This window comes from Trachemys scripta, chromosome 8 (genome assembly GCF_013100865.1).
Source record: "Trachemys scripta elegans isolate TJP31775 chromosome 8, CAS_Tse_1.0, whole genome shotgun sequence".
Classification (NCBI taxonomy): domain Eukaryota; kingdom Metazoa; phylum Chordata; order Testudines; family Emydidae; genus Trachemys; species Trachemys scripta.
Window position 1 is genome coordinate 17,665,196 of NC_048305.1, and position 72,089 is coordinate 17,737,284.

The window sequence follows — 72,089 nt, forward strand, 5'->3', positions numbered from 1 at the left end:
AGGATAAGGGACTCTATCCTGGGAAGCAATGACTCTGAAAAAGACTATCCACCAGGATCATCAGCTGAACATGAACTCCCAGTGAAATGCTGTGGCCAAAAGGACTAATGTGATCTTTTGATGCATAAACGGAAATTTGAGTAGAGGGGCAATCATATTACCTCTACATTTGACACTGATGCTGGAATATTGTGTCTACTTCTGGTGTCTACAATTCAAAAAATGTTGAAAAATTGAAAAGCATTCAAAGAAGAGCCATGCGAATGATCAAAGGACTGGAAAACATGCCTTTTAGTGATTTGTTTAGTTTAACAAAGAGAAGGTTAAGGGTTGACTTGGTCAGTTTATAAGCATCTCTCTGAGGAACAGAAATTTGATAAGAGTGCTCTTCAATCTAGCCGATGCAAGTATAACAAGATCAATGGCTGGAAGTTGAAGCTAGATAAATCAGTAACAATGAGGGTAATGAACGATTTGACCAACTAACCAAGGGTTATGGTAAATTCTCTATCACTGGAAACTTTTAAATCAAGAGTGGATGTTTTTCTAAAACATGCTTTAGTTGAAACAGGGATTAATTCACGGAAGTCTTATGGCCTATGTTATGTAGGAGATCAGACTAGATGATCACAGTGATCCCTTTTGGCATCATAATTTATGAATCTATGGTATGTTAGTGCTTTAAAGTATTTCAGTACAATACATAGATTAAGCTTTTTCAAATAGAACATGGCTTGAAACAGACTGGGATCTTACCTTTGTATTGCAGCATTTTAAAACTGAATTGCAGGTAAATAGAGGACTTTTGGGGCACTGATGCATTTCACCTAATTGTAATGAAGTAGACTTTTCAAAGTTGTTCTTTCACCTCTTCACCAAGATTGCCTTTATAGTGAGATACATCTGTTTGGCTTTGGTGATTAGCAGAAACATTAGCAAACCTACAGTTTCAGGACATGAATAATTAATGTTTGTTCCTCATTAATTTCTTGTGAATCAGTCTTGTTAGACTACATTTAGATGTATTTCTAGAATTCAGAGCAAATACAACAAAGAAAGATCTGTCTGATTATTCTTAAGAATGCTGCCTTTTTTATTCCTGGAAAACATTGTCATCTTGTATCTTAAATGTCAGAAATTTTTATTCTTAACAAACACCAATGTGTGATTTGTTACAATTTTAATTTCAGGGAAAGATACAAGAAACAAGTTCTATTATTCATGCACATTACAAATGTGTACAAGGAAGACCTCCCAGTTAGAATGAACGGTCTGGTATCTTGCATTCCTGCTACTTTAAATCAAAATCTTATTTACTGCAAAATTCAAAAATGAGACTGCATCGGTCTTTCAAATGCCCCTCTTAGAAAACAATGTTTGATTTGGTTACTTTTCATTAACCAAGTGTTTTAACATTAGTGTAGTATGGCATTTTGCACTTTCTGGTTTGACCAGAATGTTTGCTAATGCAAAATATTTTAATTTGGCATTTTTAATTTAGGTTTAATATGAAGCAATAAGAGTTCACTCTCACTACTGATTAATTCATTCCACCACCCTGCTACTGTAAATAGTTCCCATCATCTCCATAAAGTAGCGTGTGTTGTTTTTTCTCCTATTTTTCCAAATTCCAAAACTGGTAAGAAGAGTAAAGGGAGAAACTTTCCATAGTTCTTACATGTAGAATTTTGCAACACGTTCACTGTATCCACAAACCTACCTAAAATTTTGGCTTGTTCCTAGAGCTCAGACGCTAACATTGTTATAAGAATTGAAATAGTCTGGGCATTGACATGCAAAGGTGCATATCTGTCTTCCTGTTCTGCTTCAGCTTCATCTAGATCCTTGTCTCCTTGGTACCTTCAGCAACAGTTCCTATTTTACAAGAGAAATGTGTCCTGTAAATAGCAAAGCTGAGTCTGTTCTCTTTTCTGGATAAAAGTCAAATTGTTAAAGCCTCCCCACAAGACACGTTTCAATGGCATGTTTTATTCATGAGCTGTGGGGGAAATTTTCACAGACACAAAGGGTGTTTAGGCATCCAATTTCCGGTGACACGTAGTGGGAGTTGGGTCCCTAGCTCCCATTTGTGCCTTTGACAATCTTCACTGCCTGACTGCATCTGAAAAATTCTCAACTTGGTGCTCCAAACTTCTTTTCAATGGCCATAAACTTGTATTGATGTGTGTGTTTATTATTAGCAGTACTCTGTTTATGGGCCTGCTGGACATCAGAGTGAAATAGCTGAGCACCAATTAATATCTAATTGCTCATCAAATTTTAATTTTGCTTTGCACTGATAGAGCCCTTCACTTAAACATTCCTCTTTGTGCGGAGCAACCTGTCGAAGTGACCCACCCTTATTAGATAGATTTCTGCTGTGAAATGACTCCAAAGTTATCTCCCAAACACACACAGTACAATTCTCTTCTGTTCTTATTAACAGGCTACCACCATTCAAGCAAGTGGCTTACAATGAGTGCTCATTTCAGATAGGTTGAGCTGCATAAGTTACAAGCATCATTCTTTTCAATCTCTCTGCAAGGTGGCATAAAATATATCTCATTAGTGGCTTTTTCTGTTCCGTGCAATTCCCAGGAGTGCTGATGTATTATGAAAAGATTAAGAACAGTCATATTCACATAAAAAAAAATATTTCTGGCTTTCCCTGATTTGGGGGACTAGTTGGCTCAGTGGAAAAAAAATGGACTCTGGATCCTTTCACCAATTGACCACCGGTTTGAATCCGGCCCAGCCTGTTAGGGATAAAGTTACCTCTAACCAGCAACATCATAGGATAAAGTATACTGGTGCGCTCAGCCCCATTCCTAGTGGACCAAAGTTCTCATTTCACCTTTCCCTGATACCACCATAGTTGGACATTTTGTTGGCAGTTTCAACAGAGAGCCCAAGGACTAAAGGGATGTGCAGATTGAACCCCTCTCTTACCTGCAAAGGGAGTCTCTCCTGGAGGTGCGGGGCAGCTTGCATGCTGTTACCAGTGCCCTACCTACGCTATGAAGAAACAGGACTTCAGAGCTGTCAATCCATCTCCCACCACCACCGAATTCTCACACAGATTCCCCTGTTTCTTGGCCTATTTAACATTTGTATTTTGCTAGTGCACGGCCCTGTACAAACATGGAGTAAAGGACAAGTCCTTCCCCAAAGAGTTTACAGTCTAAAAGACAAGACATACCAGCTGCGTGAGACAAAAATATGGGTGTGGACTAGTAACAGACAGACTAATTGTGTGCACAGTTCTTAGACAATCAGCCGCAGGAACCTACAAGGATTTCAGACGCATCACCAAAACCGGAAAGGCAATTTGCCATTCACAAGAGGGAAGTAAATTATGGCCAGACTGCATCAGTGTGTGTCAGAGGAGAGAGTAGCTTTCAGTTGTTGGTGGAAGCTTGTTATTGCTCACACGATCCATTTTGACAATGACTGCTGAATTATATGGCACATGAATATATGTTGCCAGAACAGATCAATAATGCTGACGTGATGGGTACTTACTGGAAACTTCTGCTTAAGAGTCTTACTATTTTGTCTCAATTACATGCTCTGGCTTTTTCCCCCCCTCTCTCAAATCTCATTGAACAGAATTATCTAACTGTCCCCTACTTCCCCAGAATAGTTTGGAGTAGATATGTTCAGCTGTGCCGTTTTCTAATTTACTAATTTATTTTTAATTCTGCTGTCCCAGATGATAAATTAGCAGATTCGTTGTATTGCAAGTAGAACATGTGGGCCCTGATAAGGTCTCTTCAAATTGCTCTGTTGGCACAGAATTACCCTAGTTGGGAAGCTGGGGGTCCCCAAGTGCTGTAACACTGCCATAACTGGCTCTGTTACCCCTTTCCCATGTAAAATGTTGGATGCAAGTTGCTATGCTCCAGCAATTCTTAGCCAGTATAATGATGTTGAGATGGGTGTCAACGTTGGTACAAGTTAGAGTAGCCCCAGCCCCCTGGCTGAGCACAGAGGTAGCATGCTGCCAGCTTTGTCCCTCACCTCTTCATGTCTTATGTCAATTGTCAATCACAGCTCAGCAGGACTCAGGGCCTTCATTTAACTTTTTTTCAGAGTTCACACTTACATCTGCATCAAAGGGATGAGAGAGGCTGGTCTGAAACTGACAAAAGCAGATGAGGGGCAATCAAAGTTCAGGCTGAAACACCTGCCTTGGTGTTACTTACACACACATACACACACACACAACGAGAACACAAGAACCACAAGGTAACAGGTATTAGCGTCAATGGGAGGCACTCGTCAAGGGGAAAAGAGACCCATGGAGGCCTAGATGTTGACCACGTGTAGCAAAAATCTATTTTCTGTTTGAAGGTCTCCTAGGCAGAGCAGGTCACCTGAGATTATACCATGCTGATGGGCTATGTAAGGAAGGATATTTTTGCAGTATCAATTCAGTTTCTAAGTTTTGTAGCCTTTAACATTATTTAATAAACTATGCACTGAGATAGTAATGGTTCAAGGATTTTCCTGTAGTAATCTGTAATTAGGAAACTGTTTTGAACTTCTGGGTTCTCTTTGCCTCTGCCATTGTCTAGCTGTGTGACCTTTGGCAAGTCACTTAGCCTCTCAACACCTATTTTACCTATTTGGAAAGTGGGGTTACCTTCATTACAAGTGGTTTGAGGTCTAACTAATGTTTGTAAAGTGCTTTTGAGGTGCTCAGGAAAGAGGAAATGTACACTATTGTAGACTCCTTTTTTTAAAGCTGTTTGAGGTACTGCTACATGGAATAAGTCCTCTGAATTTTGGTCCTTTTACTTTACCTTTTTTACCTCAAATGTACCTTTTCACTCCCTGCTCAAAATCTGAGTCTGCTATCTCTGGACCTCTTTTATTGTTGCTTATTGTTTGTTTTATTCTCCAGTGTTGATGCCATCAGAAAACCGTCTTCCACTGGACGGTCTTGACGCTATGAACAAGACCTAAGATACTTCATTGGCAATTTATTTTACAGATGGTGGAGTTACAGTTTACAGTCAATACTTTGTGGCATTGCACAAGTTTTTTATTTAATTTTAATTATTGTATGACTTAAATTTATTTTCTATCACAACTTACTTGACACTAGACAATAATTCTTAGTGTTGAATATTAATTTATTTTTGTAATCCAGTAACATTCACTTCATTCCCCGTGCCTACAGCATCTTAGTAGTAATTAACTTAAAAATCCCCACAAACAGCAAATTAACTCAGCCAGGCCTCCTCCTCCTCACAAATCCACATTCATCATCTCTACTCAAGTTGAAGCAAAATTTTCATAGTGCCCCAAATATTATGCTTACAAAACTGTGTGCACTCATTTGTGTTCATAAAATTACACCTATGCCAGGTTACAGGTACTAAGCCTATGGCTGCACATGCAAGCAGGTTTCTGTGTTTGCTAAACAGAGAGTTGTATAATCAGTGCTTTTTACACTTGCAAAGAGAAGAATTATTGCAACCTTTTTGTACACAATTGGAGTATGAATGAAAATTTGACTCTTTTAAGGCATATACCTCAAATCCCCCCCAAAAAATTTCAAATATTCATCTTCTAACTTTGATAAAGTTATCCCAGTTTGTAATCTGTTATTTCTTGCACCTTTTTTGTTTAATGCTGTTAATCTTGTAATTTTCTAGTTTTCAGGGACCTGATCTTTCATGTAAAAAAATCTTTTGAACAAACCTATTTTCATCGTCTTTCACCATTTTGGGAATGTATTACACTTTAACTACCTTAAAGTACGGTTGTTGTCTGGAAATGTGTGTCCTTTAAGTGAAATCCTGGCTCCACTGAAGTTAATAGCAAAACTCCAATTTGATTATAGTGGAACAAGATTTTCACCCTGGTCTATTCAATTTATAATGGAAGGGGAGGAAGGATTACTTTAAGGTTTAAGGCGCAAGACTGTGAGACCTAGGATATAGACTTTCCATGTGACAATGGGCAAATTACTTAGAGCCTGACTTTCAAAAAGGACTTAGCTCCTACCCTACCTGCTGTAGTCAATGGGGGTGGTGGATGCCCAATACCTGTGAAAATCAGGCCTATGCTCTTTCTGTGCCTAGGATTCCCCAGCTGTAAAATGGGGGCAATACCCACTTCACAGCAGCAGTCGAGAGTATAAATTACTGTTTGCAAGGTCCTTTAACTGCAACATGTTAATTAAAGCTGCTTGTTTCATTCACATAACCAAGCTTTTAATCCTAGCCCTACAGAGCCAACAAAACGCCAGCAGCCCACAGTGTGTTCTGTTCTGCCTCCTTTCTCCCCAGCAACGTGGGTACCAAAGCCTCTTTTCAGAGTACAACTGCACTTTAATACTGTGCTTTTCCTCCAGCCATTTCCATTGCTATCAACACACACTGAAGCTCCTCTACCCCGGAGACCGGATTCCCCTTTTCCAAACCATGCTCTTTCTTCCCTGGGATAGAAAGCAGCCAAAAGCCTACTTAAGAAACTTTCTCTCTTACAATCTCTAAGCCAGAACTCCACAGTTGCTGGGGAGTGTTGATCTGGGCTGGATTTACCTCCAGTCCCACTGCAAGAGGATGTGAGGGGAAGGTCAGGGTTAAATGTTGAGAATCCTCTCCCTGGGTCCCACTGGCTTGAGAGTTGCTAAGTCAGTGTCAGGAGCCCCAAGAGGTCATCTGTGCAACTTACTCATAAGGCTGGCTCTGCTGCATTAATACACTATCATACAAGAGGTTTCCATCGCACCCCTGTATTGGTTGTTATAACTTCCTGTAATGGAAATCGTCCTCCCTTACTATTTCTGTTTCTTACTCTAAACTTTCATTTCATGTGCTTTATATTAACACCTTGCATTTTCCAATGCCTTCTACCAAAGACTTCTATTAAGGGTTACTTCCTTAACTAAACTCTCATTAAGTTCACATAGGGTGACCAGACAGCAAGTGTGAAAAATCAGGGGGGAGTAATAGGTGCATATATGAGACAAAGGCCCAAATATAGGGACAGTCCCTATAAAATCAGGACATCTGGTCACCCTAAATTCACACAGAGATTGAGTTAAAACTCAGCAAAACCCTTATATCTCTGTAAACCCATTATACTTTGTTACCTTCAACCTTGCACCTTCAACCAGACAGTGACTGATATATAATTGAATCCTGGGTGCTTCTCTGTATTCCACAAACTTCCCCTCTAAGGGACCTGTTTTCCTGAAAGTCTCCTAATGTGCAGGCAATCCACTGCTGCTGCTGTAACTTAGCAACTTTCCTTTCGCTTTGTTAAGTTGGGCTGTTCAATCTCCTTAATGAATGAGAGAATCAAGCCAGGTAATTGATGCTTTGCCGTTTAGTTGATGAATAATTGACTGTCTGGGTAACCTTAGATATTTCCTCGATCAGATTGTTCAGCAGAACAGCTATGGACCGTGGACAGAGTTTCTTGTTCTTGTATGATGTCAGAAATCTGCTTTCTAAGCCCCAAGTCTAGGGGTATCTTCAAAAGTCAAAATCACCCTTCATCCTTCCTTCAAGATGAGGTATGTGTCTTACAGTAAATCATTGGGACCTAACAATGCCAGCAGTAAGATAAGACTAACTTCAGCTCTAGTTCTTAAGCTGGGCCTGAAAAGGCTAAGAAATTTGTCAGATATGCAAGAGAGTAAAACAAGAACCAACCCACCTCCCCTTGCAGACTATGGAACGATTACTCTGTCTGATCAAGTTCTGTAGAGTAGGAAGCAAGCACAAGCTATTGTGTCTAGACCCCAGTTAGGAAAAGAAAAGGAATAGAAGATCTTTGGCTTAACTTACATATGGTTTAATTTACACACAGATCTTGAAATGTAAAGCATCATATCCTCTTCCCAGAAGGACTAGACCTGCAAGTAATTATGCACTAGAATTTGATGCAATTAACACTTAAATAAAACATCCTGCAGTATTTTGTTTGGTAAGTTTTCTGGTTTTACATTGGAAAGCTACCGCTGGTATCTAGCATGAAGACTGTAGAACGCTGGGGGCTGGGTTGTCTCTCTAAAGTTCATGGTAGTTTGTTCGAAATTTATATCATGGTCAAACTAAAGGCTGGTGTCAGAGCCCATTGACTCCATGAGGCTTTGGCTCACACCCTAAGGGAGAATGTAATCCTTCTTTATACGGCTCCCTATTTCCCCCAATCTCTGAACTGCGGTCAGAGAATAAAACAGGCGAGTGGGTAAAAAGCACACTTGAAATCCGACTTTTACCTTCAGATTTTGAATGAGTCACTAGTGATGTTTCATCAGGTTTTTTATTTCTTTCCAGAAATACTATTAATTATTTAGCAGGAGGTGAATGATCTCTCAAATCTATTGAAGTGACACCTTTTAGGCTGCAGCTACTTTCTGATGGCAGACCATCTGGACTCTTTTAGCTTGTTATTGTTTATCCTTTGGACTTCTCTTCTCTATTTGTAAGGTGTAACAGCAACAGACAGGGCCAGAAACATCAATATTTTACAGCTTTAATTAAAGCGCATTGAGCGGCTAGACAAACCAGTCTGGTTTCTTTCAAAACATTAGGGGTTGGGGGTAGGAGGGAGGCTAGGATTGCGATTGTCTGGCAATCGGGGTCGGGAGAGGAGGATTGGTTCGAGCTGTGACCTGAACCCTGCCGCTGAGCTTGTGCCGTTTAGCTGGAGTGTATCCTCTAAACAGTGCTTTCATTTTCACAAAGTGTGAGCAGCGTGCGCTAGGAAGGGGGACTCTTCTGTCTCTCTCCTGGACTTCTGGGGTGAAAGGGAAGCAGCAAAGCTCTGGAAATAAAGTGTCAGCTCAGTCCACGAGCATGTAGCTCGGGGGGGATGTGCCTGCACAGAAAGCATTGCCAAGAGCTCCTCGCACACTTCTGCATTTCCCCCCCTTTATTTATTTACTTCAACTAGACCGTGCCAAAGAAAGGAAGGGTGAAAAAAACAAAGGCATGAAATTTATCCATCTATTAATTACCTCCAGCATAGCGGGGCTGCCTATAAAGACAGTGCCACTTTAGATAAAACTTTCATGCAGCTATTTAGGCCCTTTGAAATATAAATGATTTCCTTTAAATTTTTTATCATAAATCAGGGCATGGAGCTATGCGACAACGCGCCGCTTTCCCCCCTGATGGGAGGAAGCTGCTCGCTCTCTTTGCCTTTCAAAGCCTGGTTAATGTTCCACTTCCATTTGTGCAGCTCTTGGGCTTGATGGGAAGTGATGGCACGACACAATCTTTTCATCTGTCCTGCGCTTTCTTCGCTGCCTTGTTTTTTTGCCACCAGCTCTCTGGAATAAAGGAGAGGGGAGCATTTCAGTGCATCAAGATCACAGGGGCCAAGTCAAAACCTGTTGTTGGCCACACCCCCTGCTCTTAGAATCATAGAAGATTGGAAGAGACCTCAGGAGGTCATCTAGTCCAACCCCCTGCTCAAAGCAGGACCAACACCAACTAAATCATCCCAGCCAGGGCTTTGTCAAGCTAGGCCTTTAAAAACCTCTAAGAAAGGAGATTCCACTGCCTCCCTAGGTAACCCATTCCAGTTCTTCACCACCCTCCTAGTGAAATAGTGTTTCCAAATATCCAACCTCGACCTCCCCCACTGCAACTTGAGACCATTGCGTCTTGTTCTGTCATCTGCCACCACTGAGAACAGCCGAGCTCCATCCTCTTTGGAACCCCCCCCCCCTTTCAGGTAATTGAAGGCTGCTATCAAATCCCCCCTCACGCTTCTCTTCTGCAAACTAAAAAAGCCCAGTTCTCTCAGCCTCTCCTCATAAGTCATGTGCCCCAGCCCCCTGACCATTTTCGTTGCTCTCCGCTGGACTCTCTCCAATATGTCCACATCCTTTCTGTAGTGGGGGCCCCAAAACTGGATGCAATACTCCAGATGTGCCCTCACTAGTGCCGAATAGAGGGGAATAATCACTTCCATCGATCTACTGGCAATGCTCCTACCAATGCAGACCAATATGCCATTATCCTTCTTGGCAACAAGGGCACGTATACAAGCTGACTCATATACAGCTTCTCATCCACTGTAATCCCCAGGTCCTTTTCTGCAGAACTGCTGCTTAGCCAGTCAGTCCCCAGCCTTTAGCAGTGCATGGGATTCTTCCATCCTAAGTGCAGGACTTTGCACTTGTCCTTGTTGAATCTCATCAGATTTCTTTTGACGCAATTAGTCTAGGTCACTCTGGATCCTATCCTTACCCTCCAGCATATCTACCTCTCCCCCCAGCTTAGTGTCATCTGCAAACTTGCTGAGTGTGCAATCCATCCCATCACCCAGATCATTAATAAAGATGTTGAACAAAACCAACCCCTGGGGTACTCTGCTTGATACCGGCTGCCAACTAGACATCGAGCTGTTGATCACTATCCATTGAGACCAACAATCTAGCCAGCTTTCTATCCACCTTATAGTCCATTCATCCAATTCATACTTTTTTAACTTGCTGGCAAGAATACTGTGGGAGACCGTATCAAAAGTTTTTCTAAAGTCAAGCTATATCACATCCACTGCTTTTCCCATATCCACAGAGCCAGCTATCTCAGCATAGATGGCAATCAGGTTGGTCAGGCATGACTTGCCTTTGGTGAATCCATGTTGATTGTTCCTGATCACCTTCCTCCACTCCAAGTGCTTCAAAATGGTTTCCTTGAGGACCTGCTCCATGATTTTTCCAGGGACTGGGATGAGGCTGACTAGTCTGTAATTCCCCGGGTTCTCCTTCTTCCCCTTTTTAAAGATGGGCACTATATTTGCCTTTTCCAATCATCCGGGACCTCCCCCACTCGCCTTGCGTTTTCAAAGATAATGGCCAATGGCTCTGCAATCACATCAGCCAATTCCCTCAGCACCCTCGGATGCATTAGAGCCAGACCCAGGGACTTGTGCAGGGCCGGCCCTAGCTATTCTGGGGCCCTATGCAGCCCCGCCGGGGGGGGGGGGGGGCCCCGTCGGGGGGGGGGGGGGCGGGCTTGGGGGTCAAGGGGGAACCGCCCCCCAGCACTCACCAGTGGTGCGGCTGGGGCTGGGTCACTGCACTTCCTGCTGCTGGTGAGTGCAGGCCTGGCCCTGCTGCAGTCCTCAGGGGAGTGGGGGCGGGGCTGGGGTGGAGCAGGGCAGGGGCTCTGGGGAAGGGGTGGAATGGGGGCGGAGCAGAGGTGGGAAGAGGCGGGGCTGGGGCTGTAGCAGCACGCAGCTGTGCAGGGCACCAGGAAATTTGCTGCCCCAAATTTCCTGGTGCCCTATGCAGCTGCGTACTTTGCATATGCATAGGGATGGCCCTGGACTTTTGCATGTCCAGCTTTTCTAAATAGTCCTTAACCTTTTCTTTCACCACTGAGGGCTGCTCACCTCCTCCCCATACTGCGTTGCCCAGGACAGCAGTGTGGGAGCTGTCCTTGTCTGTGAAGACCGAGGCAAAAAAAGCATTGAGTGCTTCAGCTTTTTCCACATCATCTGTCACTAGGTTGTCTCCCTCATTCATTAATGGTCCCACACTTTCCCTGATCTTTTTCTTGTTGCTAACATACACGTAGAAACCCTGCTTGTTACCCTTCACGTCCTTTGCTAGCTGCAACTCGAGATGTGTTTTGGCCTTCCTGATTACACCCCTGCATGCTCTTCCAGGGTCTGAAACCCTCCTGTTCCATGCCGTAGTGTTCCCACCTGTTTAATGCTCTTTGTGGACTAGGTCTGTGGTGAGCTACCCCATAGCTTCACCCTTCCCACACAGCCCTGGGGTTACTTAATCTCTCCTGGGTTTTGCAGAGGGGAGACATCTCTCATTTGTCCTTTCTTGTGGCCCTGATTCAAAGAGAGATGGGGTTTCCTTTTCCCCTTTTAAAGCGCTTTGAGATCTATGGGTGAAAAGCCCTATATAATGTATTAGGTTAGTTAAGTTTAGACCCAAACATCTCCCTCATCATCTTATTACTGAGAGCAGACTTGGGAAACAACGGTTATAAGTATCTCATGTATGCCGAAGAGACACATCCAGAGTTTGCAGTACAGAGTTTGCAGTTGTTTTTTTATAATATGTCTCAATTTAGCTTCTTGACCCTTCATTGGGCTCCTCTAGCAGCTGGACATGTATAAAACTGGATTGTGTGCTTTGAGTCTCTGCTTTTTTTCTTGGAGGGGGATGCAACATATATTGCTAGTTATTAGTTTGATCGGATTCACGCACTTCGAGAGCCAGAATCGTGGTACCTCTGGCACATTAGCTTCTGGTTACAGAGGGGAAAGAGGGAATCTTTAGGACAAAGCTCGGCCTTCAGCTTTCTGCGAACAACACATTAGGCTTCATGCTTCTGGTTAGGAGAGTGATGAAACAGTTCATTTTTGATGTGTTACACCAAATCCCTATTATGATTTGAGGGTCTCGGAATCTTCAAAACATTTTAAACTTTGACTAGGTTTCATTCTTCTGAGGAACTAGAGATTTCACAATTGTCTGTATATTTAAATCTCCAGTCCATCAAAAAGTAAAACTTGGCCAGAGTCTAGAAACATTTGAAGAACTGTGAAGATTTTGAGGATCCCAAATTATAACTAGTAAATAGTAAAAGTATGTTTCTTTCAATAGTCTCCTTTTTTCTGCTCCTTTAACAAAAAGATGCAAGGAAAAGTTACTTCCAGCCTATGAAATATATATGGCCATGTCATAATTATTATTCAGTGTCTAAGCTTATAGGAGCTTGAATCAGCAGGGAAGTAATTTAACATCTCTGAGCTTAAGTTCACCCTACTGTACTGACAATATATTCTGCAGTTTTTAATAGCTATGTTACAGTGGTACGGTGAAGCTTTGTGAATGCATGTTTGCAAAGTACTTTCAGCTACTCGGGAAAAAGTGCAAGTATTATTCTAATAAACTTAGTTCAGGCCTGGTGCTGAACCTAAGTTACTGTGGAACTAAGAACTTGGGGTTGCAGCGAGCCACTGGCTGTAAAATATAGAACGACTTCTTCAATGTCTTACACATTCCCATGGGGGGTTCTTATTCCCTGTTAAAATCAGCTCCTCAGTGGAAACCATTTTTTGTTTTAAGGATTATCCTTAGCTACTATGGTGCTGATAAATGCAGAGTGCACCTGAATTGTTACTGGCTTCCTCCTGTTGTGCAAGATAGAGCTGTGTGGTTGGAATTACCAAACCAGGGGTCTGACCCGCAGCTCTGGTTTTATTGGTAGTTTTGCCAGAGTAAGAACTGCAGGCTGGGTTCCCCAATTAGCTAACCAATGTTAGAAATTTAAATTAAGACTTAAAATTCTGGTTCCTCTTGCCTTGATGAATGTACAAAAGGGGCAGGGTTGCCTTGAGGAAGATATGTTACAAAGCTAGCAAGTATCTATTATCTATTTATATTTTTCAAGAATAGTCACTATTGCACTAGATCAAGGCAAACTTGAAGTGGATTTTTAAGGAAGGCCCCTGTCCTGGTCAATATAATATACAAACGCTCAAACCGGTCCAAATTAAGGGACCTAAGGCCTGGTCTATACTACCCGCCTGAATCGGCGGGTAGAAATCGACCTCTCGGGGATCGATTTATCGCGTCCCGTCGGGACGCGACAATCGATCCCCGAATCGGCGCTCTAACTCCACCAGCGGAGGTGGTAGTAAGCGCCGCCGACAAAAAGCGGCAGAAGTCGATTTTGCCGCCGTCCTCACAACGGGGTAAGTCGGCTGTAATACGTCGAATTCAGCTACGCTATTCACGTAGCTGAATTTGCGTATCTTAAATCGACTCCCCGCTGTAGTGTAGATGTACCCTAAACTTGCACCCCTGAAGTCAGTTGGAGTTCTGCCACTGGAGAAGGAGGAGTCAGTCCTAAATTTGTAAAGAAACCCCATCTTGTCACGCTTCTGACAAGCTGCTCATCATTAACTTTTTGGATGAGGTGAGCAACAGTTTACCGTGAAATCTTCTACTCCCCTTGTTGGTGCTGAGGTGCTGTATTGCCCTCTAGACAAATCTATTACAGTTGACGTAGAGTTTGTTCACCTCCTCCCCCTACCCCAGGCACTGGAAATAGAAGAAAGATTTGGCGTGATCAAAATATTGTAAATAGCAAGGCTGTGTTTCATGCCATAAAACGCTGTTCTCCCTGCAGCATCAGTGACATCTCGTTAAAGGAAGGAGTACGGCATACAAATAGCGTTTGGCATTAAAAGTCCTGTGCAGTGCGTTTTTCAGCTGTGTCTGGATTCCAAGGGAAGGGAATTATAATAAGGCTTACACTCTAGGTAGGGACGCACAGGCAAGCACCTTAATTAGACACAGAGCAGTCGGCAGCATTCTGGAACACTGGAGTTTAAATATGCTGTCTTGTCTCTGAGCACCTGGCTTAAAATATATTCTGCAAATGTTTTATTCTGATTGTTTAGCAGAGTGCAGGCTGTAAGGAATCGGTCAGACAGCTTCTCCCTCTCCGTTTCCCCCAAGCTGGGCACATGAAGATCAGAATTACGAAGAGGAAATGTCAAAGTTCGAGTATTTAAAGCCTTAGTTTAACTGCTGCACCTTCACCTGGGCGTTTCAACTCTAGAGTCTAATCAGAGAGGGAAACGGCCCAATCGCCCTTTTCCCTGGTATCACCGATCTCTCCAAAATCCAGGAGTGAGGCTATCGGTGCAAATTGTTTGTTCAGGAGTAAGAGAGCTGATTAAAGTAGGTTATCTACACAGTTATCCTTATCTCCCTTCCACTGGGCTCAGTGTCTCTCTACTTCTGCTGTGCCCAGGGTATGCGCAAAACCAACTTTTTTCCATACCGTTGGTCTGACATATAGTTGATCTCATTCGTTTTATCGATATCGGGTCCGAGTCTGCTCTCGCTGAAATCAATGGGGGCAGGATCGGGCCCCATACGTCATCAGAAAGTTTAAAGAACGCTTAACATTTCCCATGGGGATTTGAGTACATTTCAAGGCAAGGCCTAGCAAGAGGAACAATCACTCCAGGCTAGGAAAAATATATCGCTTAAATATGTCTTTAAACGAGAGTCTCGCTCTCTCTCCCCCCCCCCCTTTTCATCTGGATTCGCAGAAATCCCTGAAACCTTTGACACCACAAATCATCCACATGGGTTGAAGGAACTTGTTCCTCCATTTTACATGGTTACATACAGCCAGAGCCGTAAGGTCACAGGCGTCTGCTTTGCCCTTCTCCAAAAACTCCGATCTTCTCCAGGAGCAAAGCTAGTTCTGGAAGGGCAAGAAATAATTTAACTTACAAACAAGCCTGCGCACTTTTATGAAATATAGCTGGTCAAACTAAAGTGCATTACATAGAAACCTAATGCTGGAGTCGGTGATATTCCATCGTCTGCTGCTGGCTTCATAACTCCGTCTCTGTTTAAGCGCATTGCATGTGTACACACAGTGCGATCGTTTACAGCAAACTGGATAACTGCAAACCCAAATGGGAGTGTTCTCCCGCCCCAGTTGTGGTTGGTTTGGTTGGCTGGGTTGTTTGTTCTAACCTTATACACACGCTGTCCCTAGCCTTAGCTTTTAGCCGCGCTGCTAAACCTGGATTTCACATGCATTATTTATTCTTCTTGTGTTGCAAGTAAGTTTGGAAACCGCTGACTTTACTTTGCAGGACGCTTCTACCTCACAAGAGCCATGGAGCACCTATGCTATGGTGAAAGCCTGTTTCATTTAACAGAACACTTAGCCCAGTGAATGTGCTGGAAGAGGTATGAGGTTTTCTCTTCTCAAAATAAAAGCTGGGTGGGATAGAACCTAGAATACAATCCCAGACTAACCGACCAGACTTCCCAGACAGAGCGTGTCCAGGGAAAGTTCACTATCCCATCTGCAAGGACCTGCTCCTGCTGGTTGAAGTCAGAGAGTTTTGCTATTGATTTCAATAGGATCAGCACCTGTCTCTCCCCCACCTCCCCGCCCCTCCTCATATGTATTGAGGCTTTTCTGCTCTGTTTGCACATAGACTTGAACAGATCGAACCGGGGGATTGTGCATTTTTTTGCAGGGTTCCCATCATAAACCCGTCGGCTGGCACCTGGCTGAAGCAGTGACATTCCTCCAACAGGCCGATCGATCTCACTTGTGTGTCGTGGGCTTCCGCAGCAGAACCTTAGATGACAAAGCGGTGCTCTGTGTATGACAAACGTGTTTCTCCCTGTGGTTAAGTGTACTGAGTACTCTGCCAGCGCCCTGTCTGGGACCCCGAATCCCAGAGAGTACATCCAGGGAAACTGAGAAAAAAGGGGGAGGGCTTGCACTGGGATTTTGCATTATTTCTTAGAACTTAAGTGTACTTTGATTTTAAAATATGAACAAACATTTTCTATGAAGATCAGGCGACCTGCCTTTAGAACCAACCCCAGCGCTCCGAAGAACCCTGCTGCTCCCCTTCAATCAACGGCCGGGTCAGGGCAGAGGCATCTTTGCTCCTAACTGCCTTTGACTCCTAGGGCTACTTTCCTTTCAGTCTTCCAGTGCAGCACGCCTGCGCACAGTGTGCTGGTCCCATTCCTGGCAGGCGGCTTGTAAGATGAGTGAAGAAGCAGGTGGGGGGAGAGAGAGGGAAGCTCTGTCATTGAAAATAGCTCACTTTGACAGAAGCAAGCCAGAGAGACAACCCTGAATCTATGTCAGGCGCTGCCTACCTGCAAGGTGTGCAAAGATGATGGCCATGAACACCAAGCAGCCTTTCACTATGCACCCTGCCCTGCAGGAGCCCAAGTACTCCAGCTTGCATTCCAGTTCAGAGGCGATGCGCAGAGTTTGCCTTCCAGCCCCGCAGGTATGTAGATTAAGCATAATTACAGCTTTAAGGCACATTTTTTGACAGGCACTTGCTTAATGTTTTTTTCATGTCGCCAGAACAATCGCATATCTCTGAACCTCTCTCTCTCCCTCTCCCCCCTTCTCTCTCTCTCACTCTTGTCTCTGATCCACATGTCTATTCAAGCAAAGCTGCTGCCTTCATATTAATTTTTATGACCTGAGCTTTGAGGAGGAATCTCTGTGCTTGGAAATGTTTTTTAATCCTGAGTTGACAGTATTCCCCACTGACTCCAATATGCGCATTCTTGCTTGCAGCTCCAGGGCAATATATTTGGAAGCTTTGATGAGAATCTGCTGGCCCGCGCTGAAGCTCTGGCGGCTGTGGATATTGTCTCCCACGGCAAGAGCCATCCGTTCAAGCCAGACGCGACCTACCATACCATGAGCAGTGTCCCATGCACGTCTACCTCCTCCACAGCGCCCATCTCGCATCCTTCGGCCCTGACCTCGCATCCCCACCACTCGGTGCACCCGGGGTTGGATGGAGACCTCTTGGACCACATCTCCCCAACGCTGACCGTGAGCGGCATGGGGGCCCCCGACCACACGGTGATGTCGGCTCAGATTCACCCCCACCACCTGGGCGCCATGGGGCACCTGCACCAAGCCATGAGCATGGGCCACCCGCACCCGGTCTCGGCTCACAACGGCATGTCCTGCATCAGCGACGTGGAGTCGGATCCCAGGGAGCTGGAGGCTTTCGCCGAGAGGTTCAAACAGAGGCGGATCAAGCTGGGGGTGACCCAGGCGGATGTAGGGGCGGCTCTGGCCAACCTCAAGATCCCCGGCGTGGGCTCGCTCAGCCAAAGCACCATCTGCCGGTTCGAGTCTCTCACCCTGTCCCACAACAACATGATCGCCCTGAAGCCCGTGCTCCAAGCCTGGCTGGAGGAGGCTGAAGCTGCCTACAGGGAGAAGAACACCAAGCCGGACCTGTTCAGTGGCAGCGAGAGGAAACGCAAGCGGACCTCCATCGCCGCCCCGGAGAAGCGCTCCTTGGAAGCCTATTTTGCCATCCAGCCCAGACCCTCCTCGGAGAAGATCGCAGCCATAGCGGAGAAACTGGACCTGAAAAAGAACGTGGTGCGGGTTTGGTTCTGCAACCAGAGACAGAAACAGAAACGCATGAAGTACTCCGCCGTGCATTGACTCGGGCAGGGGCTGGGGTGGGCAGCTGGCTCTTCTAAGCCTGGACTTTTATATATTTTATTCAAATAAAGAGCAGGGATCTCCGTGAGGACTCGCACTCAAACCGACCGACCAACAAAGCCATTAACTCCCCCATCACGCTGATTATTTCCCTCCTCCCCCTTTTCTTGTCCCCTCTTCTTGAAAACAAAACAAAACAAAAAAGTTTCTCCTGGTTGCTCTTCGGCTGAGATTCACGTCTGTTGTGTCTGTTGTGCACTAGAGTATAAGCCGCTTGTCACTTTTGGAAGAGTTGGAAGCTGAGAGGTACTGGGGAGGTGGGAGAATTATGTTGTTTCTAACACAATTGCAATAAAAAAGAATAAAAGGATAGTTTAAGGGGAAGGGGATGGAGAGGGGAAATGCCTCTGAGGCGAAACCAGAGGATAAATATTTATTAAGATTTGTGAATTATATTTAAAAATAAAAAGGCTATTTTCAGAATGTCATGATTATACCCGGAGGTCAAATTCTACTTAGCTTTTTGTGTGGGTCTATATCTCATCGCCTTCTAGGACCGGAACGCCTGGTAGAGGGACCATTCTTAACCTGAGATACGTGAACAATTGTTTTATACTCCAAAACTTTGGTAAAGAAAAGCAAAAAAACTTATTTTTACTCGGTGAAATACTTTGGCTGCTCTTCGTGTGAATTTTTCTTTCCCCCTAACACACACACAAAACTATCTCCAACTAGATACCAGGTGTATTGCCTAGATTTTTAAATTCACCTTTAAATCAAGTTCTCTTATTTAGTTGACTTTTTTTGACAAGAGATTAAATCGTGGAAAGAAGTAGTATTCTTGCACTGGTCTGAACACAGTTTTACGTCTCTCAGATCCATAGATTCCCACCACAGACTTGTACAGTGCACTCACTTGAGTTTGCAGCCACAGTACCGGGACTCTATCAACGTAGAGACTTGGCGGAATTAACAGTAGCGCTGTAACTTCATGGACTTGTCTGCAATCGCTTCAACTGTGTCTCCACTCGATGTTGTTGTTTTTTTCATTCTTTTTTGTTTTTTTAATCCAAGGAATTTTTTCCGTTTTAATTAAAGACTGTATCTGAGTTTTGTAATACACCAAGTTGGTAAGGGTTCTTGTAACATATTCTTGGTTCAATATTTGTAATGAGCTTTCTCCCTCCCACCCCCATATGTTTCATATTTTAGTTATCTCATAGTTTGTGTGCTTGTGTGTGGTCATTTATTCATTCATTCATTCATTGGGATAAATTCTGAAACGTTGTTTTCCCTTGGATTAATTTCTGAAATAAATGCTTTATTTTTCAACCCGAATGGAGAATTTTCTTTTCAGAGATGAAAGCAGGTCGGATGAAGCAGAACAGAATATTATAAAATGTGCAATAATAATAATAAACTTTAGACAGTGCTTTTCCCTTGGAGAATGGAAAGGGATTTTTAAATCGTAATGAATCAGCTTTACTACTCATCCTTCCCAGTTAACCTGTTATCTTTATCTTGTATTATTATGACTGTTTCTACAAGCTGTAAAGTTTCACCACTTTGTTGACTTTTCCATGTATTGATTTACCTCCGCATTTTTTTTCAAGGCGGTCATAATTTCTCTGTGCTAGAAAATGTATTATTTCCATCTATAAAATGTAAATTACCAGATTCCCATAGATTCCTACTGTGCGTGGATCTCGTTATGTTTATTCGCTAGTTCCTAGGCTGCGTGTAATTCAAGTAATTCAAATTGGGAATAAAACCAATTCCCCTTTGCAAAACAAATGCCCCAATGTTTAGTTAAGTTTTGGAAGGGACGGGATTAATTCTTCTCACCCGGACAGAGTTACAGAAAGAATTTCATTCTCTAAAATTTAATTTTAAAAAAATCGCTCAACCAACTCTCTGAAAGGTTCATTTCAAATGCTGTTTAAAAGAAAAAAGAGGGCTTTTTATTTATGAATCCCAGAAGCACCTTAACGATTAAAAATTAATGATCGAAGCCCAAGTATCTTCTGAATATTTCACGGTAGCATTTCAATGAGTGTCAAACATCAAACCTTAGATCAGGGAATCTCTTTCATTCACCTCCCACTCCCTACTTCACCTCACCTCACCCCACCCCACCCCACCTTTGGGAAAGCACCTTACAAATCCACCCTTTTAATTTTAGGGCTCTTAAGAAATTAGAATGCTAAACCTCCCAGAGTTTCCTAGTTCTATTTCTTCCTAATCAGCCCCAATGATTTTTTTCCCAATCAAATGTCCTTTAATAATAAATGTCCTTATGCCATTACATTATATTGTGGGTTTTGAAAATTTAAAATAAGGGTGATGCAATATTAATTGGCTATCGTGGTATAAAAAGGGCAGAAAGCAATTCAGGCTGTCTCCTTTCACTACTGTCCACTAGGATTTCAGCAGATACTCTATAAGGGCATGGCTGGGTTTGTTAAAGTCCGGGTAAGATATATTTTTAATATTTTTCTCAATCCTTAAAATCCTATTAACGTTACCTATTACATTTATTTGTGGGTTAGTTTGTTTTACAGCCAAGATATCAAGATCAACAAAAACAAAAAGCTGCAGTTGGTGGTGGTGGTTTTTTTTTTTTTTTAAGTTATTTTTGGAGTTTCAGATAGAGAACTTATTTTCTAAATGTGGGGTTAAAATATGCGCTGTAATAAATTAGCTAAAAGAGTTGTCCTGGAATCAATTTAGACGGTATTTCTATGCCAGATCAAATATTTTTGATCTAATAAATATCTGACAAATACACCAACCAGATGCTAGAAAAACGAAAACACCAATTCAATTTAAAAGGTGATTGGGGAATGCCCCAGCTTCTTATTTTCCTCTTTTCCTAGCTTGTATGATTTTTAACTCCCCCACCACCACCCCGATACAACTCTGAACTGAGAACGTTTCCTAAACCCTCATCGGAGAAATTAAGTTTAAAAGCTGTTTCTTTTCTTCTGGCTTTAGCAGCCAGGCGTTATGGATTTCAGAACTGGACAGATCATTGCGGCTGCTAAATGCTTTTGTTTGATGTAGGGAACTTTCTCCGAGTTTTTCCCCGGATCCCACTTTCAGAAGAGACGCCTTCTTAAAAACAAAACAAAACCCCTCTTTTAGCACCGCATCTTTTATTTATAAAATGTCTGTTGGGTTTTATTATTTTATCAGCTGTCTGGTTTGGAAAGTGCTGCCAATGGCTCCCTGCTCTTAGTCACAAACTGTCAGCGGCAAGATTTAATCCTTTTGGAGCAAACGTACTAACGTTGCCCTGAAGGACTTGGGGGCAGAGAAGGCTAGATCTTCTGAGGTCTCTCGGCAGAGGAATGGTAGCAAACCGTCCGCTTGTCTTTAACAGCAGAACGAGCAGAGTGTAGCTTTGCAGTGAGCTTGCTTTCGGTTGCAATCTCTCTCAACTCGGGCTAGCATATTTGGGCAAGAAAGTCACTTTGCTCTGTCCCCAGCAAAAGCAAAGAGTTCACAAGGAGATGCTGCTGGTTAAAAGTTAAAATATAGCACTGTGAAGAGCCCAGACCCGTTTGTTTGTCAGCAAACCTGTGGGCTTTTAGCACGAAGGACAGAAAAAAGATGTGGAGCCAGAGTGGTTACAGCCACTATGAAAGCGGTACACTCTGTCCTCTTAGAGCTGAGAGACTTGGAAAAGTTCATGCTATCTGGGTCTTTGTTTAGAAGATGATAGCACATGGAGCTTTCTCTTATCCAAAAGAAAATATTCTGTGGGGGAGTCTGAATAATCTCTTTGGGTAGGATATATGTGTGTGATCTCTGTGCGTTTGTGTTTTCTTTCGGTGGTTTATTTACAGACAGCTGAAGTTTGGGTGGCTAGATTTTGTTGGTTCTCAGACCTGGTAAATGTGTCGCTCATGTCTCTCCCTTTGGAGCGAAATCCAGTGTCAGGCTTGGCCGGGGATAGCTGGACGCTAGCGAGCTTTAGGGAGAGCCCAGCGCTGGGTACTGCGAGGGGCAGGGCCTTTGCCCCACTCTCAGGCCACGTCGCCCGCGCTCCCCAAACCAGGCGCCCCCCTGCTCATTAACAACAACTCCGGATTCGGTTAAACTTTCGTTCCCCGAGCTGGGCCCTGGAGCCGGCCGGCGCTCGTGCGGCCCAACGACCTCGCTGCAAAGGAAGGCGAGAAAATGCGCTAGTCCGGCCCGAGCCGCGGCCAGGCCACGGGGCTGGCGCTTCAGCTTCTCCTCCCCGCTCGGAAGCCCGCTAAGGGCACAGGAAGCCCAGAAGGGGGCTGCCCCGTCCGCTGAGACAAACGGAGGAGAGGCTGGTAGCCCGCCACTGGCCCGTGCTGGAGCTAGAGGCAACCCCCGCGTTTTTAGCTGCTTTGCAAATATTTCCGCTTGACGCCTAACCAGCCGCGGAGAAGGCGCCCGGGGGCTGCGCGGGAGGTTTGCAGAGCTGGGGGGCCGGGGCAGGGGGTGGCGAGATCTTTCACCCCCACTTCCCGCCAAAGGAACGAATGTCGATGTGGGGGGGGGGGGTGCTTATAATCGTGTGGGCCCAATGCCTAAGCCTGCCCCATCGCCCGCAGGGCGCTCGCGCTGCCCCCACGCGCCGGGCAGACTGGAGAGCGGGAACAGGCCTTCCGGACCTTGGCCCGGGCATAACGTTACCCCCGCGCGCACCCGCCTGAGGCGAATAGAAAATGTCTGAGGAGGGCTTTAAGCCGGGCCGGGAAGAAGCGGGTCCGTGCAAACAATAGTTCGGGCCGCGCCTGCTCCCCCTGAAATCAACCCGAAACTCGCGTGGACGTGGACTTCGGTGGGAGCCTAGTAAAGCCCCTTGTTCCCTCGGGGGAAGACGAGGAAGCAGCTGACCTGGGTTCCCAGGCTCCGGAGCTGTTCATAAAGGGGGCCTGTAGGCCACGGTCCCCTCCTGTTTCACACCCAGTCCCGCGCATATTCCTCGTTCATTTCCCGCCGCCTGGGGGAGAGCCGCACCCTGTCCTCAACCCCCCTGGATACGATTCGTGGCGAACTGGCCTCGGGAAGGGGTCTGGTTACAGGCCTGAGCGACTGGCCCCCACATCCTCACCCTCACTCTAAAACAACGGCGCTGCTTGGTGTAGCTTGACTGTCACCTCCTTAGCAGAGCTACTCAGTGTCCACCCCTCATAAATCACGGCTTACTTTTCTATGCACTCAATTGCTACCAAACCCAAACTAATTGCATAAATTCCTCCAGGCCATTTTGCGCTGTAGTGGTGCTTGGGAGTTGATCAATTAGTCATTAGGCTCCTCCATTAGCTGAGCTTTAAGCTCGCTAATATAAATGTCTTGTGCCGATTTCCTTGTAATTGAATGAATAAAAAAATACAGTTCTTAGCACGAAGGACAGAAAAATGATGTGAAGCCAGGTTGTTACAGCCAATATGAAAGCGGTACACTCTGTCCTCTTAGAACTGAGAGACTTGGAAAAGTTCATGCTATCCGGGTCTTTGTTTAGAAGATGATAGCACATGTAGCTTTCTCTTTTCCAAAAGAAAATATCAGTGTATGTATGAGCATCAGACTCTGAAGCTGCTAGGTTAGTCAGACCTACCTTATCAATTAGTCAATGTATTTGATCCCAACAGAAATGTATCATCTGAAAGCTACCAATGCAGGTGTCAAGTATCAGAGGAGTAGCCGTGTTAGTCAGAATCTGTAAAAAGCAACAGAGGGTCCTGTGGCACCTTTAAAACTAACAGAAGTATTGGGAGCATTTCTTAGCCTCACTGAAGTCAATGGCAAAACTCAGTTGGTCCAGGATTTTTCCCCTGATGCTAGATTCTGACATCCCTGGTTCTTAAGTTCCTTTTGAAATCCATCCTAAATCCCCCTTTAATTCTAAACAGGGCATAGAACATTTTCAACATCACTTTTTGTCAAAATATGCTGATTCATTGAAGTTGAAACATTGTGTGGACACTTGACAAAGTTTTTGATGGGAAGGTTTGTGATGTCCAGGATGAACTCTCTGGTCACAGAAAGAGAGAGAGAGAAAGAGACTTGAATAAAAAACTCGATATTTTCCATCAGAAAAATCGATGTTTCTGCCACAATTCCATTTAATGAAAATGGTCAAAAGGTTTGGTCTTCATTCCAGTGAGGAACAAAGACAAATTCTGAAATGTCAAAAGTTGTCCAAAAATGGAATAATTGTTCTCCAGGCAGCTCTAGTGTGTGCCTTGCTAAAGCCCAGTTACCAGATGAAGAATATTTTGTGATTACATGAGCCCATTCACTCAAGGAAAGGAATTTTTTACATGGGAGAATAAAATAGTTTTATTTTCATCCTCATTATCGTAAAGGGTGGAAAAATAGGCTGGGTTTGCATACTTGTTTTTTTTCCTGGACTGTACATTTTTGTGGCAATTTTGTATTAGTCCCTTAGAGCTCCGATTACAAATAGACTACAATATATGGGCCTTATGGTGATCTCACTCAAGCCAGTGGCAAAATGCCCTTTGATGTCAGTGGGAGTAGGATCAGGGCCTGTGTTTGTTGCTTAGGAAAGAGGGAGAAAAGGTGAATAATTTTCTCTTGATGTAAATAAAATGTAGCGCCACAAGAATATAAAACTGCCACAAAACAATACCATATGGGTGGCTTTTGCATTGATGGATGCCAGAGACTGATAGCACTAGTTAGAGTCAGGTGTATTGGGCTTGATTCTGATCACACACACACACACACACACACACACACCCATCAAGTAACTCCACTGAAACCAGTAGTGTTACAGATGTGTAAACCAGCTGTAGCTGAAAGGAAACTCAGGCCAATGTACAGAGGTTCTGTGTATAGTTCTTCCACATTGCTCCATTAATGCACTTTGAGTGTGACCCACAGCACTTTTTCTATTGCACTATTGGGGTCATTTTCAGACCTGGTATAAGCAAATACAGCTCTTTTAAAGTTAAATCTGTATCTGCTTATGCCAGGTCTAAATTTGGCCATTGGGCTTCTGAGAATAGACAGCTAGTCATCATTATTTTATGATTAATTGTGTTGAATTGTGCCAGGTCATATGATGGTTTTGTGATGTGGATGTATTGGGCCAAATTCCTCCCTGGTATAACTCCGCTGCTTTCATTGCAATGCATCACATGTGAATCATGGTATCCATTATCTCTGATTGCAAATTATTTAAGGTCCTGTTTGTTCAAAAACATTTAAATACTTAACTATATAATAATAATGATCCAGGCTTGGCATGCCAACAAAATTGGAGTCAAATCAGTAGAGCAATGTGATTTTTTTTTTCACCTGTAGTGAGAAATTGCTTACTGGTTTGCTGGTGCTGGATTTAAAGATCTGTTTTATGATATTGGGAATATAATTCCAATGGCACGACAGGGATGAATATATCATTTCATGGGATTCTTTTATTTTTTGGACTCTCTAGTGCTGGAGAAGGGATCCAGGCTGACAGTCCTGGGAACTGCAGTCCTATTTTTGCAGAACAAATATAAGACGGGTAGAAACTTCCCGATCATTGTCTCCCTCAATCTGAACCTTGATGGGCTACCTCTAAGGGTGAAGACAGTTCAGGGCCTCTTTTTTAAGGAGTGACAGTTGTGTCTGTGGTGCATGTGTGTGATATGAACACTAATGCTAGGAACTAGACTGAACCCTCAAATTTATTTCACATAGAACGCCAGACAATTATCTGATGATTATTCCTTTCAGCCACTAATGATTTAGGTTGGATTCAAGCTAGCAAACTAAAGGTGAATGGGTTACTACCAAGCCTATAAACCATCCTATTCCCTAATAAATCATTAGTTATAAAGGTGTGGTCCTACTTTCATTGAAGTGTAATGGCAGGATCAGGCCTAGCTGTGTAATCTAAACAGGATTTATGTAGGATGTAGGACTTGTGCCCCTTTTTTATTTTACATTTTTTCTTAAAAATGAGGCACATTAGAAACCCTTTGCTTTTTTATCATCAAATCTGTCTATGGGAGTGTGCAGAGCAGGATTGCTTGGTACACCAAATGCAGAGAGTTGACTAATTTTTTAAAATTTCATCCCTGCTATATTGTGCCCTCCCTGTGCACCCACTCCAGTCCCAGACATGTCAGCACAAGATATTAAAAAGGGGAATCTAGCTAAAACTTCAGTTTTACTCTATCTGTGAATTTGCTTAACATTCTCCATGAACAGGCTCACCTGTGAGATAAAAGTCTCAGTGGAGGACAATCACTTCTCCAGATGGTGAGATGATGGTCTGTCTCAAAACCTTACAGTATTCACTTTAATTGTTCTTTAAACATGGTTGAATGGCTGAGCAGCTGGGCTGCTGTTTGTTCTCTGTACCAAAGATGTGAAATATACAAGACGCATCTGTTTGAGACATTGCAAAGCTCCAAATTCCTTCATTAAATCCAGAGAAGAAGTAAGTTTTATACTGAACTGCTCTTCTAACTGTTGCTGCTGATTATTTGATATCGTTTGTGAATTGATTTAGGGCATATTTAAAGTGAGGGACTAATAGCATTGGCTAGCATAGGCACAATGCTGGCAGGTGTCATGGGAAAATTTCCTTCAGTGCTCTGACTAATATGTTGCAACACCCCATTCTTATTCCACTTCTGGAATGGGAAACATATTTTTGTAGTCCGCCTCAATCCTGAACTGTCACTCTCCTAATATTCCAGGTACACCTGGGGCAATGAACTTCAGTCTTTCTCACCATCAACACAAGCTAGTTCAGTTCTGAGCTTCCTGTGAATTGTGTATAATACTGTATCCTTGTAACCTGAAATGTGTTTAAGGGAAGTTTGGCATGAGACCCACCTAACTTCTTTTCATCTGTGTGACTGAATCAGGTTTTAATCCAGAGGTGAAATGTTGTTCCCATTGAAGTCAATGGCAAAACTCCCAATAGTTTCAATGGGGCCAAGATTTCACCCCAGGTCTCTAGAGCCAAAAGGCCAGACCCAGATCTGCTCTCAGTAGTTTGAACTATCAATGAGCTGTCATTATCTGTGCTATTTCATATTTTTTTTTTCCTATTTAAATTTGTGTTTTCCTACAGAGAAAGAACTTTCAAGAACCAGCAAAGAAAATATGTCAAAACTCCAAATTCTAAAGAGCTAGCCCATCTGGGCAGAGCAACAAGATTACAATCAAGAATGATGCAGAGAAGGTAATTGGCAAACTACAACTAAAGTGAATAAAATGTTACCCTCTGATGCTGCAAAGTCTTAGGCACACAGAGCAAGTGAATAGTCCCATGGATCGCAGTGCAAAAGGTTATTTATGTGCAGAAGTCCTTGCAGGATCAGGGCCTTAGGTTTGTTCATTAATGTTTCACAGGGCTGAACTGAGCCTGTGAGTCAAACTACTCTTGTCCCTTGTGGCTTCCATGTTTCTGGGTTAAGAGGTTGTTGTTCCTAGGTGTTTGTTTTTTAAATAAATGTAACCTCCTATAGTCCTTCTTTAAGATCAAGTATTACATTAAATAGACTTGGACTTGCAGTAGGAGATGATTATATTTCTTTAAACCTTGGAGACCAAATGAGAATTATATAGAGATGATGTGACACTGAATTTTTTACACCCTGTAGCCATGTAATTAAAGGCAAGACCAAACTGGGACTCCACGATGCAACTGTCAAAAGCCCCTTATGAACAGGAGCCAAGGGCAACTTTCAAACTTGAGAACCTCTGCAACGAGTCAGATCTGCTACACTTTAGTATTGGTAATGTGATGTTGTTACACCATGGCAGTGAAATTATATTATCTTCTGCATCGTGAGGAGATAACGCTTGTATGACAATGTACTCCACCACGAGTTACTACACCAATATAGCAAAAAGGCATTCACACTTTCCTAGAGCCTGATCTTTTTAATTTAAGTCTAGTCTACACTGGACTTTTTAATTTAAATCTAGTCTACACTGGGCTTCTAGCACCCTCCTCCTTTCCCCTGTCCCCACTGTGGCTCTCTGGGCCAAATTCACCTCTGGTGTAATTCCACTGAAATTCCAGCGTGGGAGAGTCCATGGCAAAGCTTCCGTTGACTTCAGTGGAGCCAGGAATTTCACCCAGTGTTTTTAACAGGGTACTATGTTGTATGAGATCTACACTGTGACTAGCATATAGGGTTTCTCTTACTCTCAACAGTAGCTGGGTGGATTTTTATGGCAGGAAGAGAGTCTTTAGTTGGTGATGTCTTCCAGGACACTGTCTCAGACGTGATCTGAGTTCAGGCTGTGGCAGCAAATGCAGACATCTGATATTCTTTGCCTATGCTGAGGAAGCCCACTTTGACATCACTTGGAGCTAGGCATTTATAAGGAATGTGGAAGTGACCCTCTAGTTCCTTGCAAGACAGTATTGGTATTACAACACCCAGAAGCGTGTTGGGCTTTTTATGGAGCAAATAAAATATCCCGAGGGACCTTACCCAGCTTAGTACTTAGGGTACTGAGACCTAGCAGTTAAAAATGCTCTAGAAGCACAAATTATTATTATGAGACAAGACAACAAGGTGAGAGTAACTAACAAGTGACTTTTCTCAAGGAAGTAAAATTCAGTGGAAGTAAAATTCAGTGGGAGCAAAACTTCCTGAAATGAAATTGCCAACAATAATCATTAATAGGGTATTCATCAAAATCTTCCAAAAATGCACAAAAATACAATACAGTATTTTGGGAAAGTTTCCCACAAGGTACAAGCTGCTCCTTAGGGGATAGATCCTTTAAGGTTATGAATAGCTCAGATGAGATGTAATGTGTCCTTAAGTCCCATCAGTCTCAATTAATCCTGAGGAGCTCAGTACTTTGTAATATTGGGCTCCAATACGTTTGGTCTTTCATATGCTGGAGGGGTTGGGCTGGGTCAAGTATTACCCATGTTCAGTAGTACTGTGGAATCATCCTGCAAGAATTGATTCATTTAAAAGAAAACCCCACCCCTATTTCTGGCTGTGATCATTATGGGAAAAGGAGTTCCCATTTAATGATTGCGGTGGGCGAGGGAGTGGGGAAGGAGCTATCCAACCTGGGCTGGGAGGGGGAAAGCTCAATAAAGTGCATGCATATAAGGCACTGAAAGAGATTCGGCAAGACAGGCCCCTTTACATGGTTTCTGAACCACTAACAATTGATTTTTTTTCCCATTCTGTGCTTGTTCCCTAATATCCTGCTCTCCGTCTCCCGGGGACTGCACACAGGAGATGAAAGCAAAGAAAACCAAACAAGCCATCGGCGGCGCTCACTCAATTGATTTTTACACAAAATTTGCCTTCATGCACGAAGGATGGAAAAATGATCTCATTAATAATGAATAACAAAAACAAATGCAGGGAGGAAATCAATAGAAGTACATTTGATATCATAGGGAGATGAGAAGGGGGTGAAAAAAAACTCTACAAGACCAAACCTAGCAACACAGAGATGCATAATGCAGGGGCTGTGTGCTTGGGAGGATGGCTGCCTCTCTGTGTTACACCTGTCAGGGATATACCCGAGGGAAGCTGGTGTACAGCAGAAAGTGCTGAACACCTCCCCAGCCCGCGTGACATTTATACTTTATGCCAGGCAGTTCTGCAGACCCAATGAGAGATGGAGTAATGATCTGAAAAGCAAAAATAGCCTGAATCTGCTTCTGAAACACTAACTCTTCTGACGGTTGAAAACATCCAGTTAACTTTCTTTTGTTTTCATTTTCCCTGGGTGCCTCTGTGCTTCCTGGTTTCATCCCTGACTGAAAGTGAACACATACAAGAAAGGATAAGACTTGTATGCACGCACAAAGCGTACCCCTTTAACCATACCAGTACAGTTAAAGGGGTACAACCCCCTTAGGATGGATGTAGTTAAACCAATATAAATATACTTATGCTGGTATAACTTATTCCTGTATGGGAAGAGGAATAAGCTATACTGGAATAAGGCACCTCTGTATTGGTATAACTGCATCCTCACTAGGGGTTGTGTATTTCAGTAAAAAAAATCACACCCCTAATCATAATAGCTACATTGGTATAAAAACTGTATATAGACCAGTGCATATTCTATTTCTGGCCCAGCTGAAAATATCATGATTGGGCTGATTTTCATGAAGTTTCTAGCCTGATTTCCAGGTTTGGATGAACAGTGACATTAGTGAGGCCAGAATTTGGCCCAGGAGAAGCTCTAGAGTGTTACCAAGCTTAGCTGAGCTCATTTGATGCTGTCAGGGAGGACATTTTGGAATCTGTAGATTCAGCAACCGTCTGAGGGAACTGACCAGCCCTGGGATGTGGTGGTGACTATGTATGTTGACAGGCTTGGCAAAACCCATCGGACAAAACTAATTCTAATTAATTAAAGGTTTCAATTAATAAATGAATGCATATATTAAAGCTGAGTCGAGTTTCTTTTCCCATGGAAAATTTCTATTTTTAATTAAAACAAAATCTGGAAATTTTAAATGGGTTTTGCCCCAAAATCTTTAGTTGTCAGTAGATTTTGATGGGAAAAAAAAGTTCAGTTTTCTGATGAAAAATATATTTTTTTTCATTTGTAGGAAATTAGATATTTTCCTTGAAAATTTTTGTTTAGTTGAAAATCTAATTTTCGGTCAATGAAAATTTTCTGTTGAAACTTTTGTGTCAGCCCTAGAATACATTATTTTTGGCCTGTAAATGTGAAAGCAAGAATCATTATCCCTATATAAAGGACAGAAAAACTGAGGTGCAAATAGGTATATGGTTTCCCAAGGTCACACAGCCAGTTAATGACAGAGCTGGGATTAGTAGATCACAGGTACCAATTTAGTGGTGCCAACTACTAATCCAATATTCAATCAACTAGACTTACTATTGGTCTCAGTGAGTGGGATCATAATACACACAGCAGTTGGCCCAAACAGCTCAGCTTCAGATTAAAATAATGGTTTTAAGCCCAAGCATAGAAATAAAACGGTTCTGGTGTTGGGCTTAAAATACAATGGCACTGAGTTCCTAGGGTTAACAGGAAATTATCAGTCTTGTCCTTAGCCTTATGCCAACCTGAGTATGGGTTAGGAGTAGTAAATTAATGCCTATAGCAAAGGTTTGGGACCATTAATGGTTCTAGTTCTAATCAGTGCTGTGATGTTTACTCAGTGTGTATCCTTAGAGGAATCGCTGGGTATAAATTGAAAATTAGATGATGAATCTGAGCTGACTTTTCTGGGGAAAGTAATAAAACTCCCATCCCAACCCCTTCATACTGAAACTGTTTTCATTGGACTGATCTGGCTGAATAAGGGGATCTGAGTCTGGCGGTATGGTGCTGTGGTGACCTGAATGTAGAATGAGGGGGATGGCATCACCTGAAATTTAGAATAGTCCCATAGCACCACTCATCTCCATGCTTTTTTGCATACTGCATAGCTCCATTGTTTCATCTTGTTTTGAAAATATTCTCTTTTCCCTTTCCTCCAGCCTTTGCTCTCACCTGCAAAAATGTACATTTCAAACTAGTGTAACTGAAACACTCAATGGGCCAAATTTTCAAACCAGGGTCCCAAAATACCAGGCAGAGCACATCCATTGCCCTTGCAAATCCTGCATGTAATGTAGTAAACCACCACATATTCATACAGATGGGGGATGTAACTTGGCCTTACTCAGCCTGAATTACAAGTCAGCATTTTGTGAGTGCACTGGAGGTACAGGTGTAGAAAGTCCAGATCCAGTGAAGTTCAAGTGCACAGCAGGAGGAGGCAAGATTTTGGGAGCCCAAACAAGGGACCAGGTCTTAGATCTGCATGCGCTCCCGCACATGACTGTGCAACATAAGAGTATGCAAAGGGTGGGGGAGGGGCAGAGCCTGTGAATCCCGCAGCTACTTCCTCAGCTGCTATAGTGATGAGGGCCATACAAGATACTTTTCCCATGGAGCAGGAGCACAAAGACTGGAAGCTACTCCAGCCTGGGGTGAGATTAGCAATTTAGCCTGGATCCATTGCTGCTCCACAGCCCCTCGGAAGAGGATTTCTGCCTCCCTGTGCCGAAGGAAGTCACCAGTGCCCAGGACAGCTACTCAGGCAGGACTTGGGCAGAGAATTTACCCCTCAATGGACATCTCTCAAATAATAACAACTATCATCCCTCTTTTCTAGGGCAACCATCATGGTGCGATGATCTGCTAAGCCTGAAAATGAAGATTTATGCTGGAAAGCCTGGCGGACCCTAAAATGCAGCATTGCAAGTCGTGGGAATGTAATAATGTAAGCTCATTCCTAATAAAACCAACTTAACAGTTAGCTACACAAGGGAAAATGGGACTTTCTTTTCATGCCACCTGTTGTTTCAACTTAATCAGTCTGGGGATACTGAGTACATTTTGCCATAGGCTTCATTTGGGCATTCAGAGCAAACAGCACAGAGATACAATGAGAGCTGTACAGAAATGCACTGAGTCAAACAGGAAATATTCTACCACACTGGTATAAAGTGAAAGGAATTTATTTCAGTCACGCACCTTCACTAGCCATTTCCAGCTAACTACATTGGAAAGCAAGGAAGTGGATTTCTCCTTTCACGGCAGTAGCTGGGGCCTATGGGTTACTTCACCTGGACAGTGTTAGATACAAATTTGTTCCTTCAGCAAAGCAAAGATTTGGGTTTTGTTCTGTGAAGCAAATTTAGAACTATATATTGTGTGAGAGCGCTTATAAAATTATATTCTATTTTATAGGGGGCGGAAGCAATATGCCAAAGGAGATGAAAAGATTTGACTATTTTTTAAATGAATGAAGCATTTTAAAGCAGCAATAATGCTACATAATCTAGACTGACCATTAAAAAATGTTATTGGGCTAAAATTTTCCAACCTGGGTGACTAAAATTAATCCTTCTAAGTCTATAGTTACACTTTAAAATAAAAGTGGCCTGATTTTCAAAGGTGCTGAGTACCAGTCGTTCCCCATTAACTTGAACTGGATGTGCAGGTGCTCAGCAGAGCTCATAATCAGACCACTTATATTTAGTGCATATGGATTTAGGAGGCTAGCTTTAAGGCCCAAGTTGGACAATGTTAGCTTCAGTGCATTGTCAAAGTTTACAACAAACAAATACTTTGAATTCTCTCTCATCTGAATAAAGTACTTACCTCCTTTCCCTGCCAGGTGTTGTGAGGGTTAATTAATTAAAATTTGTAGAGTGTTTCCAGGAGGCAAAAGTAAGAATAACAATAATGCCAATAATTAACAAACCATAGCGCTTATAGAGTTCTTTGCAGATTCAAAATATTGGACCAGCATTAATAAATGTGTCCCTACAACACCACTGGGAAGTAGGAAAATGCTAAAGCCCCTTCATACAGATGGGGAAACTGACACACAGGGTTGATGTGACTGGTCCAAGGCTGCACAGTGGTAGAACCAGGATTAGAACTCCAGACTTCTAAGGGCTTGAACTCCAGCTCTGGGACCCCTTCTTTAGACCATCTATGCTGCCTTAAATTCGTGCCTTCTAAGGGCTTGTCTATGCAGGAAGATAGCCTGGAATAGCTATTACACACTAGCACCCCTTGTGGACACTCTCATTCTGCACTAAGAGTGGGCTAACCTAAGCCACATAAAGTGTGGATTAAAAGTGTCCACGTGGAGAGTTATTGTGGAATAGCTATTGCACTCTTTCACAGCCTGGCTTATTTCACAATAGCTTCTCTATGTAGACATGCTCTAAATGATAAATATTACTATTATTTTATTATCTTGAGGTGCCCATTGGAAAACTGAGAACTGATCCAATAGCTCGTGGATCCATGTTCGGAAACAGTTGTTGTGTTCCAGGTGATAAAGAAGCAAATGGCCATGAAGCCTTCCAGTCTAAGCACCTGAGAGAAATCCAGAGCCAAGCATTTCCTCCAGGAAGTAAGCTAAAGGTCTTCATCTCTCTCACTGCCTGATTTGTAACCCAAACTCAGTGGTTGAGCATGATCCTTAATGCGGGTTATTATTTATAAATTATTGAGGAGCGCAATATCTCTCCATTTACTGACTATCATAACAAAGAGTTGGGAGATAAACCAAGTCATCATCTACCAAAAGAACACAGCATTTGGACAGTGCAAAGGCGCTAAATAATTCAGTATCTATTTAAAAGTATAGTGTTTTGTAATTTCAACAGAACCCGCCTTGGTCTGGCTTCACATAACTCAGAATGTGCTTGCTTGCAGGTGCTCTCTGTTCTGGAGAGAAAGGAGCAGGGAGTGGGTGGGAAGGCCAACCACACTGTCAGCATTTACTAGGATTTTAAACTTGCATGAGTTCGGTGAACTAAATGTACAAGGAGCAGTAAGGCTGGTGGGTTTCCAGAAAGCCCTTTAATTTTTCTTCTTTATGTCTACAGCATGAGAGTTTTGTAAGTTTACATGTGTCCCCGTTTACACATGTGTATAACACACCTTTGGGCATTAAAGTTAATGAAAGGGTTGCCTGAGTAAGGAATACCGTACTGGACAGCAAGATTTGGGGGCCAGATCCTCAGCCTTTTTGTGTCATTCTGGCAGGGATCTGAGAATCTCAGGTTGTGGGTGGGGAGAGCATAGAAACAGCTCATCAGTGTACTGTGTGTGTTCTGGGTGCACCCACAGAGGCTGCTGTTAGCTGGCTTAAGTTAGAATAGTTCAAATGCTCTGGTAGCCCCTAAGTTCTGGGAACAGAAAAGGTGTTGTGCAGCCACATTGGATCCTTTGCCAAGCACGGTGTGCCAGATTTAAGAATTGAGCCCTGTATGCTTAGACAAGGAGGGAAAATAAAGGATTTAGAGCCATTTCAGTGTGAGGTTTAAATTGATATTGTATATGATATTACAGTGCTCAAGACATATATCCATTTGATTTCACTGGTGATACTGGAGTCAGATGCTGTCCAGCTGTGCCATGAGAGATGTCTGAGAAGTAACAGTAAAGCTATGGCAGTTTTTCTGGAGGAGGGGGAAAAGACTGACTTACTCTGTGGAAGAACCTGGGCTTAGTAAAGATATAGATTGAGTACTGAAGAGTACAGAGCTCAGCAGGTTGAGAAGTTCTGGTCAGACAGGTGCTGAAAAGTCTGATTCACACATGAAAAATAACTGTCCTATTCTGAACATCTCAGGACAAATCAATCTCTGGTATAACTATATTGTTACCCCAGGTATTAATCTGACTGTGTGGCCCTGTGGGACGAAGTCAACTGGCATGGTCCAGCCCTGGGTGTCTAATTGCAGTGCAGACATAGCTTCTGGATCAAATCTGCAGAGTAGATCACAGTAGGAGCATCTGTAAAAATGCCCTTATATCTGTGGTGCTGGTAAAACTCTGCATTTGTCTGTGCAAATGAGTATTTGCACTTACACAATGGATCTTTGTCTAAGTGCTTGTTTGCATGCCTAATTGCCCACTTTGCATGCACAAAAGTGGTGCTTTGCAGCACAGCAGGAGCATACGCATGTTATAACTGCACCTGTTGATCTTGATTTGAAAGTCCATACATGCCTCCTGTACACTAGCCCCACTGCCAAGATGTGTACTGCAGGGATCTGGATTGACAGGACGCAGGACAGTCCTGTGTCTTGGTGAGGTGCTAGAAGCTGAGAATGGCCCAGCTTGAAACTATCTTTTGAGTCCCTCACATAAAACCACTTCCTTACAGCTTCCCATCCTTTTACTCCAGTTGGTTTTAGCCGCCCTCACCATTGCTTCTTGATGTCACTTCTGAAGAGCAGGGGGAGTAAATCATGGGGCTGAGGGAAGATGGGAGAAAAAAGCTGGTACCAGCAGCACATGCTCAGGGTCAGGCTTTCAATAAAACATCTGTTCCCTGGGAGTCACCTGAAGCTATGATCCACATGAAAACACAAAAAGCAAGTGAAAACTGATAAGACACTCTTATTCTGTGAAGACACTAATATATTTGGGCTTCCCTGCGTTACATGTTCTAAAAAGAAAAGATAAGAAAGCGGACCGTAGATGTTCCTGCTTTTCAAATGCACAGAGAGCAGAGCCACAAGTAGAAACTGCAGTATTTATGGGAGACAGAAGAACATCCCTTTCATCTCCGGCGTTTGAAATTTTCTTTCAGCGTTACCTGTGGGACAATGGTACACAGAGCTCGCCTGCATACACTGTATAATTCACACAACAGAAACTACATTAAAAGAATGTGCTTAGAAATCAAACCCACTAGAACAAGCCAAGAAATGCTTTAGAGTGAAAGACCTAAGCAACTACTGGCTGCACAGCAAAGGAACCTCCAAGTGAAAATACCATTGTGCCTAGGCACTCATGATGGGATTCAGAATGACAAATTCCTGACATACTTTTGGGATGTCACCTGGCTTATACACCTCTACCCCGTTATAACACGAATTCTGATATAACACAGTAAAGCAGTGCTCCGGGGAGGGGGGTGGCGCAGGGCTGCGCACTCCGGTGAATCAAAACAAGTTTGATATAACGCGGTTTCACCTATAACGCAGTAAGATTTTTTGGCTCCCGAGGATAGTGTTATATCGAGGTAGAGGTGAATGTCCCTTGAACCCAGTATAGATACCCTGTCCTCTTTGCTCCATGTAAACAGCATCCTCCTTTGTATGTGATATAGGCTCAGGGCTTGATTTTCAAATGTATTTCTACAGTTACTGTGATTACACACACAGTTGGGTATTTGTAAACATAAATGTTCATTTACTTGTCACACTGGACATTTGCATTCATAAATATCCAGTTTTCATGTATAATCTAAATAAATGTGTGTGAAAATTAGGCACACAATTGTACATACACAGGAACCTGATAGTCAGATGTGGTGTGAGGGAGTGAGACACCCACTGAAATCAACGGAGTTGCACCTATTTACAGTAAGTCTAAATTTGACACTCAATGTTCTTTCTGCTAGAGGCAAAAGTTCAAACCTGGCACACCTACAAAAATGCACATGCATCCACTGCCCTTCAATGTAATGGGTACGCTGGAAAAATGTGCATTGCACCCTCCACACTGCAAAAAACTTCACTCATGTGGTTGTGCAAACTGAATTCTGCAGGTCCAAGCTGAGGATTTGCACAACTCTTTGCATATGTACATTGTTGCTGGAATAGATGCATGTGAATTTTTGCAGATGCTTGTTTTCCACCCAGGTTCAAGAATTGGCTCTTAGGATTCTCTTATTCTGTGAAGCATCTTGCATTTCCTATTTCATAATATATTTTTTCAGAAATGTTTGCTGTGCCCAGGAAAGGTATCAGATTGATGGACCTGGAGACTGATATTGTCTATCCACAGAAGAGGTGCAGCCTCAGCAGTAGCAGTGTTGGTTTCCCCTACACTCTACCCCATATGCCTCAACCCTGAATTATAGGAACTAACCCTAGAGACAAGAGAATAGTTCAGTGTCTGTGCCATATTCAGTATTTGGCCTCTGCTGAGATGACTACCATTTTTGGTGATGGATTTTTGTGAGATCAATGCCCATCCTAAGGGAACTGCATAAGGATAACTAAACTCATTTCATATAAACTTGGCTGAATTTGACCTGACAATCTGGACGAAAGACTGTGTCCCATCTCCAGTTCCCCTGGATAATGTCACAGTATAATAATTTAAATAACTGTCAATAGTTGTCCTGCATTGGCTGAGGGATTGGGGGAACAGACTATGGGTAAAATCCTGGGTATACTGGAGTCAGTGGAGTTTTGCCATTGACTTCAAAGGGGCCAGGATTTCAGCCTACCAGGTCTTCTCCAGATGAAATTGCCGTGTTCTTTTGTTGAAGACTGCCATGTTAAATATTCCTTCAGTAGCTCTGAGAACAAGGACAAAAAAATGTACAAGGTCTGAAGCAGAAGATGATATTTAAAGTTTGATATCTCAGCTGTTTCAAAATAGGTTTGTTCTTTCCCAAACGCCAAAACAGATTAGTCCATAAACATTACCGTATCATGGAATAAGTGCCTGCAATTTTTTCCCCCTCCAAAAATAAAATAAAACCCCAACAACCCTCTTTTTAAGTAATACAGTAGGAACATATAAAAGCAACTGAAAAAAATCATAACTTCTGTTGCTTGGTTGGTTTTTGTCCTCTACATTATCTAACCAGCTAGATGGTTATGGCTTAGCCGTAGGGAACTGGTGTTGGGGTATGGAGTTATATAGCACTTGGGCAGGAGTTCAAGTCCAGTTTAGTTCAGTTAGGGCTGAAAGCTGTTATGATGTGAAGGCTGTTCAGTTGCCAGCATGACAGGAGTCTGCAGTCTGTCTGTCTTAAGCATTTCTATAGTGCCCACAAGCTTAGCTTCAGATCACTGGGGGGTCTCAGTCCAGTTTCTAGTCTGTCCTTCCCCTAAAGCCAAGGGAGGGTATATGGGGTACAGTGGAGGGGCAGAGAAGCTGAGGACCAAATGAGCTGTGGAAACTGTTCTTTTCCCGTTTCTGGTTAGGACTGAGGGCTGTTGATGGGAGAAGTTTGTACTGTTTTTTTTTCCTGAGCTGTACCTGGTCTATGGTTAAATTATAGTATCTCTGTCACCAGGGCTCTCAAGCTTTCATGAGCAATAGATTGGTGAACCGTACAAAATGCAAACAAGCTGCACACATGCTTGAGGCCAGATTTAGCAGGAAACATCCTAGACTGAATTCTTACACCTGAGTCCTAAAGCCCTGAAAATAGAAGAGTCTATTTGGGATGTCAGCACAGTTCCTTTTGCAATGGACTGGTGGGTGCTGGGAATCCAGGCAGGCACTGGAATGGCTGGCTGTTCATCAGGACTCTCTTCTTCTCACTGACCTGTCTCTTCCTGATTGATCTCCCCCCACCCTTTTTTTCCCCTTTCCTATTTATTACCATGGCCCAGCCCTCCTTCTTACTCCTCCCCCCGCCTCTCCTTCATGAGGCAGGGGAGGAAACAATGTTAACAAAAACACGAAAGATGTCCTCACTTGAATTCCCCCAGTGTCAGGCATTTGTCATTGTTTGGCAAGCTTCAAAAGTGAGAGTGATGGCTAATGACGAGGCAACAGCAAATGTGGTCCCTGGTGGTCTGGATGACTTGTTTCTCCTCTGTCACACTGAGAGGGGCTGGCAGTCAGCATCCAGAGACCAGCCCAAATGTAAGAGCCGTGCTAGGAACTTTCTTCTGCTCTTTGTGTGTGCTTGCTGACTTGGATACATACTGAAATGTCACAGGCAAAGGATGAAAATATAGCAGGGTCAGCGCTGTAAGCAGTTAGGCCATTGCAGCCAGGCAAAGGGGTAGGGTGAGAAACAGCTTTGCTTCCATGAATCGTGATTGTTCCCCCCACACACACACCTAATGGATGCCCAGGGGGACTGTCTTATTTCATTTTATTTGCTGTTCTTCTCTGGTTGAGTTTTCTTTCCTAGTTTTATCTACTGCTAAGAGACTAGGATGATGGAGCCATTAGAAAAGTAGAGACAGACAGATTAATAGTCAAGCCTCTACTTTGCCTAGTGCAAAGGCAGGCTGATACTGTATGGGGTACAAGGGAGGTGACGTCTGGAGTCTCTGCTGGAATTAAGGGAGGTGGCATCTTTGTCAGAGGCATTTTCTACATTAGGCACCAGGAAGATGTGTTTATGGGATACACAGGAAGGAGGTGGGGTCTATCTATATTGGCCATGGGGGAGGGTTGGAATCTCTGTCCAGTTCAAGGAAGGTGATGATTTAGAGGAAAGATTCTTCCCTTTTGCAGACAACACAAAAGGAGAGCTGTACATGAATATCCCCATATCTTTATTGCTTTAGTGGGAAGAGTCCCAGATTCAGTCTTACCTAGGGCACTGTTTGACCATAGCCTTTCACCATCCATGGTCATTCACACCTGCACAAAGGGGCCGTATTACAGGTGTGGTGGGGAATACTGATTTGGTAGCATTTGAAATCCACTTTGCACAGGTGTGAACAAGAGTAGAAGGTTCAGGACAGTGGCAAATCAGTCTTGAGGGGGCCCTGCATTAAACAGCCATCTGGTAAATGGAATAAGGTGCGCTAGCTCTTTATGGCAGAGAGGATGTGCATTTATTCCATTTCCCCATGCAAATTGGACATGTAAGTGAGTCCCATACTGCCAGCTGGATCCACGTGGCAGATGGTTTGATGCCACATGCATGTGCATTAACATGGAAAACACATTACCGTCCACGTTGGTTCCTGATGAAATGGGCCATGAGCATCATTGCCCCAGGAATTAATGGAGGGCCTGGATCGCTGACATTGCATGTCAGTGCCATTCCCTGTCTTTCAAAGGCAGACCTGAAATTGAGCCAGAAAGGTGAGTTTATTCCAGTTTCACTGCAAAGTCTGGAGGATACAAATAAATGTTAGACAGATCAAGGTCACTGATCTAAAAAAAAAAAAAAAAGCCCATCTCCACTCATTGCTTTATTACATAACTGTGTCTTTAACTCCCTCCCTGTCTCCATCTGACTTCTCTTTCTGTCTCTTAAAACTAGAGATGATGATTAATTATCTTTGTTCAGTGCCGATAGTGCACTCAGTTCTGTGGAAGACATAAAAGAAGGCACGAGCATACGCCACGAAGTCCACTTGGGATTACACTATTGCTATTGCTTTTACCGGGAAGGCATTCACATACTACAGGGATAGGCAGCAATATAAAACTTTAATATATTGTCAGAGTCTAAATAACAATCCCCATCCTGCAAAATTCAGATATGCCCATGAACTTCCCGCCAGTACAGGAGTGTTCAGAGCTAAGATTTGGATTCAAGCTCATTGCTTTTTTGATTCTTGGCATCACAGGCCTTACCCTGGCAATTTATCTTGTCTGATTCTGCCTACATTTTCCTATTACCTTTAACTCCTGACCTGTATGATTGTTTACCCTTACTTCAGGCATGTGGGTTATGATGGTGTTGGACAGCCATTCCCACCCTGTGTTATTGGGCAATTGTAAATGTTCACCTCTGATGTACAGTGTCTGTAGGGCAGTGTGGGGTGTGGAGGAAGTTGGCACTGCTGCTGTTTCTCCTTTAACTATTCTGTAGGCAAGTAGATGTCTTTGGTCTCCAGAGCCACCAGTCTGGTACCTCTCCAGCACTAAACCCACTAAAAATAATCCCCCAAACTGCTTGTTATGCATCTGTATCGGGGAAAAGAGACCAGGAGCTGCCGTACTCTTGGGTAAATGATATGCTTTTTAAAACCCAATTAAATTTTAGAGACAGAGCATTTCTGATCTCTTAAGGAAACAAGTGCACTTTTTTTCTTTTACTATTTATTTAGGACATTTTAACAGGTTTACAAATCCTTGCCATGTAAATATCAGAAACAAAACAATCACTACAACAGTAAGCTTTTGTTTAAAGAGACATTATATAGCAATACAGTCACCAGCTCTCTCTATTAACAGGATGTAACCGTACTGCAGAATGACTATTATTACAACACTCATGGCATTGTTTGTAGAGATTTTATTTAATTGAGTGAAATCTCTGATTACACATATTTAACAGACCAGGCACGTCTATCAAATGTTAATATTCCCCCAAAATTGGACAGATATGGTGAGTATTTTTGCAGGCAGATGTACTTTGTCTGAATATTGAATAAATGGTAACCAAATATCTAAGTAACTATTTGTCCACAGTCTATTGTGCTGGGTTTGTAATTGGTGCTTTACATTTTCCATAACAACAACCTCCTGTATTTTTTTGAACCATTCCTTTAGAGTTGGACTATTTTTATTTTTCCAGTGAGAGGCTACCAGTAGCCTTGCAGCTATTAGCAGATGAAAGATGAATTCTTCATTTCTTTTTGTGTGACCATTTTCGCTAGGAAGCTGTAGGAAGGTTTTTCTCTTATTGTGCTACAATTGAGATTGCTGGTCCTCTTTTGCAGATCAGATCCATTCCTCTGGGGGTAATTTGTCTATCCAGATCCTTTTCCCAGCATGTCACATATGAACTTCTTTTATGGTTAGAAAGTTGTTTGCAAAGATTGCTACAACTTAGTTATAATTTTTTTCTTCCCTAGTTGACCAAACGCCATCACTTCTATTAAAGTTAGCTTTCTATATAAAAATAAACTTTTCTAGAAAGTTAAAAAATGTAATTCTGTAACTTAAAATAATTGATATCATGGGAGAGTGGGCCAGCTGAAGTTAGTTTTGATCTCTAAATATGTTAAAAAAGTTTCTTTACTGAATAGCTGGGCAACCATTTGTATTCCATGGCTTTCCCAATCTTTAGAAGCTCTCTGGTTTGTGATTTGGGTTAAGATATGGATTATTTGCAATGGGTGTCATTGGGAAGGAGAAAAAACATATATCTAGTTCTATCCTAGACCCAAAGAGTAGCCTATGCTAAAGGATGTGTATAAATTTCTGGAGGGCATGATGTTTTTATGAATGGATGGTAGCCTAGCAATCTTTACACTGCCACAATTTTCTTGTTGATTTAAAGACCTAGTGTTCGGCTGGGTTAGAGCACCCCAGTTCACTGGTCTTTTGAGCTAGCTGGCTTGATAATACCATAGAATATTTGGAACAGCTAAACACCCTGTTTAATGGGTTTGTACAAAGCATGTGCATTCACTGTTGGTCTTTTTTTATTCCATGTAAATTCTAACAACATCCTCTGTATTCCTGCCATCGTTTTATCTGGGGTGGTGGCTGTTCTTCCCAACCAACAATTCTACACTTCCCCCACCACTCTAGATCTGTTTTCATTTGCAGAAGTAGTGGTTTGACATTTAAATCACAGAGCTCTCCTAGGTTTGAGATTTGAATTTCCACGTACCTTACAGGATTTGTTGCCTATTTGTACCCAAATGTTTTCTGGAGGAATGACTTCTATGAGTCTGGCAAGTTTATAGCTAGCATTTCAGATTTGGTATTACTGACTTTAAATCCAGAGGCTTTCCCAAAGACATGGATTTCTTTAGATATTAATTTTAGGGAAATATTTGGTTTAGATAAAAATAATATCACATCATCTGCATATATAGCTATTTTCTATTGTGTTCTTGCAAGTTTTATTCCTGTGATAGTCATTGTTCTGTATCCTGTGTACAAAAGGCTCCAAGGCCAATGCAAAAAGTAAAGGCAATAATGGACATCCTGCCTAGTCCTTCTGCATAATTCCAGTAGGGGAGATTTAACTCCATTAACTTGCACAGCTACTTTTGGGCTAGTATAGAGACCATTTATCTGTTTAAGGACCTGGGGCCCAAGGTGCATATGGGATAGGATTTAGAATTGAGTGGAACTTTCTGTTTCATCAAAAGCGTTCTCTGCATCAAATGATGATAAAATAAATGGATCTTTTTTCTGATCTGGCATTGTGGATGATTCCAGGTACTCTCTGAATATTGTCTGACACTTTTCTCTCCTTAATGAATCTATTTTGATCTGGATTTATATACACTCAGAGCACAGACTGCAATCAGTTAGCTAGTATTTTTGCTAAAATCTTTGTCATGATCCAGCAGTGATATGGGCCTATAAGAACTGCAGAAGTAAGGTCTTTTCCAACTTTGTTTATAGGTTGTGGAAGTTCTTCCCCTAACAGAATAGCATTGAAAGTAGTTCTCAAGGGACTCACTAATGCTTCCTTAAATACCTTGTAAAATGCAGTTGGAAAGCCATCAGGTCCTGGAGTTTTACCACTTTTCATTCTTGCTATTGCCTCTAAGATTTTCTTCTTCTGTTATTTTACTTTAAGTATCTTTATCAATTTTGTTTATTTTTGACAAGCCTCCTACTTCCAGATATTTTTGAATAATTTCAGAACTTGGAGTATCTGAGGTATAGAGATTTTTACAATAAGTAGCTGATTGTTTTTAATTGTTGGAATAATATGTTGCTTTTGAATCCTTTTAAACTTTCAAGCTAATAGCTTATCACTTCTATTTCCTTTTTGATAAAACATCTGCCCTGTATACCAAAGGTCTTTTTCAGTGGCATCTGTTATCAACATATTAAAATTTCCCCTTATATTAGTTAATGGTTGATATACTTTTTTTAACTTGTGTTTTTATGCATGTCTTATAACCTTTTTATCTCTTGTTCTAGTTTTGTTTTTTCTTGAGCTCTCTTTCTTCAGTTGAGAGGCTCTGATTTTCAACTACCCCCTAAAAATTACTTTACTTGCCTCCCAGAGAAGATGACTTTTTAATCTTTATAATTTATTTGAAAATATTGAACAATGTCCTCTTTAATTGCTGCAAACCAATCTCTGTCTTCCAGAAGCAAGCAGGTCATTTTCCAAAAAAAGTGGTCTTAGGGACCCATCCAGGCTAACAAATATTACTTCCAATGGTGCATGATCTGACCATGCAATGGTGCCAATTTCTGCAGACTTTGTCTGTTTCATTAAGAATTTAGCAGTGCTGGATTAAAGAATTTGATGACCCTGTGCACTAGGGAAATCAGGGGGGCCCAGCTTCCTTCAAATTTGACCCAGCTGTCTCCTCCACCTATCCCCTGTCATGACAAAGAGGTGGCCAGGCTAGGCCTGAAAGGTTCTGTGACCCCTGTGCACTAGGTCACAATGCCACTCACTCAGCTTTGGCTGTCCTCAGTCATGACAGAGGGGTGGTTGCCAAAACTGAGGGACACTGAACCTCTGTCATAATGCCACACATGTAAATCTGATGGTCAGAGGCCTCCATCAGATGGGGTCCCTGTGCAAATACACAGTGTGCACAGTGGTTAATCTAGGTATGGGATTTGAAGATTAACATTAAATCTTTTTGAGTATATAACTGATGAGGGTGTGAATAAAACATGTAATCTCTTTCCCCCGGGTACAATTCTCTTCAACAGTCCGAGAGCTTGAACTTTAAAGATGTTACTTTAAGAGGAAGAGCCATTGAGAATAATTACTTAGCTTATTGAAAAACTTGAAATTATTGTGATTCTTTAGCTGTGTGATTTCATGAACCCTTGTGTGGCCAATGTCTCTCTTGTTTCTAATTACAGTGTATTCAGAGTTGTGTGCCTGAATATGGTTTGGTTTCTATTTCTTGTAATAATTTCCTCACTGCTTCCCAGTTTCCTCCCCTCTCTTGCCTTCCCCTTAGTTTAAATCCAAAAATAAAATACCAAAATAACATAAGTCAGTCCCCAGATGATTGTGCTTTGCTGAAATCTAAACCCCCAAGTGCCTCATAAACACTTGGGCTGCTTCTCTTGCAGTCCAAAGGAGAGACATTTTCCATCAATGGGAGCTTAATCCTCACCCTTGGGGACAGATTACTATCTGATTCTTTGAGTTACATGAAGGGACTTTACACTGACCTCATAATGGCTCCTCCCCATCCCCTCTCTGTTTTCTCCAATCTCCTCCATCTATGGGACCACTCCTACCCACTCCCCCCTTATTGTCCCTGCCACAGGGTCCACCCTCTTGTGCCTGTGCGGGCTGGTTAAATAAATAGTCTTCACACCTTCTTCAGTGCTTCACCCTTGTCTTCATTTACAGTGCAACCCCACTTTGTTCCCCCAACAGTTATCCACATTTAGACCCTCCCAAGAGTCTGCTGGCCCCTGAGACACCCTTCCTTAAGTGGAGAGACAGCAATATAGCTCTCCTGTCTCCTCCCAGGCTAGCCTCCTGACTCAGCTTTCCTCAGGGCTTTTATAGCCCTCCTTTACTCAGCCCAGCTGCTGGCATTTAACTCAAGTCATTGCTGTGAGTCAGCCCTCATTAGGGCCTGCAGCTGGGCCCTCTGCTGGCTGCCCGAGCCCCTGCACTTTGCCTCCTTACCAAAAAGCAGGGCTTAGCCAGTATTTTAGCAGGGTATTCAAGGGGTTTACCCCACCCTGCCACAACACAGCTATCACAAAATTATAATAATTCCAATTAAAAAAACCATCACACTGTTTTCTTTCTTTTTCTAACATGAAGGTAGTTACTGCACAACTTTTCATTCTTGATGACTCCCAGGAAGCGAGTCCAGGAAGAACCTTCTGGATAATCTTTGTTACTTCTCAGGTATCTGAGTCCTTTAGTTCAGCTTCACTTCTGTTATTGTCAGTATGTTCTCAAGAGTCTGTTGTCTTTTCCTATTCTCCTTTTCTTGGGAACCACCATTTGCCAGGATTTTTCCAGCATTTTATCCTTGGTTTCTACCTCTGGAGTATCCTCTTGTATGGCTGAGGTTGGGAGTTCTGTCCCAAGTAACTGGAGTATATATTTTGTCTTGTTTAAAGTCTCTTAATGCATAATACTTATTTTAGAACTGAATGAGAGTTTAAATAGGAATCCTCATCCGTAAAGGATATCTCCCCTCCTGAGTGCTGCTGTAATTTCCCTCATATATTTTCTTATTTTAAGGCTAGGTCAGTGAGGTCATGGAAAAATTGTAGCCTGTTGCCTTTGATGTGAGCTCTGAATGCTCTCTGGCTTTTTTCATAATTAAATCTTTCTGCTGATAATGATGAAATTTCACAATTAGATCTCTGGGTCTACTATTATTAGGGCCAGATGGGGGGAGCGCCATCAAATGTGCTCTCTCTACTTTCACCTCTTCCAGACAGCTCAGATTTAACAGCTCTGCAATTAAAGTTTTTACATACCAGATTGTTTTTTTTTTCTTCTTCAGTGTTTTCAGGCAGTCCCTTAATTCTGATGTTGTTCCTTCTTGCTTTTCCCCCCTGTATCATCCAATTTAGGTTGCATCTCTGTCTTTCCTCTTTCTGTGCCATGGAGCTCTGCAGGTCTATCTCCATCTCTCTCCTTAGGCTAACCCTAACACAGACTCGCTCTTCCAAGTCAATAACTTCCTTCTTTACTGCCAGAAACTTGGTCTTTAGATCAGCTTTCAGGGCCTTAAACTCAGAGATCAACTCCCAGATGTCTACCTTGGTAGCCATTTGATTTTCTTCAATCCTGGCATTTCTACCTGATTTGGCTGCCACGTGTCCATTATGAGTCTGAGAGATCTCGCCACGTTAAGAGCTGGAAACGCTCCTCCTAGACAGCTATTCTTTTTAAATGTCCAGCTCTTTTTGGATAATCCATATTCTGCAACCCTGTTTGTTTGTTGAGGGGGGAGTTTAGTACATTTTGGGGGTCAATGGAGGCAAATAACTCTGCCATCCTCTCAGAGCTCGAGCTTCATGCAGCCGTTTTAGTCTGGCCCCCCGGTCCTCCAACAAATACACGTTGTATAACATTCTATGGAAGATTTTCCCCCCTCCAACTACTCCATGGAATATAAGTGTATAAAACAAAAAAACGGAATTAAATATTAACAATAAAAATACCCCCAAGCCCATATGGTCCCAACGTACACTGGTATCAGAAGGGGAATTCAAAGCCAGTGCTGAGACTCTGTCCTTAAGTCACCATTTTAGTGCTTTGGGCAGCAGGTCTGCTTCTTGTTCTCAGTTATACTGGTGTAAATCCTGAGCAGCACCACTGAAGTCATTTTCAAGCAGCATTTTTCATACTGTGCCTATCTGTAAATTTCAGTTGCTATTGATAGAAATATTTTTTTGTCAGTTTGTGCATGTACGGTGAAAACAACATTTACCCACATTTACCAATTTAAAAATCTAATCCTTCCAAGTTTACATAAAAGCATTGTTGGACCAGAACCAAGTCCAGCACTTTCATTCTCTGCCTTTTCTAAGCAAGTGGGGAATTGAACGCAGATTTCTCTGGAAAAAAAAAAAAGCTAGTGCCCTAACCACTGGACTATCTGTGACGGTCCTGCAAGGTCCTGGACAAACCCTGTGGAATGAAGTTAAACTTTATTCAACTAATTTCACATATTTTGTGAGTCCATTGTACTGAAAATGCAAATGTTTATATACTATTGTGGGATTGTATGAAACTTCTTTTGGAGGAAGGACACAATGAATGTAATCTCTAGATGATATTAGGCACTTCAAAGGACTATTGGGGACACATACGTGTGAAGTGGATTTCCTAGCCAATATTTGGAGAGTGAGGGAAATGCAAATGTCCACCTTGAATCCATCCATTTGAAGCTGCACTTTGAGCAGAGACCCACCGTGTTGGCTGATTCCTTATACACAGTCTCTTCAAAGAACCAGACTGGATAAACGAGTGATTCACAGAGTCATGAGTGGTTCTTGGTCTGAGCAAAGAGTGCGGTGATCTTGAAACCACATGGCAACTCCTGTTGGGTTTTGAAGGTCTGCTCCTGCCAGAGCCCATGGCAGAGTTGGTGTGATCTCTGGGAAGCTTATTACCCTGCATGCAGGTTCTTTTTATTGTTTTTAATATGCTTCTCTGTAGTGCTTTTGCCTTAAGTATAAAATGTGCTTGCTTAGAACTGTGATGTTCCTTATAACTGGCACAATTACACAGTGCAATAACTGGCACAATTACACATCTCTGAGGAGAGAAGCAAAGCAGACCTGCTTAGGCAGCCTGTCTTTTGCAGGGAAATAACACAGTGATGGCAGGGAACTGCTCAGCCTGAAAACACCCCATCAGAATAGAGAGAGACGCGAGTCTCCACCCAAGAGAGGCAACGGCTAGGGAGCTGGAAGCCTGAGAGTGGGTGCCCTTGCTGGGCCACGGAGGGGAGATACAGGTGCAGTTGCTTTGAACTGTATCATCCTACCTCCCTCTTATGCCTTGGTCACCATCCCTAAAGTGATGTCTAAGGCTACCATCCTCTCTTCCTTCACATCTCGAACCCTAACTCAAGATCACTTGGCTGGTATGGCTACAGGAAATCAGCCAAAGCTTTATGGGCAGCCAGCTTAACCCCCCAATATTTGGGGAAAGGTTATTATTAATTTTATTGTGGCTTCTGTGGTATTCAGGGATGACTCAGTGCTTAAGGGGCTTGTCAGAGATCTGCTTTATTCGGCGTCCAATTCCAACTGCTGTGCATAACAACAAGAGCTTCACAGCCCCCTGCCCTTATTCTCTGTCTGGGAGGCTTAACCCTTAAAGGCACAGTTCCCAGTACTACGGTGCCAGCTGAGACCATGGCCCCACTGGACTACACTCTGTGCAAATGCACAGAAAGAGGCAGTCCCTGCCTTGAAGAGCTTGCAATCTAAACAGATAAAGGGTAGGAGTGTAAAACAGAAACACCCAGAGGTGCAATGATTTGCCCAGCGTCACACAGCAAGTCTGTGGTAGAACCGGGAAAAGAATCCAAGTGTCCTGATCACTGAATCAACTTATTTATTTATGTCATTACAAAAATAAATGGAATGAATCTGTGTCTACTACAAGTGTCCATATTTTGGTATTGCCCTCTCCCCCTATGTCAGTCATCATATTAGTGGCCCAGTCTTGCAATGAGATCCATGGAGGTGGAATCCTGCACGGCCCCACTGACTTCAATGGGAGTCTCCAAGGGTGTAGGGTTCTGCCCACCAATGCTCATGGAAATATTTGGCTTTGGATGGTAAGTTCTTTGGGGGCAGGAGCCATGTTGACTTCTGTATTTGTACAGCATCTAGCACAACTGGGACTGGTCTTGACTGGGACCTCTGGATGCCAGTGTAATGTGAATATTGACTCAGAATAATTTAAATTAGGGATTTACAATCTTATTTTATCAAATTTCAAACCCGCTCAAACACAGTGGGTTCAAAAATTCAACCTGAATTCAAACATCCTTGGGTTTTGCATTGTACTTAGGAGGAACTGTAAGAAATGCAGCAGAGAGGGAAAGGGAGAGAAATAATCTTGTGACAATTGAGGATTAAAACCGGATGAGAGAATGAAGACCAATACACACAGTGTGAAACAGGAGCCGAGACATACTAATGAAACACTAAATATAGCCTTTGTACTGGATATACAGGGTAACCACTTGTGTCAGCCAAGGTTTTGGGGGCTGATTATACTTCTAACACATTGCAGAAGCCTCCCTCTAACTAGAGAAATGTAGGGAAAGAAATATTCATCCATGAAAAACAAATGTGGCTTTAAATGATCATGGTAATGAAAGGTTCACAAACTCAGTTTTGCACATCTTCAAATTTGCTAGGAAAACGAAGCCACAAATCTCACCAGGTTCACCCATCCCTGAGGTAAGCATTGGGGGAAGATTGAACTGACTTTTGCAGAAGGCTGAAATCCTTCTTGGGGAAGTAAGTTGTGCTGGCTTTGCAGCAATATGTGTACACACACACACACACAACTTTGTAACAAAGTGATGCAGGCTGCAGGAGCTGTGTCAGTGAATGGAAGCAATCCTGACACGGCAGCTCTGTGAAAGGTGCTAATTATACTGATCTGGGTACTATGCTGTGCGGTCCTTTGCTCAGAGGAAGGATGTGATGCAGGCATAAGGAACGGCACTACAGAGGAAATGGGAGAGCAGAAGCACCTAGACACATCAATAATTCATAAAATGCCAGCAGCAACAAAGGGAAAGAGGGACCAGAACTAGGAGAACAGAATACCATAAAGCTTTTTAATGGTCTTGTTCTATTAATGTCAGATTGTGACCGTTTTTCAAGTAGGTGGAAGTTTTCCAAAACTCCCACAGAATTCAGTGACAATAGCTAAATAGTGTTCGTTTTAGCTAAGGCGTTTGGTCTCAGAAGCAGTGTATTATCACTGTTACTGGGTGTTCGATGCTATTTAAAGGTGCTTGTAATTTTTCAGGAGGTTTTAAAGGAAGGCCTGGAATGGTCTGCATACTATAATTCTTGTAAAGGAACTGCTGTATAATAATAATATTGTAGAATCATACTGGAAAGGCTTCTGGTATCTTGTATTAATGTATTATTAGTTTATTGATTGTCCACACGTTTCCTTTGCCTATATCCAATCCACACTCCATCCGTCTATATTAAGGATTAGCCAACTATCACATATCTGTCATCTGTGAGCATCCCGCTCCCACCAGGGCTTTGATCCAGTTACTAGTCCTGGTGCAGTGCACAGCAGGGTTTGCAAGGTTGAGTGGAGGCATCATATGGCCACAAGCAAGGTCAACCCTAGCCATAGTCCTCCACGCTGAGGAGGAGTGTCAAGCTCCTTGTACATCTGCTCCCTTCCTTCCAACAGTTTCAGAATAAGGGGTAGGTGTGTCTGAACAGATATGGGTTTAAGTGAGATCCCAGCATTTAATGAGGTGCTGAGCTGCACACTCACCTCTTTGGCTTTAGTCCTGCTATCAGGCAGCAGTAGCTGGGTGGCCTTACAGCTCCACTCACACTGGGGCAGGATCAGGTCAGGTCCCCTGCTTGCCCTGTCCTTGCTTACCGCTTTTTATGTTAAGTCATGAACACTCCACACCTGTGCTCTGTAGGATCAAATCCCTCATGCTTCTTCTTCCCTTAGTTAGAAGATCATGATGTACATGGGCAGAACTCCACTTCTTTGGAGTTGGACTGGGGCTAAATCTGACCCACAGTATTTACAGAGCCTATTAGATCATCTGCCCTGTCCTTCTGCCACTGCAGGATCATCCCACACCCATTTATTTGTCCACTGATGACTTAAGTGCTGGAGCTTCCATCACTTCCTCTGGGAGATGATTCAAGAGTCTCATAGATCATGCTGTTAGGAAGCTTTTCCTGATACTCAACCTAAAATTTCCTTTGCTTAATTTCATCTCCTACTCATAGTTGACACCTTCATACCCTCATAATTGTAGCTAATAGTTGGCTCATAATTATACCCCCTCTTTTTGCTTGCCCTATTCGGTATTTACACCCTTCATATTTTTGGATTGACCCTGCAAAAAATGACTTGGGGACAAATCTTGTTTGCCTTATTCATGTGTGCAATTCCCATTGACTTGAGTGGCACCAGTTATGTACGTAAAGCAAGTAGGGTTCAGTTTTGAGTGTTGAGCAGGGAGGTACAGTATATGGGAGTCAATGGAGAGGACACCAGCACCATATGATACACCTACTCCTTTCCTGGGGAGCTGCTCCATTAAAGCTCAATGCCCACGTGTCTGCCAAGTCACATAGAAATGTGTAGGGAAACTTGCTCATTTATCTGGGTGTCTTTGCTCTTCTTGTGTTCAGGACATCTCAACCAAGTTAATCAGTAAGTGGATCCTTGGATGAGCATATTGGCCTTTTTGAACTCAGATGAATAAAATAAGAGGGCTAGATATTTTACAGCCCACTGTGGTACAGGTTCTGGCCTCAGTGTTTGCAGGTATTTAGCTATGGATTTCATTCAGCAGGCATCCCTTTCAAAACAAGGGACTGTTTCATTATTGCAGCATGGCGAGCCAAGAAAATGCTATCCCACCAGGTGGTCCATGCTGGCATTGTACAATGAACTGAAAAGTTCTAAAAGCAGGCTGGTACTTTTTTTTGTATAAATGATCTATGAAATTTTTAAGTGGCACATCAGGTGGTTTGTGGGCCAGTTCTGAGGTGGAGCCAAAGAGGAGATGGGAAAGAAGAAAAGGGTGTCCTGATTCTACCCTTCTGCAGGCTAGGAGTAAAGCCCATTGATTTCAATGGGAGTGATCCATATCCAGAGGTAAAGTAAAGGGCACACCACCTTCTCCTCAGCTTAACAGAGAGGGAGAGTGCCCCCTCATCCTTGGTCACTATGGTGAGGAGAGCTCCCCCTTTTATTTCAGTAAGAGAAAATGCCCTGAGTAAAGAGGAAAAGCAGGCCAGAATGAGAAATGGGAGAGAGCTGGCAGGAGCTTGGGACCTAAAAAGCAGAAAGAAAAAGAGATACATAAAGGAACATGCTCCCCTGAGGGAAAGGAGAAACAAATAGATCTCAGGGGAATAGGTGGTGAGAGAGAGAGAGAGAACAAGTGTATCCTGGAAGCAGAGAGGAAGAGAGATGCTGGAAAAAGAGGATCCAGGTAGCTAGGACCTTGCCAACCCTGAGAGAGGGGGCCTTAAAGGAGACAGCTAAGATTATAGACTAAGAACAAACTGTTTTGTTATTGCAGGGAAATTTATATGGCTGGATTGCTGGGATTTTATAAAAGAGCATCAAAGCATCTAAGGAACAGCCTGGATTTTTTTCATATAATTATAGGAAAATAAGGTAGACGAGACCTTGGGGCTTCTAGCCCTGAGAGTGCTCCTTCAATACACCCTCTTGTGTGACAACTGAATTGATAGCATGAGGACTCATGTTATTAAAAGTTTAACAATATTCAGAACCATCTGTTCCCCACATACACTCCCAGCACTTGCAATTTGCCACAACTGTCATTTAAAGCGGTCTCAGTCCTGCAGAACAATAGAAGGACAAAAGAAAAGTACGTATACTACATGATGGCTGATCTCTGTTATGACATTTATATCCACTGGTGAGGAGGAATAGCGTGAAGATGCCTGTCAGACCAGAGCTCAGCCAACGTGTATTCCACAAACTGGGGCAGAGTCTCAGCTTGATGGGTATGCACATCTCCTGACAGGATTCAGGGGTGTTAGGGGCATTCACAGAGAGAATTACGGACCCCAGCGTATAGAAATACAAAGTATATATTTATGAACAGAGCAAACAATCTCTATGTGCAGTGGAAGTGGCATATAGTGAGCTCAGAAATAATGGAATTCCTTTCAGAGAACCAGTTCCAAATTGTCTTGGTGCATTTCAGAAATGGACTTGTAGCGCTGTATGCACATCCCGTCCCCTGTTGCAGCAGGTGACGGGGGTGCTGACACCCACGGTCACCGTCTACCCAACTGTTTCAGACCTCACCGCGATAAGGCACAGTGGTCAGATTCAACACAGCTACCCTTGGGGTCAGGGCTGTGTGGCCCAATGGCCAGAGATGAAGAAGTTGGCTGCCACCCAGGGGTGAGCGGCAGCAGGGCTGGTAGGGGGACCTGGCCCCTCTCTCTCTAGAACATCCTGGCCCAGGGTCCTGTCATTGGTGAGTGTGGTCACTGCCCTGTCAGAGGGGATCCTATCGCAACATGCTGACTGTCTTCGGGTGCATGGTACCACTCACTACACAGCCCCGGGCCACTTCCTACTCTGAGTCCTGAAGCCGGGGTCCATTCGTCGTCAGGATTTCCAAGCTCCTTTGTACGGGTAGCTGGTTGGGACTCCGACTCCTGTTGACTGGCTGTGGGCAACCAGTCTCCAGTCTGGACCTCAGGCTCTCTGGTTCCTGCAATCAGAGGCTGAAGTGGATCCCAGGACTGGAGCCTCCTCCAAGCATCATTTGTCCCCAGTGGTCAGCCCAGAATGAGCTGGGCTTCTCTCCTTTATACTAGTGCAGCATTTGGAGCATGCCCCGTCTGGTCTAAGGGGCGGGACTTCTGCCACCCATAGTGTGGGATTAACCCTTTCCTGCCTAGAGTGTGGTATGCACACCCTGTCACAGGACCCTATCCCAAATTTCGGGGGGGAGTTCACAACCAGAGTTGAAACAGAATGGTTCAGGCCCTTCATGTACTGATTACAATGTCAGGGAACCTCTTCAATAGGGTGAGGTGTCTTTGGGAGAAAAAAATGACTTAATAATGAAAAGGTTCTTCTAAGCAGTGTGTAGATAGTATTTTCTTCAGATATGTCTACTAGTGTAGTGCTTTACAAACACTAATTCATTAACCCTCACTATAGCCCTGCTAAACATTATTATGATGGTTTAACAGAAGGATTTCCCCATAATGTCATCTCAACATCCATTAGGGTGCATGCCACATCAGAACAAGATGGGCCTGCATCAAAATGCCGCACACACTCATGCTGATCACCAAACGATGTAAGAGCCTGATGCAAGTACCCTCAAATTTTGATAGGGGCAGTACCTGGAACCCAGATCAGATTCTGTGTCTGGCCCCTAGCTCTATAATGGGTCAAACCAAACCACTGGTCTCAGAATCTCATGTGTGGGGAAACAGCAGGTTAAGGGGAGAGCACACTCCAACCTAGCACCAACACCAGCAGATTAAAGGCACTAATACACGAGAGGAATTTTACCTTGTCCTGTATTAGGCTATCTCCTTGCAACCTACCTGGCAGCAGCAGCTGCCTCACCTGTCATGACTAAGCCGCTCCCATGACCTACTCCCAATCAGGAAATGAGGACAGGGACTCATTTATAATTTCTATACTAACCATCAGTTTTCAAATACAAAATGCAAATCTTGACTTTTTTTATTAAAGATGTTTAAAAACATGTCAATCTGGTGGGAGTGAAATGTCAAAAATGTGATGATCCCCAAACGACTTTCTTGCGATTATTGCACTTGAGCCCATATGCCTGGTTCTTGGAGCAGCAGAGGATAAAAAGATGTAGGATGCTTTATTTTCAAAGGATATTAAGTATCAGTCCTCACAAGCCTCTCAGGTAGACAAGTGTGGTTATTCCATTTTAGAGGTGGGAGAATAGGAAGTAAGGATGGTTAAGTGGGTTGCCCAAGATCATACAGTGTTAGAGAGACAATTATTACTCAGCGATTCCTGGCCCTAAGGGCTCTATCCAGACTAATCCCTGTATAGGATTGCTTAGGGATTTGTTCAGTCACCATAGAGTTTTTCCTCCATTTTGATACTATAACTATCATCATAAAATGCAATTAGCTAGAGTCAAACTGTTCAGCATTAAACTAATTATTGTCCTATGTAAATAAAATACAAAAAACTCTATTCCCCAAACACTTAAGAATGGATCCAGTTCAGAACTACAGTCCAAGGTCCCCCTCTGCTTATCTTGCCATTTACAGCAAGTGTGTAGTGAATGTTCCACCGGGAATGTCTGAGAACACCCATTCAGCCTGGCAAAGATTGGCATGTAATGCAGTCTGATGCACAAAAAGGAAAGACACATTTTTTTAGGAGGTAATTCCAAGACAAAAACTGATTGTGGTGCACAAATGGCCCAAATTCCCCTCCCCCCGCCTTCCCCAAATTTCAACTAATGAAGTTTAGAGTAAATACAAAGTCTTGGTTGCAAACTGTTACGTCAAATTGTGTGTGTGTGTGTGTGCATTTCCTCCTCTCCTCCAGAGCCATCTGCAGGTGCAGCTGTTTGCATATGTAAACACCTACATTTGCACACACCAACCAGGTGTTGGCACCTCCCAGATTTGTGAACAAACTTGTGTTCATTTAATGTTATCATTAAGGTTTGGTTTAACTTAACCCACTCTCATCTGCAGACCACAATACCTTGGAGTGGTCTTTTATCCCCTCCTCCCTTCAATCCCCCCCACCCCCAAATGAAGATACTCGTTTACACAGAAGTCAACAAAATGCCAGAGAGCAGAGTTAGAAAAGTAAATACTTCAGTTACCCTTCTTAAGCCAGAAGCTCCCTCCCTCAGCCCTTGTGTTCAGATGCCAGCTGAACATTGCCACAGTCCGAAATAAGACCTGTGGGTCTCCCATGGCAGATGCTGCCACTGCTATAGCCTAAAGGCCCTGCAGCCAGCCCAGGGCAAAATTTTTAATTGAACATCAAACTTCAACTCTAAATCTGAAAAAATTAAAAAAAACAAAAGACAAGATGTTAATGTCTCTGAACCTCTTTAAATGAACTTCTAACTGCAGCTAATGTGAACCACACGGTACTGGGGAAAGGTTTGTGATTAGCAACTACACAAAAGGCCTTTGCCCCTTAGGGTCGTGTATGGACTCCAGTGCTAGACAATCAATGGCAAAGGAACCTAAAGAGGCTTTCTTCTTTAAGCAGGAAATAAACCAATGTGGCAAATAACAACTAATGCTACAAGATTACAAATAGAAGGGGAAGTCCAAGTGAGTTTGATCCAGATAGCTTTAAGAACCTGACTAGATTCAAGAGACAGTGTCAAAAAATTCAAATTTTAACCACCTTACCAATTGTCTGCCTGCAAAGTCTGTGTCATTTCTCTTGATTTTTTTTACCCCCAAAACAAATGCTTCTTTTGTAAAATAAAAACAGCATCAGCAGCACTGTGAAGAGCGTACCACTGGGGAGCAACCCTACAATAATAGATCTATGGGAATGTTTTGTCTGATGGAAGAAAGAAAAAAATAAATTTCCTGCTTTCAAGGAGTTAGAAGGAGCAGGGAGGAGGGGAAGAGGATTTTTGTAAAGTTATGGAGGACTCTCTATGGACAGCAGATTGGCCCAAAGACACCAAATTCTGCCCTGATGAGGAAAACTTTCAGGGTTTTGCTTTGTGTTTTTTCCTAAGAAAATCTGTTCACTTAAACGAACATTTACATTTATTTAAATTTTCATTCTTAGAAGACTTGTTTTCCTCCCTTTCCTCCCCCCGCCATTTGGTTTCACTTGCCTAGAGGCAGAATTGGCATCTGTCCCATTTTCCAAGGAGCCGTCCCATTTTTGGTAGGGTTTCCACATCCTACAGGAGAGTAGAGATGTGCAACCCAAAGAACCACCCAGATTCTTTATGAAACCTCAAGGTTTTTTATGACAATGGTCCAAGGGCATCTATGGAATCCGGTCCACGATATAGAACAGCTGGCAGCAGAGGTAGCACAAAAATAGGGCAGTTTCCTATTCTCATTCCTGCAGAATAGTGGGAACCAGCACCTTCCATCCCATCTCACCCCAGAATATCTTATTTGGGGTTAGGGACAGTAGCCTGGCCAGGTGGCCCCACCAAGTTCTCAAGATGGGGGAGCAATCATCCAGCACCCTCAGGAGATCCAAAGAAGAGGTGACATTGAGCCCTGAAAATAATGAACCTCAGTATTCAGAGGGAGGTGTTTCAGGGTACTGAACATGCTCCTAAGAAAACATTCAAAGGCAATGAGCAGGCTGGGGGATTGTGAGAAGGCAGGGGGATGGATATTGGAGGGGAACCTAGAGTGAGCTCCATGGGGAAAGAGTCTGATATTTGGATTCAGGTCCCCAAATATTTTGACCCCCTAGACGTGATCTTCATCTGAATGTAGATATCCATGTACAAACAGTACAAAGGAGTGCTCAAAAGAGATTTGCAGCTGACACAACGTTACTTAAACAACGCTACCCCTCTGAAACGTTACTTAACTTCACATCCAGATTTGTGGGAATGCCTCAAGCCCCCACCTCTGTGACTATTTGTTTGCATTAGAGTCAGTTTGCTGTCTGTGTTTGTTCCCCTTTTGTATTTGCATGCCATGAGTCTAGCAAACTAGTTAACTGGCAGAGTGTTCATGGAAAATGCAAGTTTTATATGAATACATATATATGAATGCAGAAAATATCTTCAGAAAGTGAATTTTGAACTCCTTAAATTGCACTGTTTTCAAAAAGTCACATTCCACCAATCAGGGAGCTGAAACAATACTGATTAAAATGGCCTGAATTTAGAATGCTCACAATGAATGGCTTTTGAATGATCTACAGACCAAGAATTGTTGGCTATTATAACTCAGCAAATAAAATTGCACAACAAATATATTGCAGAAAATTGTAAACTGCACGTGGACAAATACATGGGGAAAAAAGTGAAGTGAAAAAAATTTTTACAGAGAAATTATTCACTATGAACTATGTGTGTTTGGCTGTGGCCACAACACAAAACATTACGCTGCAGGACTTTAATCCTGTATCAAAAAGGAGGCAGCCCCTAAGCGAGTGGCCCCTGCAGGGAAATAAGCCATGTGAAAGAGTTGTTTGGAAATGGTGAAGGGCCTCCTCCTGGAAAAGGGCCAGTTCTTCCCTGAACATAAAATATAAAAGAAACCAGGCCTTGCAGATGCCACTATCTGCCAGCCTGTAATTAATAAATTATTGAGACAATCCTGAAACAAGTAGATGAATAAGGGGATGAAAGATCCTATAGGAAGACAGACATCCCCACTGTTTGGGGAGGATCTAAACTATCGTGTCCAAAAATTGTTTTAATCTCCTGCCATCAGATAGTGCTGAGCACTTCAGAGGTGGAACAGGCAGTTGTGATTGAAGACAATTAGGGGCAGGGACTCATTGTGTCCTTTTTCATCTTCTCTTCCTTTGCAGTTCAGGAGACAAATATGTTTCATCTTGCTGCTAGGGCACAGTCAGGAAGGAGTAGTTTGAACTCCTTCCACTGCTCCTTGGAGGAACAAAGGAGACACTTCTGAATCCAGTCTTCTCTGGAGACCTACCACCACCCACCCGTCACCCTCTGTAAACATGGGCTGTCTTGAAAGGAGACAGTGCCTGGGATCTGGGGACTGCCTTTGATTGGGAGAGACCCATGAGGGACAGAGTGGATCACTCACTCAGCTCAGAAGACCAGCAGGCATGCTCTGAACTGTCAAAACTCTTGCACCACCAGTGGTTTTCAGCTAAATGCATGAATAAAAATTAAATAAACTGAACAGGAAAATCAAAGTTAAAGTATCTAAGAGTCTTTTTATCAGAGTTCCATCAAAAGCTCCCTCAGTAATTCTGATTATTTTTATTATTTAAGAAATGCTGCTTTTTTTTTTTCCAGGGGAAGAGAGAGCCTGGTAAAAATAAGATCATAGGATCAAAGCAGTTAGAGATGGAAAGGTTTATTAGATCAGCAAGTCCACCCCCTGCAAGGAGAGATCATTTGAAGCCTCAAATATAGATTCAGAACTTTCTGACTCTTTAACTGAAGAGGTGAGAGTGTTGAATATTTAACAAAGACAGCTTTTCTTCCCACTGCTTCTCGGGTATTTTAATTGTATGTGTGTTAATATAAACAAATGAAACACAGTTTTAAACAGTATAAAAAAATTGCTTCCTTCAACAGATAATCACATTTCACTTGCATGGTATTTCTGATATAATAATCCTACCAGTTCTCCAGTCATCTATAGAGTTTTCTAAGGAAACCAGGGTACTGAAGGCCTGAATTTCTAATTTTTTTTAAAAAGTAGAAAACAGCTGTTTTGATTTTGAAAGGAAAAAAGCTTCCATAGAGAAGAAAAAAGGAGGCACAAAACATACTTGTTTTTTTTTCCTTTGCAGGGCAACTTTAACTGATTCTACACTTGATCTTGGCCAGTCCTAAATTCCACTAATTCCTAAGGAAGTAGCTACATTATTTTTTCTCTGTCTTAATTTAGCGGTGGGAGAACTTCACAATATCTGGGGTACATATTTTATTGAGATAAGCACCCAAAAACTGGAATGTACATCCCAAAGCTTTATTTAAATAATCTTACTCTCTGAAGTCTGCCAGACTGAGTCTTAAAATGTCATATTCATATTCTCTCTTCCTTTCTCTCATGACCAGGACTTCCTGTTTCTTTAAGTTCAAGAAACATCACCGGCCTGATTCTGCATTGCCAGCACCCTTGTGTAGTAATTGACATGAATGCAAAGTGGGTGTAAAATGATATAAAAGGTTGCAGGGCAATGAAAATCAGGCTCTGTGATAACAGCTTTTTTTCTAAGTATGTTAGCATATCTGCTTCCAGATCCAGGTAGAGACTGGAATAGCAGAGAAGCAGAAAAAGAAAAAAAGTCCCTTTAAAATCAAAAGCTTCAGTCAAACTTTTTCCACTCTCCAGAAAGTTCAGTACAGATGAAAGATCAGGCTGGCTCTTATTGAATCTCACTGGTTTATCCAGCCCTACCTTTTGTGGAGTAAATCTGGTGAATTTTTGGAGGTGACTGGTGTGCTGGGGATGTTTACCAAGGCCTGGTCTACACTACAGACTTAGGTTGATGCAAGGCAGCTTCCAGCCACCTAACTATGGAAGTATTTATATTTAAATTTCACTCCTGCTGACATAAGGGATAGCTCAGTGGTTTGAACATTGACCTCCTAAACCCAGGGTTGTGCGTTCTAATCCTTGAGGGGGCCATTTAGGGATCTGGGGCAAAAATCTGTCTGGGGATTGGTCCTCCCTTTGAGCAGGGGGTTGGACTAGATAATCTCCTGAGATCCCTTCCAACCCTGATATTCTATGAACTATGCCAACTTAATAACTCCACCTCCATGAGTGACATAGAGTCAGGTCGATGTAATTAGGTCAACACATGTCAGTGCAGACACTGCATTGCTAATATTGACTGTTACTGGCTTTCAGGAACTGTCCCACACCGACAGTACAATCATGTGTGCACTCCTAACAGAAGGAGTATAGTGTAGACATAGATGTGTGGGTGAGGACTGAGGAGGAGGGATGCTAGGATGGGGTCTAGTGCTGGCGGCACGGTAGGTCCTTTTGGGGGGGGAGGGGTGTCTCTGCGCTCCTTGCAGACACAGTGGTCTGGCATGGAAGCCAGGGCCGGCTCTAGGATTTTTGCCTCCCCAAGCAAAAATAATTTTGGCCACCCCCCTTTTTTTCGTGCCCCCGGCCCCGCCCCAACTCCATCCCTTCCAAACCTCTTCCCCAATCGCCAGCCCTGCCTCCTCCCCCGGGCCTGCCACATTCCCCCACCCCCATTGCTTCCTGCGGGCCCCCCGCAGCCTCCCGCCCTAGCTCACCTCTGCGCCGTCTGCTCCCCCGGGCGCGCCGTCGCTCGGCTTCTTCCCCTTCTTCTCAGGCGAGGGAGGGCAGAGAAGTGGAGCAGCGGCGCGTTCAGGGGAGCAGGCGGAGTGGAGGTGAGCAAGGGTGGGGGGGCGCAGGAAGTAATGGGGGGGTAGAGGAACCACTCCCCACTCCAGCTCACTTCCGCTTCACCACCACCACCTCCCCTGAGTGCCCACCGCTCGGCTTCTCCTCCCTCCTAGCCTTGCTGTGCGAAACAGTTGTTTCGCGTGCAGCAAGCCTGGAAGGGAGGGGAGAGAAGTGGAGCGGCGGCGGCAGCACACTCGGGGGACAGGCGGAGGCGGAGCAGAGGCGAGCTGGAGTGGCAAGCTGGGGCGACGGGGGCACTTTTTCCCCATGCCCTGGAGTTGGCGCCTATGATGACCGGTGCCAGAATGCCACCCCTAGAAATGTGCTGCCCCAAGCACCTGCTTGTTTTGCTGGTGCCTGGAGCCGGCCCTGATGAAAGCCGCGCTGGCAGCACAGCCCTTTGGGCCTTGTCTAGACTAGGAAAAATGTATGTTTTGCAATCAAGTTAGTTCCACTGAGCTAGCTCCACTGGATAGAGCACTTCACTTAACACTCTGTTTAACACCGTTCGTTTGATTTTAGCAGGCCAGCCAAGAGGAGTTTAACTGTGTCTACATTGGGGATAAGTGAGGTTTTCAATCCAGTCAAACTACCAGTTAGCTTGTTAGAATTCACTCGAATGGGGAAAAAAAGCATCTTATCTCCTAGTTTACACAAGACATTGGAATGGCAATTTCCCACACCACAGCTATAGGTGGAGGAAGGAGGGGAAGACTGGGAAGCTGCAGGTAAGAGGGTTAGGGGCAAGCACAGACGAGACAAGGAGAGGCTGCAACAGCAAGAGAGAGCAAGTTGCTAATTCCACCCCCTGTTCTCACTGGGTCCCTGTGACTGTGGCATTTAGCTTTTTTTTTAGTTTAGTTTCTCAGTCCATGAGGGATGACCAGGTGGGGCCCCCTGCTGCAGTGACATGCCAGTTGAGAAGTTCTGCTCTTGTACATATCCCCAAATTAACCTGTAGGAATGTGATGATTTGTAATTGCTTGGCGCACAAATCTGGGAAAGCTTCTGGATTCACATTGGTACAAATCTGACTACTGTATAAAGTTAAAACCTGAGCAAGACACTTACAATGGCTGCCTGCCATCAGGTGGTGGCTTTTTAGGTATGGCTTACCGTAGCTCCTGCAGCTGCCAACCTCTGCCCAGAGTCCCTCCCTGATTTCCATGACCACGTTCCTCTCTGCAGTGACTGGAGAATCTCAGGAATCCAAAGTGGTTGGAGGGTAGTGAGAGAGGGGGAGAATGGCACCAAGAGGGAATGGAGGGTGAAAGGTTGGTGGTCAGAAGTGAGTTCTGTCATAGGTGGGAGCAAAGAGGGGAGAAGGAAGATTTCTACACATAATTCATTTATGTGAAGAAGTCTTCTCTTCCCCACTCCCCCCAACATTATGGAGTCCTCTTCAATGCCCTGAGATTCCTCACCTTTCTTTACTAGAGATAGGAGATGGGGGTGGGGTCTCCAAAATCTGGATCTGTACTTGGTATCAGATCAGTACTGATGGAATTTACCAGATCTGACAAATCCATCCAGATTAGATTTGTCACACACTTTTTTACATAATTCATAGTATCTACTGTCTGTTGGGGGTGGGGGAATCACTTTTTGGTGAAAAGTTTGATAATATTCCCAGAATTTGGGAACTCTTCTAAGGGGGTTTGCTCTTGTGTGTTGTGAAGATGGCTCAACTGATTTAAATGTCTTGTTTATAAGAAAGAAAGAAAGAAAGAAAGAAAGAAAGAAAGAAAGAAAGAAAGAAAGAAAGAAAGAAAGATTTGCCTCTGAACTCATAAGGTTTTAACTTGATAGAATTTCAAATGTCCAAGATTTTATTCTACCAACCAGACTTGCTCCAGAAAAATGTGATTTACTGTGAAATGAAGAATCTGAGAGAACCTTTCATAATGTGACGGCAGTTGGCCCAGACACCATGCTAATAAATTGTTTGTGTAACTGTTTTTGGATGATGAGGTTGACAAGCCAACATGAGGCTAAAAGAGGAAATCTGCCAAGTCAATGTGGTATGCCTCAGGCTCAGCCTGCCTCTAGTTGCTGCAGAAGGCAGCATGCAATGCACCAATTCCCAAAACACACTGCTTCAGTCACAGGGTGCAATCCACTGACCTGGTGGCAGCCAGAAAGCCAACTGGGCCCTTTGTATCCTCAGGCGATCCTGATGGCCATGTCTCATGAGGCACCTGCTCTTTGCACAACTTGCTCAGAATGCCGGTGCCTTGCAAAGAGCAGCAAAGCCACTTCCTTCCAGAGCAGAAATTGAGACAGGGAGAAGGATAACATTTGAACTGCACTGCCAAAACCATAGGCTACTGCATTACAATAGGTAAATGGGTAAGGCAAGCCATCAGGACTCTGGGGTTCTTATCCCAATCCTGCCACTGACTTCCTGTGTGACCTCAGCCAAATCACTTTATGAAAGAACAATAGATAATGCACACTTGGCTGATACACATCCTTCTTCCCCTCCCTGAACTGAGTCTACAACCACTGAAGCTTGACACACTGTGACTATATCATGGAAATGGAGGGCTGTAAATTTGCTTAGTTCAGTGAACAGAAATCTGTCTGGAATTGTTCTTTTTGTTTATTATGTATATTGTGCTGCAATATGCTAGGCATTGTACAAACACAGAGGAAGACAGTCCTGCCCTGAAAAACTTACATTCTAAGTAGACAGGACTGGCAAACAATAAACTTACACAAGCAAAATGTTCAAGATGAGGTTAGGAACACTTCTTGTAAACTCCTTTTCTTTCCTGTTGTACCCCCTGCCCTCTGCCTCTCTCCAGATGACTTCACCAACATGCCCTGCCCCATGGTTGTTTCTTCCAATTGCCTACCTCACAGCATAGCTACAGATTTAAAATAAAAAATGCTCCATCCCCACACATCTTCATGTAGAGAAGTTGGAGCATTCTTCCTCTCCTATGGTCTCCAGAGGATGAGGTCAGAGTCCATCATGCATCAAAACAGTATCTTTTTATTTAAAGACCCTTAACATGGAGATTGAATCTCCTTCTTAAGATCATGTGGCACCCATTCAAGTAATAATTCCAAAGTCCCAATCTGGATAAGGATCCCTGACCTGAAATACCTTAGTAAGGTCTGAAGACTTGCTTTTTAGGCCTTTTGCTCCACCTCACTTTGGCTTCCTCTGAAATGGCTCCTTCATCTTTCCATGCAGTTTTACCCCCATAGTTTGGTGAGTTTGGCTTTAGCCATTAAAATAATCTACCACTATAGCATCTTCTGGCCATCAAGAAGGGAGGAGCAATCTATATCAATTGCCCGTGGAAAGACAAACAAGAGACACAACAAACAAACCATGTCAACAACTAACCAGTATTGCAGATTTTCCCCACTCAAGTCCATGAGAAGCTGCAATGCTGTATTTCTGCCACCACATGGGGCTGTGTGAGGCTACAAATGAGCAGAACTCACAGGTTCATAGACTTGACTGCAGGATGGCAGCTTCCTGCAAATACTACTGCCTTTTCCCTAGGTAGAAACCCAGAACACAGGAAGCATCCCCCTAAGGTAAGAGTGCAATGTCTCCCACAGCACCCCAGCAACAACGGAGATGCATCATGGATTCCTGCCATCTTTGCAGGTCAGAGTGGATAACACTGCTAGAGCAGCATTCAGGAGAATGCAAAGGATGCAGACCTTGCCTAGGGGACATAAAGTTTGGGGATAGCAGGGAAGGCTTCCTGTCATCCTTCCTCCAACATTGTGCCTCCACTCTGAAACTAGCCACACTCTGATGTATAGCAAAGGACAGCTAACGCCTGCTTTCTGAGGCCACAGAACTTCTTGGAGTTGTTTGACCCACTTCTGCTTGAAACGCCAGCTGGCAAAAGCATTTTTCTTTCTTTTTATATTTTCTTTAAAACAACAACAACAACAACATGTAGCTGTGGAAGCAAATCAAAAGTTCTTCTTGATGCTCTGACAGGCTCACCACAGAACGTGTGGAATACACTCCATTTCTGTGCAAACTCTTTGTAGATTCCCATCTGTGACTCTATGAATATTTGATGCCAATGGCCAGTCTACATACCCACATTACTGATATTTTTGCCCAGGAGCTACAGCACAATTATCAGCTAGAAGAGTAAGTTAAAAAGAGCCCATTCATTAGCAACATCAAAGGGTTGGGGATATATATATATTTTTCCCAGCTAGCAGTTTTCTGAATTTACATTGTCAGACCCTTATTATCTTACATTCATGCCATTGTGGTAAAGCGACCATAAGAGCTTGCTTTTAGAAACACTGTGAGCTGCCTTCATGCTGACAGTCACATACACCGCTTATCTGAATGAAGTGAAACACACCATTAATCAGGAGTAAATAGCCAAGGCAGCATATCATAAAAATAATAGAAGGACCTCCAGATAATACAATAAATAATACTTTGCCCTTGTATCACATATTTCAATAGAGGATCTCAAAGTGCTTTACAAACACTAATTAAGCCTCACACAGTCCCACTGGGAAATTAGTTCAGTATTGCTACTATGGCTGGGCAAATAGTGCAATCTCCTGCAAATGTTCACAAACCAGCAAAGTTTGAGCAAATTTGGAGGAATATTTATGAAAAGGAAATTTGTAATCATGAATATTTGTGCCAGAATTGGTTTCAGTCGGAAAAGAGAAAGTAAACCATGTGACCTATGTCCGATCAAAACAGCTCAAACATCAAGTATCAAATACTCTCATTGAACCTCTTTCTAGAAGGATGATTTTTTGCAAATACTAAGCAACAAATAATTCTGAGGGATGCGCACACATTCCAGAAAATTGGGATCTCTTTTTAGACAATGAGTGAATAGAAAAATGATTCTCTCATTCTAATTTCCTTTCCCATTCCACAGATGAAAAAAATGAAGCAGAGAGAGTTGAGGATAGTTTTCCAAAGTCATACCATCAGTCAATGGCACAGTGGGAACAGAACCAAGACATTTTGCTAGGACAGCATGAAAGACTTAGAAGCCAATGCCCACTCAAAATCAAGGTGAGTTTCTGTGTCTTTTCACCAATAGCAACCCTGGTTTGGAAAAAAATCCAGACTAGGCTGCCAGCCACCGCCATTCTCACAGGCACCTCCACCTCTGTCCCCTTCCGCCCCTAGTTCCATTTTATCTTAGGCACCATCATTCTGTGACTAGTTAACTGTCTCAGGTTTCAACTGGGAGTTCAAGGGTGCCAACTAGCTGCTCTCCACTCCATCAGGATTTTCAAGGGTGGAGCTGTTTGGGACACTGCCTATAATTCATACAAGGTCTTCATGGAATGGAAGGACAATGAGATGACCCACCTAATAGCCAAAGAGAAAAATACTTTTACTCCAATCCCAGCAATTGGCCCAACTGAGCCAGTGATATAGATATCCCATAATCCCTACCAACCACAAAGGGAATTTCTTGAATACCTAGCCCTACCATACACACCTATGGTGTGCCTGGTACCACTTCAGCAGAGTGGGAAGGAGACAGCAGGTGCAACAGTTACCTTGTTCCAGTGCCATACTATAATGAAGGCATAGATTGCCCCCTTAAGAATGGCTTGGAGAAGCAGTAACTCAGACCATATGATCCTTTCTTCCCCAACAAAGAAGCAGCCATCTAGCACCCCCTGAAGATTCAGCATATGGTAAAAACGGTTATTGGGCCCCAGGAGGATGGCACAGAATAGGAGAGGCTCATCCCAAAGACAAAGTGTGCTGGAGTAGAAAAGAGAAAACACTGGGGAAGGGGGCTTTCATAGAGGACTGCTCAAGAGCACCTGCAGGGTTTCGTCCAGCATTACCTTGCAGGGTTTGTACAGTGCTAGTCCTGTTCCTTGCTTTACCACCAGATCTCACCCAGTAAGGCTGTTGTTCCATTGAAAGAGTCTGGTGACATAAGAGCCTCTGCCCCAGGATGGAATGTTGCATCTTTGTTATTAAATGTTTTCCTTTGAGAAGTTGCCAGTTTAATCCATAGTTGAGTAAAGTCCATTAATTACTGCCTACCATGGCAATACCAACACCCAGCTACCAACAAAACCAACAATAATACTGTACATCAATCAGAAACAGACTTTGCATATGATTGCGCCAATGATGATCTCATCTGGATCTGAGTGTAGATTTCAAACCAACTCAAAGTTCAGAGCTGTTTGGATGAGCTGGATTTGGGATCAGGCACCTCTTTAATATACTGATTTTTGTTCCATGGGAATTTTAAGAGGGTATGTATCATAAGAACATGATAACACCTGACCTGGGGCATGTTTGTCAGTCAATACACACATATCTTGTACTTTCATATTTGTAATTAGTTTTCTAGCATCTGTGGTTGTCCAGAAAAGCATCTGAACCTGATGTGATGCCGTGCTGTCTGCCTGGGGGTATGGTAATAATGTAGGGACAGGCTGGAAAATATCTTTAATGGAAGGTCTTAATATTAATGGGCATCATGACGTGCACCTCACATGGGAATTGTGAGGCTTAATTAATTGAAAAGCTCTTTGGGAACTACAGATGAAGGGTGCCACATAAGTGAACCTATTTTTAAGAACATATCTATTATTCCTAACATGCATATAATAAATAAATAAAATTAACCATAACCAGGAATCTGTGAAGTTTTGCTGCATCTGAATGGAGTGAAACTTGATAGCTTTTCACACAGCTGTTCAAGGGGATCTCCTAGTGACTGAAAGGAGAATTACAAAGAAGAGTTTGTATGGAACCTTGTACATCCCTGTAACAAGACATCTTTGATTTCTGTAATCTGCATGAAAAAGAAAACAAATAGGCCAGAATTGAAGGAGTCTAGTCTCAGAGTTCTTCCTTCCCCAAGGAATCTGCCCCCTCCATCACATTCTTTCTTTAGAGCATCTCCCAATGGTGGTCACCATTGCAGCTTGTTTCTGATTGCAAAGAAAGCAAACAGGAAGTGTGGTGCAGTATGGAAAGGAAAATACAAACTTTTCCACTACCAAAACTCAGATGGTAAACAGGAAATGGGTCTGCATTAATCCTCGCATCCCAGAATTTTGGGATAGTTTGAATGTAGGCTCTTTGGAACAGGGACCACCTGATTGTTCAGTATTGTACAGCACCTAGAATGATGGGATCCTTGACTGGGGCTCCCAGTTGTTATGGTGATACAAACAATAAGCCCCATCTTTGCAGCTCAGATCAGCTCTAATTAAACATTTGTTTTACATGTTAAATGTATTGAAAGCTTTGAAAAACCTAATCTAAAAATCTCCTTGAAGGCTATTCTGAAAATCTTTGGGAAATAGTAATGGGGTTTTGGACTCTCTGTTCCCAAAACTGCAGGAAACTAGTTGCCTGGAGAAGAAGGAGCAATGGGGTGGTGGAATTTTGATCTGAGGGAAGATGGGAGAAAAATGTATCTTATAAATCAGCTTTTGCAGCAAAATATAGTAGAAAATTGGAAGAGAGTTTGGTTCCATGTCAATCATCTCATACTCCAATTATGGGATCTCTAGTCATTTACAGAGCCATGAGTTGGATCCTTTTAGCACAGTCACTTGCTGTGTATTCAAACTTGAGCTCATGCCCAATGCAAATACAGGATAGATATTGTGACGTTTCACTCCATATTCTTTATGAAAATATGCTTATGATATGAATATGACATAACTGAGATATACTTTATGCAAGATGGCTCGTGAGGTATCATTGGAAAGGTTATGATTTACTGACTGTGTTTATCCAATTGGTATGACTGTATCATTTCTGTATCTGAAGTTAGGAATATTAACTATGTATCTGTATTTCAAATGTATCACTTTGGGTGTCACCCCAAACCTTCAGGTGCAACAATGGAAAAGCCAGACAGGGCTAATTGGCCAGTAGCAGAGACAACGGACTGTGAAAGGGCTTAGGGCTTGTCTACACTGGCACTTTACAGCACTGCAACTTTCTCGCTCAGGGATGTGAAAAAACACCCCCTTGAGAGCAGCAAGTTTCAGCGCTGTAACAAGCCAGTGTAGACAGTGCACCAGCGCAGGGAGCCGAGCTTCCAGCGCTGGTAGCTATGCCCCTCGTGGAGTGTTTTTTTAGCGCACGCTCTCCCAGGACTACACAAGCCACGTTAAAATGCTGCCGCGGCAGCGCTTTAACGTTGCCAGTGTAGACTAGCCCTTAGTCTTCCTGTGGATGCTGGAGACAGGCCTACGAGCAATGGCTGCCACAGCCATGCAGAGACATGGATCCGAGTCACCTGGTACTGGATACTTCTCCTCCCCTTTTGGAATGCCAGTGGTTTTCTACTGGAAGACAAAGGGTTCCCGCCTTACGCAAGAGCTATATAAGGCAGGGGAGTGACATCATCATCATGGTTCTCCTCTGCCTCCCCACCCTAAGAGACACTGAAAAAGATCTGGAAGCAAGAACTGAATGGGGGTAGAAGAAGGATTGAGCCCAAGCTGCAAGGACGTCCAGCTAATGAGTAATAATAACTGAGGTTTCAAGCTGGAGGCCAGTGCATCTGCCTTTCAAGACTTTCTGTAATCTGCCTGTAACAATATCTAGGGTGAGAAATTACTATTTGTAACCAATTTCTTTAGTGAAACAAGCTTAGTTTTATTTGTTTAGTAATCTACTTTGTTCTGTTTGTTCTGTACCCCTTTAACCACTTAACATCTGCCTTTTATAGTTAATAAAATATGTTTGGTTTCTTATTAAACCCAGTTTCTGTAATTTCTAACTGGGGGGAGGCAAGAAGTTGTGCATACCTTCCTCCACCTTGAAGGAGGAGGCGGATTTCATAATATACCTTTGGGTCTGCACTCCAAGGGAGGTGGACACCTGAGTGCTGGGGCAAGTCCCTTAAGCTGAGCCTTTCCAGAACTGATCTCTTGTTTCATTCTGCAGCAAGACAGGTAAAAAGGGTCCCAGGCTGACATAATAGGCGGGCTCAGTGGTATCTTAGCACATCAGATGGCATCCTAAGGGGTCCAACCCATCACAGGGTAGTTGTGGGTGGTATTTGCAATAGCATATAATTTTTCATTTCCCATAGGCAACATTTCTTATGTCAGCTGTCAGGGTTATTTTGTTCTTAGCAAGACCTATTATTAACTAGCTAGTTCTAGCTAGCATTTTACTAATTTGACTGTGTGTAGCTGAATGCAATACATCTAGTTCATGTATAAATTTCAAATTATTAGCTACACTCTTAGGGGAAAGGGTTGGGGATGTAACTGGAAAAGGCGAGGCACGGGTAACTACAGTTCTTGTCTGCCTGTGTCTGGGATGTGCACATTAAAAATCCCATAGCACTTGCAGGGAGATAATCCCACTATTTTGGCAAACATTTCTTTTCTCAGCAATAGGGTCTAATACCCAAAGCTGTAAACAGGGTATTACTTATGTGCATAACATATGCTGATTTTCCCCACACACTTATACTACCAGAAAACTATAGGAAGAGTTTTGAGATACCTCAGCTAACCCAATGGTGCACAGATAATTAAGGCCTAAACCAAACATAGGGGATACACATTCTTCTGAAGTGAGGGCCTTAACTAATAAAGACTGTTTGTTTAAAAGAAGAAGTGGTACTTTCTCATTCACTTAGATAGATAATCCTGCATTTCAATATATTTATAATTTTTACTTGCTAGCTATACTTAGTGAATTGAGATGAGAATTTAGACCTATAGGGGCAATTTTTTTAAACGTGGATAGCATGGGTTAGGGTTAGGGATCATGGATATCAAAACTGGTTTTGGACACAAAAATAAGTTGCAGTTACTCCACTTGTATGTACAGTTACCCACCTGTCATACAATGTAATTTTACAGGAACAATGTTTAGCCTTAGTTTGAAATTTACTGTGCAGATACTCTTCTAACATATACTGTGCTGGACGGTCTCCTATATATTCTGTCTCTTTCACACACACACAAAATTGATTTATGTATTTTGTATTTATTGTTGCTGGGCAGGTGGAGTTATTTTATCTTGATTTTATTTGTCAAGCACTCCAAACTGTACTTGCCAAAAGGCAGCTGGCCCCAAAGAGTGTGCAAATGAAATTAAACGTGACATGGTCAGTGGCATTGGAACAATTCTTATAGTGGGGTGCTGAAAGCTATTGAACAAAAATGTAAATCCTGTATATGATGGAAACCACTTCAAGCCAGGGAGTGCTGCTGCACCCCCAATACCGCTAGTTCCTGGACATGGCAATGTAGGAAGGGGAGCATGGAAGTGCCAATAAGTTTATGATCCCAAGCATATGTGGGGTTGTAAAGGTGGGATGGGGGCTGTTACTTATCCTCTCCCTCGCTTCTCAGGGGCATTGCAGCAGAAGCACTATGCCTCAACTACAGGAAATCTAGTCATAAGAAATCAACTAAAGATATCCCTGTCCTTCTGCCATCCTCAAAAAGGGAGCTGGTTGCCATAGGAGCCGGGGAGACTCACTCGGTATATGGGAGCTTTGCTTCCCCAGTCAGGGCCCCCCTCCAGCAGAATGACCCCTGCTGCCAAGTGTTGGCATCTAGGGCAGGCCGTGGGGCAGCTGCCAGCCTGTCAATGGTTTTCTCCATAGGCCAGCCCCAGCACCTTGAACTCCCCGGGCAGCCAGCCCGACTCTAGGAGTCCAGGGTGCTGCCCTCCTTGCTGGGGCACCGAGAGGC

General features: G+C 43.1%; 1 protein-coding gene and 1 long non-coding RNA gene across 2 annotated transcripts; both read left to right on the forward strand.

The window, feature by feature from the left end:
* Positions 1–16,680: 16,680 nt before the first annotated feature.
* Positions 16,681–18,355, forward strand: POU4F3 (POU class 4 homeobox 3). The gene is made up of 2 exons (XM_034779717.1): positions 16,681–16,800; positions 17,106–18,355. Exons 1-2 carry the CDS (start codon positions 16,681–16,683, stop codon positions 17,991–17,993), a joined length of 1,008 nt encoding a protein of 335 aa, XP_034635608.1. The 3' UTR covers positions 17,994–18,355.
* Positions 18,356–20,401: 2,046 nt separating this feature from the next.
* On the forward strand, positions 20,402–33,886 carry LOC117881360. Its single transcript, XR_004646775.1, has 4 exons — positions 20,402–20,465; positions 27,073–27,183; positions 32,134–32,241; positions 33,811–33,886. It is a non-coding gene; the product is annotated as an uncharacterized LOC117881360 (long non-coding RNA).
* The last annotated feature ends 38,203 nt before the right edge of the window (positions 33,887–72,089 follow it).

Bases quoted from the DNA above. Each gene is read 5' to 3' on its own strand.
- POU4F3 (XM_034779717.1), top strand. From the start codon at position 16,681: ATGATGGCCATGAACACCAAGCAGCCTTTCACTATGCACCCTGCCCTG. The intron at 16,801-17,105 runs GTATGTAGATTA...TTGCAGCTCCAG, and splicing joins TTTGCCTTCCAGCCCCGCAG to GGCAATATATTTGGAAGCTT.